This window comes from Tiliqua scincoides, chromosome 5 (assembly GCF_035046505.1).
Source record: "Tiliqua scincoides isolate rTilSci1 chromosome 5, rTilSci1.hap2, whole genome shotgun sequence".
Lineage (NCBI taxonomy): Eukaryota > Metazoa > Chordata > Lepidosauria > Squamata > Scincidae > Tiliqua > Tiliqua scincoides.
In genome coordinates, this window is record NC_089825.1 from 48389770 (window position 1) to 48454815 (window position 65046).

Consider the following 65046-nt stretch of genomic DNA (forward strand, 5'->3'; position numbering starts at 1 on the left):
GACCACCTTTCCCCCAATAAACCCTTGTCTGCTTTGAAGAAATTTGATAGAAGTCTTCTAGCTTTTCCCCCCCATTTCCTTTGGTTAAGCTTCTCACATTTCTGCGTACCAGGTTTGTGTTTATAAGAGCACTTGTACACAAGTTGGCTACCACCCTCCACCCCAGAACAACACTATGACAGGTGGAGGGGGAAATGGCAGCCACCAACAAATGGGCCAGCAACCAATGCTTCCTAGGAGGGCCTAGGAAAAGGCATTAGCAGATCTCAGTAGTGTCCATTGATAAGACACTGACAGCTGCCTGCTGATGCCAAACCTGTAGTTAAGACATAGTGGTTGAAAATGGCTGCCTTAGATTTTGCAGACCTTGGCTGGGAACCTGGGGTCCTGCAAAAAAGGAAAAAAATGTTTTCAACTGGGGCCTGCAGCCCTAAGGCTGGTCCTGCCTTGGAGGAAGGGCGGGAGAAAATGTAATATATTGTTGTCTCCCCCTTCCCCGCTGCCACCCAAAGTCAAATGCAGCATAAACTACAGCACATCATCTACTTCGGTAATCAAAACAGCTTGAGTGTTCATCCCCCTTCACCATTTTCCATTTGAGGCCGCAGCAGAGATGCAGATAATTAATGAAACATCTGTAAGCAGAATTAGTCACAGCAGGTAATATTCCATTTCAGCAGCAGTACAATACTTTCCTTGCAGAACATTTGCCTGCTGTAATTTTGGGGATATTGTGCTACAGTGCTCATAAATTTCCAGTTCTGACGGTTGCATTTCTCTTTGAAAATCCATCGCCTTATTTTGATACCTTATTTGTGAACAGATTGAAAAGCAGTTGCTACTTCCAACACTAATTACTTTTCTTTCCCCACAATAATCAGAACTCTCATTCCCCATTTGCCCATCAGTAAAAGAGAGTGACTAAAAATAGTGATAACATACTGGCAGGTCAAACTAAACAATTTCACAGAAACAATTTTGCAGTGCTCATTTTTCTGTTACAAGTTCAATGCGCAATCATGCTTTGTCATTATCTCCCTAAAAAGAATTTTTTTTAAGGGATAAACAGCACCATCTTGTGGCATAGCATATTTTTGCTGATATTTTATACACACTGCATCCATGTGGAAACCATATACAAAGCTAGAGGCAGGTCCTTACAGAAAATAACTTGCAAATTATCTTAAGATGCATACAGAAAGTGGGAGCAGGGGAAGGGGGGAGAACAGTATGAAAGCAACAAGTAGAGCTGGCTTAGGATGTGATCAAGTGCAATGTGTGAAAAGTGCATTTTGTTAAGGGTATTTTGTAAAAAAAAAAAAAAAAAAACCCTAGATGAACAGAGTAGATTGGTTCACCTTTCAATTTCCCACTTGTGGATTTACAACATACAGTAGCTGGGTTATCATCATGCTTCACACTAGACCAGTGTTTTGCAACCAGTAGTACAGGTGCCACCAGTGGTACTTGAGGTGATGTCTGTCCGTACTTGTGAGACCCCTGGACACCTACCACCCACCAGCAAGACCAGGAACACTACACAATGAAGTGTGGTAGGAGCCTCAGCTTGATGGACAGAGCTCCAAAACATGCTTTTCCATGCTTGAAAAAGACCTCCTGTCCACCCCAAGCCTCTTACTGGTGTTTGTTGTGTCTCATCTGGCCTGCCAACCCAGAAGAAATAGGCGATTATGTCATCGCCAGTTACTTCCTGTGGTACTTCGAATAGGTGGACCATGTGAAGTGGTGCTGGGAAGGGCAATTGTTGAGAAACACTGTGCTAGACCCTTCTAAATAGCCAGGCTCCACTGAGAGCTTATTATGAAACAAGCAATTGGTGCCAAAAACTGCCTCTCCCTAAGCCACTTGTCCCCCAAAATCATCTAGTAAGACAGAGCATAACATAAGGACCACTGCCAGATATGCCCCCCCCCCAAGCTCTTTATCCAGCTCTCATGATGATTGGGCTCTCCCAGCACAACCATCAGCTGCTCTCAGCTACTGGGCTGCAAAGTGAGGCATTAGAAGCTACACCACTGCTAAGGTGGTGCTGGGAGAGCCCAATTATCACCCAGACCATCTTGTCAGCAGCACCACTTCTGCTGAGGTACTGGGAAGGAAATGCAGGCCTCATAAGGTGAGGAATGGTAGAGGAAGAGTAGGCAAGAGTGAGAAAGGGAGAAGCTGCCAAGGTGCTGGATGAGCCCAATGATCACATGGGTTGCCCTTTCAGCAGCAGTGCTTCTGCTGAGGTGTCACTTTCCAGAGCACCCCCATTCTGAGCAGAATGGTGAGCATTCTGTTCACCAATGCCTCAGCAGAAGTGGTGCTACTGAAAGGGTGACCCATGTGCTAATTGGGCTATCCCATATCTTGAAAATGTGATCAAGTTCTGTGTATTTTTTTCTTCTCTCGCTTGCAGCAAATGAGTTCCTAAGTGAGAAAAACATGCCTATTTTCTGGTCATCACCTGCTTAATTATGTCAATTCTTGCTTAACTGCATCGCTTCTGGCCCTCAGGAGGCATCATGAATACTACTTGGCCCACTGAATGAAACAGGTTTGACACCCATGTGGCAATATTTGTTTCACCAACGAACAGCAATGCCTCAGAGGGCCTTTTAAGCAGAGGCCTCCTCTGCAGCACTCAATGACACAAGAAGAAAGTTCCATAAGAATCCACATAATGCCTGGTATCCAAAAACTTATCTTTAGTCATTTTAACCCATTTTTGCCTGGCCCAAAGGTGTACACATTTGGTCCCTGTTGTGTATATGCAACATTGGGCAGAACAGCTTTATCTGCATTCCTATGATTGCTTTAGCAATTTTTGATAGAATATCTTGTTTTAAAATTGATAGTAGCCACTCTGGGCATATCTATTATGGGTGGGGGGAGGAGGCATACTTGCTCAGATGGACATTTCTGACTTTTACTGTAACACATGCCTACGCAGCAAGTTCCAGGGTTCCTAACTTGAAACCTCTGTAGCCGCTTTCAGTTGCTGAAAGACTGAGAAGGGCACACTGCTTTCTTTTAAGCTGTCATGTCACTCAGCTTAGATAAAAGGCTGTAAAATGTTACTTCAATTATGCGAAAGCATTCAAAGGACTACGAAAACTGCAGCATGGCAGCGTGCTTTGAGATAGAACAACAGAGGAGCCATAATTCACTTGAATGGTATGAAGTATGATAAGCATTAGGTATCCTGAAACGACCAGTACAATATACCAAAGGATGTTAAGTATGAACAAGACATTTTGGCCAACAGTCAGCCAAAAATACATAGAAGCCTTAGTAGTAACAAATGATACACCAATCAGTTATTTGTCACTACCTCAGATCCGCATTAAATAGTATCAATAGTCCTAAAAGTATTCAGTTCTTCTAAGTCGTACAGTGAGAGCAATTACAAAACTGCAGCATGGCAATTACAAAACTGCAGCATGGCAGCGTGCTTTGAGATAGAACAACAGAGGAGCCATAATTCACTTGAATGGTATGAAGTATGATAAGCATTAGGTATCCTGAAACGACCAGTACAATATACCAAAGGATGTTAAGTATGAACAAGACATTTTGGCCAACAGTCAGCCAAAAATACATAGAAGCCTTAGTAGTAACAAATGATACACCAATCAGTTATTTGTCACTACCTCAGATCCGCATTAAATAGTATCAATAGTCCTAAAAGTATTCAGTTCTTCTAAGTCGTACAGTGAGAGCAATTACAAAACAGGCAGCTCGCAAATTCATGCTAGGTGCATATGAAACTGAAGTTTTATTTGACTGCAAACAATTTATGCTTTTTTGGGAGGAGCAGCAGCCTTTTGAAGCTTCTTTACTTCATGTTTGATTATCCTGTTTCTCTGTAACAAAGAAAGATTGTATAGTTATAAGCAAAACTAACAAAATGTTCTATTTCCAACAACATTTTTAATGATCCTTAACACTTGCTCACATATATACAGCTGGATTAAAATGTACTGCATCCAAGGCTGAGGATACTTAGGATAAAGAATTTCATCTTTCATTTTATACCTTAATAAGCTTTGAGCTCTCTCTCTCTCTCTCTCTCTCTCTCTCTCTCTCTCTCTCTCTCTGGCTCAAGAGATCAAGCTCAATTATATCCAGATTGACAGAACATGAAGTTACAAAATGCTCAAGCTCAAGGATACATACTTTATATTATGCAAAGCTTCCTCTTATGTAGTGCCTTAAAAACATAACAGATGCCCTACTAATTTGAAACTGACAGGTTGGTCGAGGCAGGTGCAACAGCAGAGAGACTGAAAACTGACATTTTAAAATGCTCAGTGTTTAGCAAACATTTTATTTACTGCCTCCAGAAGAGATTTCAGTTCCAATGCACCAATGGCTAGATCACAAAAGCTCATTTAGAGCTGGAAATACAAAATACCTTAAGGACTAATAAGGCATTAAACCAATTTCTCTCAGCCAAAGTCAAACCTCATGCATCAAGCTGTAAAAAATTCAAGCAATGAGTACCTCATTTCATTTCCTTCATTTGGAAAGGAAGGAGCTGCTTAGTATAACTTGTTCCCAGAACAAAACCATCAACTGGGCTGCATAAAATATGGTCGCAGCAACTTCTATGATGCAGTTGATGCTTTATTCACATGCTTTATTCACTACATCCACATAAAGGTCTATTCATACTTCTATTCCTCCACGCAACAGCAGGCACATGTGGTTGCTCACACAACACAGCAAGTAACTGTGACAATCAGTGCTAATCATCCATTAGAAAGCACTCAAAAGTGCAAAGATGAGCATCTGGACATAAAGCTAAGCTATCAGCATCTGTGCACTGTTGATGATGTATAGGATAAACAGCAGAATTCAGGTTACAAACAATTTACATACCATTTTCTTGGCCTTCATGACCTTGTAACGATCAAAATCAGACATTTTGGCTTTCTGTGAAAATATTTTTTTTTCAAGTTAGACAAAATCTGTTAGAAACCCAAGCACTCTTACAAAGTAACACAGATCTTGGCTAAAGCACTCAAATTGTTTTCAGCTAGACAAAGTAGTCATCCATCCCTACTAATTTACCTCCTGGAAATACTTTACAAGATGAAAAGTAGCTAGGGCTATCCTGCCAATCAACATTTTAATTGTTAATTGACCATGCACATAATATATAGATGTCAGGTATGTTCTATTACCAAAACCTTTACATACGTGGCTTTTGAAAGCTGCTTTAACAAAAGATATTCAGCACTAGAGAGAAAGATGGCCATTTTCATATTTACTACATTTAACACTATAGAGTTGAAATGGCTTTCAAAAACGGATGCAGTCCCTTCAGTCTTAGTTCTACCAGTTCACATCTGCCCTCACTACCAAGCAACTATAGCTTGCGTCGATTAAATCTATGGATCACTTGATTAAGGCTTGCAGTTTTTTACTATTTATAGCACATTTTCAACAACTTGTAAATACCTTGTTTCAATGCTCATGATGCTACAAAAGCTGGTGTTCATACCCCTGTGCCTATAATACATGTGCCTATAATATCGCACTCCTGTGTGATATTGCTGAGGCACGCAAAGTTTTTAGAACAGTGCACATATGGAGAGGGAGAGCATGGCTCTCTACAGCTCTGTGAGCTGGAGCCAAAAGAGTATTAATGTGGCCCTAAGCATGTGGCATTGATGCAGTGCTGAAGTTCTGAACATTAGCATCACGGGGCCACTGGACTTTTAGAGAGCAAATGGGGACAACTGGATGATTGTAGCTACAGAAATACAAACCTATTGGTACCACTGCTATTAAAGATAGTCCTAAGCATTCACCATAGACTTGAAGCACAGGTGGTGATCCTGGATAGAACTTGGCATTGGAAAATGTACCCTAAGGAAGCCTACCTGGTGCGGAACTCTATATCCTTTTGGCACCAGATAAATTTTTATTCATTTAGACCTCTAAGCACATTCAGTTTTTAATGGTCTGTCACCTGAATTTTAGTTTTTCTGCTCATTCATCTGCGAGGGTGATTGCATTTTTTTTTCCCCAAGGATGGTTTCAATTTAAACAGCCGTGGTTTACCAACTGTAAACTGCCTGGCCCGAAAAGGAGGAAAAGTAATCCAAATATTTAGCTAAAGCATACCAATTTTGTTCAGCAAAATACCGCATATTATTATTCTGAAAACATACCTTCTGCCTTGCCTCAATCTTTTGCGCCCATCTTGTGGCTTTCCACTTCTCGTTAACATCTGCCTTCTCCCAAGCAGTTCGCACACACTTTTGACGAGCACTGGGTTAAACAAAACACACACAAATCGGTTACTGTAATGAAATCTCAACTTTCATTTTAAAATGAATCACTTGCTACACTTGTGGAAAATATTCTACAATGTATTTTTCTATTTCAGTGCCTAGGGGACTCTAAAGTTATACTTTAAGCCAAGGAGGAAGGTTGGCAGCAAGTCACTCTCCCCCTTCCCAAATAGTCTATTGTGTAAGTTGTAAGTTTTCAAAATTGCGAGAATCATCAGCACTCTTAAGAGCAATACTACTGTGATTCAGCAACCTTTTATGGTGGCGAAAGACACTGACCCCTTAGAAATATCATCTTGTGAAGTTTGAAAGAGACTGGAATGGACAATAATTTTTCCTTGTTGAGCAAAAGGTTAAGGTTACAAATTACAAATTCTTCATTAATTACCACCCTAGCACCCAAGATTGTGTCACGCAATAACTCCAGCACAGACATGACCCAATCATGCTAGCAGGACTAGGGAGCACTTTCAAGAACCATAAAACACTGCAGAGCTATCAGAAATGTTCAGATTCACTGTAGCAAGGCAGGGTTTCTTATCAAACTGAGACTTTCAGTCCAAATTTTAGCATAAGCAGATAGTTCAGACCACATTTAGCCTGCAGGCTTCCATGGACTCATATGCTACCCACAGTTTGGATGACACATTAATTCTAAACTGATCCATTCATATATCTTTGCTTTGAACAATGAAAGTACAAAGCAAAAATTATGACAGAATAGTCTTGAGGTTGACACCATGGGCTCCATGAAGGACACATCTATTCCTCTTATTTTGTAAAACATTCCATTATTTTTAATTCTGGATCCATGAAAATCTTATCACGGATAATCTACAATGCAGTGAAACTTCCTGCCAGTGAAACATCACCAACAAAAGCTTTCAACTTTGACAAACCATATCTAAAGTGGCAATAATACAAGCCGTTTCCATACAGAGACGTTTTTGACTCTTAGGATAACCAACCTGTGAGGGAACTTGAGAACGAAGTCAGTTAGCTGCATACACTTGAAGGGCATAGCCTGCCTTCTGACACCAGTGCAGGGACCATCTACTAGTGCCTAGGAGGGAGAACAATGAGTAGATTAGTTCTCAAGGTACACCTTAAAATAAACTCATGGAAATGCAGCACAATTATTCTAAATCAGCCTACAAGTAAACCTGAGCCAGTTTAAATTTCAACCATTAGGATAAAATTTTGAACTGGAAAAGTCAAATTCATTAATCCCCACCACCACCAGCTCCATCTTTCCCTTAATGATTCCTAGTGTCTGCAAAAAAAAATAAAGAAAATGATGTTTTTCCATGAAATTGCTGAGGAAGGGCATCAGGTGTCACCAGTAAGTGGATGACACCCAGATCTGTATCACCATGCCATCTAGTGCTAGGGAGGTTACAGAAGTTCTGACCACTATCTAGAGTTGGTTGTGGACCAGATGAGATGAACAAATTAAATCTGGGCAAGACAGAGATGCTATTAGTTGGTGGATCTGCAAACTGGGTTATGGAATGTTAATCTACTCTAGGTAGTGTTGCACTGTCCTTGAAGGAGCAAATCAATAGTTTAGAAATGGATTCAACTGCCCAAATATCAGCTGTAGCCCTCTTTAGCTCTGCTTAGGCTGGTGCACTAACTGCATCATTTCTTGAATCAGATTCAACTATAGGTGTCCACAGATTACCTTGCATTTGAATTGCTGCAATGCACTCAATGTGTGGATGCTCTTGAAGACAACTCAGAAATTATAACAAGTGCAGAATCCTGCTGCACAATTGTTGGTCAACATGAGGTGTTGTGAGGGCATCATGCCTCTGCTTATCAACTACATTCATTGCTGGTCTGTTATTGGGCACAACTGAAGGTGCAGATTTTGATCTTTAAAGCAAGAAACAATTTTGCATCTGAGTACTTAAAGGACTGCCTTCCCCTGTAGGAAACTTCCAGCTTCCTGAGAGGGTCTTCCGACAAGTCCTACTTTTCACAGAGATGAATCTGGCAGAAGACAGGCTCTCTATAGTAGCATCCACATTATGGAACTGCTTGCCCCTGGATGCAAGACTCAGTCTGAACAATATGTTTCCCTCATAGGGGACTATTAATATATTGTAGATAATGTACCTGCATTATTATGTGTAATTTCCCTCCCTTTACACGCCAGTACACACGCAATTAAGGCATCTATTTTTATTAGGTTGCAACTGTACTGTTAAGACTGAGCATAAGGCAGATTCCATCACTTCCACTATTACATTTAGCCCTGGAGCTTGATTTTATATGGATATGACTATTTCCCCTTAGTTATGCTGTTTTTAATATTGTTTTCTAATACTATTTAATGCATTTTTTGTCAAATTATTGAATTTTGAGTTATTTTAAGCCATTTCTGATCAACACTGCATATAAGTAACAAGGATCAAATGGTTACACCTGTGGGCTGGGCAGAAAAGGGTTAATATGTTGTCTGCCATTTCCCTTGCAAGAGAGAAAAGGGAAGATACAAATAAATAAGAAAGTCTTCTAGAAAACCAGGTATCTATCTTTTCTATCTCTGTTCTTCAGATATAAACATCCAATGGCAGAAATAAGTATATGCATATTTTAATATTAATAACCACTCAACTAAACATCTAATAAAGCGAGACATCCATTCTCTCTCTCTTTCATTTGCAAAACAAGCTTGAGAAAGTCATCTGAGGTAGTGGGACAGGGCAGACTACACAAGAAGTTCATTAGAAAGAAGAAAATGATTGCTTTGTATGTTTTTCTGCAAGTCTACCTATATTATACAATCAAACCCAAAAAACTGTAGGCATTCCCTTAATGTCAGAAAATATGCTTAGAAAAAGACAGCTATACTACTATAACAGAAGCAAACTAAAAAAACAGGTTGGTTTTAGCTGTTTAAAAAAAGGAGAACATTTGGCGTATTATCAGATCACCAGAACTGGTATATTTCAAGGATACAAATACACAGACTATTTAAAATTAGTCAAACAACTGACTGAAACAGAAGAATGGTAGCTTCTTTACTAGTCATTAAAAGCATATACCAAGCATTCATACTTACCCTGTTCTGATCAATAACATCCACAATGGCTACCAGCTTGCCCGCATGTGGTCCAAAGGAAACATAGGCAACTCGGCCAATCTCAACATAGCGTTTGAACACCTGAATGGGACAGAGCATTGTTTAATTAGTCAAACCACACAGTATTTAGTTTTTCACATTTAAGAACTCTTAGCACAGCACAATCACAGAATGGGGTTGAAAAAGCATTGCCCAACGCTACTTGAAATGGGAAGTTGAACATATGAAGTCACCTTATGAGTCAAGCCATTAGTCCACTAGGGTCAATGCTGACAGGAAGTGATTCCCCAGGGTATCAAGTAAAGATTCTTGCAGGAGGCTTGGTCTAGAGGGTAGAGCCTCCGTTAGCCCAAAGATAACACCAGAAGGTTGCCAGTTCGAGGACGCTGGCAGCTCCCTGAGGGGCTGAGAATGGCGAGACCTTGAAGCAGCTGACAAGCTGAGCTGAGTGATTTCACCTGCTCTTGGTGTGGGCAAGAAGTGTCTTGGCTGCCCTTCATGTGAGAGATGGTGCTGCTTGTCAGCCTGCCTGGGAGAACTGGAGGCCAGAAGTGAGACCAAACCAGGAACATCCATTCTGAAATGTTGTTGGTTCTTGAAAGAGAGAACCTTTATGATTGTAAAAATCCCCTTGAGGGATTTAGAAACGCCTGCCTATGTAAACCGCCTTGAATAAAGTCAGAGGAGTAATCTGATGACCAGAAAGGCGGTATATAAATACCTAGTTATTATTATTATTATCTGATCTCTACCTGAAGAAGGGGGGAATGGAAAGTGGGGCCTTTCAAAAGCAAAGCATGGGCTCTTCCATTGAACTACAGTCTCTTCCCAAAGCCAAAAATGATTACAGCTGCCCAGGGAACTGAGGTGACAGAATGAGGCATGGCTATCAAATGATTTAGTGGCATTAATTATGCCCTTATTTGCTAAAATAAATATGACCACTAACCCACGGGAGGAGGCAGTAGGAGAAAGAAAAAGAGAGTGACCAACAGTCTAGAGCAGTGGTTCACAAACGTTTTGGTCTCCAGAGCCCTTTACGCTCCTAAAAAGTTCTTGGAGGACACTTCATCGTTGGCACACGCATGGAGTGGCACACTGCTGAGTCCAAAGCCAAATACCAGTGAAGAGCCAGAACGGGGGGGGGGGATGAGGAAGGAGAGCCACGAACAGATCAGGCAGGTGAGATGGACAAGGAAACCTGGCAGGGGTCGACCACTTATAGTGTGCTCATGAAGCCCCTGAAGGGGTCTCAAGAAGCCCCAGGGAAATGCTGATCTAGAGTAGGGGTGTCCAAACATTTTTGCCGGAGGGCCATATCATCTCTCTGACCAGTCGGGGGCCAGGAAAAAAAGAACTAACAGCCCAATCCGGAGCTGCCCGGAGCTGCAGGACCCGGTGGCTACACAAAGGGCTCCCGCTGGATCCAGAGCCTCCCGCGCTACCATGGGAGGCTCCTCGGGAGAAGGAGATGTTCGTCCCCTTCCCCTCCCCGAGTAAGGGAAGCAGTCCCGTAATGGAACTACTCACTTTAGCGGCAACTGTTTGGTCGCCGCTAAAGCAAAGGTGGTCGTGTAGGGTGAGCAGCCCTGCCTGAGCGCCCTGGACCCGCCTCTCCCCTGCCTCTGGGAACGCCCCCCAAGCCCTCGACCATGCCTCCCCTCTCCCCAGAATGCCTCCCCTACGCCCCCGACCACGTCCCCATTTCCTGTTCCGCAGCCCGGTGGTCTCTGAGCAGCGGAACTTGGGCACTGTGCGCTGGTTCCGGCAGGAGCCTAGCAGTAAGCCCTGCAAACATGCCTTATGGCATGTTTGTGACTGTGGTCCACGCCGCAGAGGTGCGGCGTGGACCACAGGATTGGGCTCTAATTTGCATTTAAAATTTGAATAAATTTATGTAAATGAATATATTTGAGATGGAACTTATATGAATGAATGAACGTCTTACAGTAGCACAAGGCCTATAAAAGGCCTTGTACAAAGCAAGGCCAGCCTTTCCTTTGCTGCTGCTGCTGCATCACAGACATGAAACAGCAAGTAGTAGAGGGAGCCCTCATCCCACAGCTCAGGTGAGAGGTTGAACAGTCATCCTCACACTGAGAGCAGTTGTGTCGGGCCAGCACCAGCTTCAGCAAGTCTCTGGAGGGCCAGAGGCTCATTGGGGGCTCCCAGCGGGTTGGATTGGGAGCCCCCGAGAGCCACAAGTGGCCCTAGGGCTGGGGTTTGGGCACCCCTGATCTAGAGCAATGAGTATCAGTGGACAACCCAAGGGCACTGACTGCCCCAAAAAAACCAGCATCTACCCATTAGCATATAAAAGCAGGTAAGTGGAGGCTATAACACTTACCATCCATTTCTCAACACTTTAGAAATGCCCAAAGTGCTTTAAAGTAGTTAGGACACGGTTTCTCAATGTTTGTCCTCACCATACCACTTCACGTGCTCCACCTACCTGAAGTACCACCAGAAATAACTGGCGATGACATCATCACCAGTTGCTTCTGGGTTGGGAGGGCAGATGTAACATAACAAACACCAGTAAGAGGCTCAGGCTTTTTGGGCACAGAAAAGCATGCTTTGGAGCTGTGCCACTGAGCCTAGCCTCTGACACTGTTTGTTGTCATGTTGTCTTGCTGCCAGTATCTAGAGGTTCCACAAGTACCACCAGAACCACCTCAAGTATCACTAGTGGTACCCATATCACTGTTTTGAGAAGCACTGAGGGGTCCCACTGCTGGGTGGCAGGTATCCAAGGGTCCTGCAAGTACCACCAGGCCTCACCTCAAGTACTACTGGTGGTACTTGTACCACTGGTTAAGAAACATTAGGGGTTCCCCTCAACAGCCTGGTGGAGTAGCTCACTTGGGGGTATTGTTTCGTATTCCTCATAAACATATAAGCCAAAAAGGAGATTTCACTTGGGAAGAGGAAGATTATGGTTACAGCCTTATGTACACTTATGTGTGAATAAGCTTCTCTGGACTCCTGAGTAGCCATGTATAGGGCTGACTGCACAAGAAACCAACACCATGGAGCACTGTTTTACCTAACATGACTTTGAATCAGTCCCTACCCACTAAGAGCCCAATCCGATGCATGTCTACTCAGAAGTAAGCCCCATTATAGCCAACGGGGCTTACTCCCAGGTAAGTGTGAGTAGGATTTTCAGCCTCAGAGCCCAATCCTAGGCATGTCTACTCAGAAGAAGCAAGCCCAATGATAGTCAATGGGGCTTACTCCCAGGTAAGTGGGGGTGGGACTGGCTCAAATGGCCGCTTCCTGAGCCTTCCTAGCACCCTCTGGGGGAGGCCCAGCAGCCTCTCTTCCGTCTCTGCAGAGCTTCCGCCCCACGAAGAAGCCCCTTCCCCGCCACAAGCCCCTGCACAAGCGCCGCCTGTCGCCCTTCTAGGCGCGGGAAGAACCTAACCTAAGCAAGCAACCCTCCCCGCCTTCCACCATGGTCTCGTCCTCCTCTCCTTCCCCCAACCCCTGGACGCCCCCACTCCATGAGAGAGGGGGGTGAGGCGCGAGAACACGCCGAGCGGCGCCCCCGGACCAGGCCGCTGCCACGCTCACGTTCACACTCACCATGATGGCTGCTCCACGAGCCGACAAAAAAAGAAAGGCCTCCTTCCGGCGGCGGCCCGAGTACCTCGCCTAAAGCCTCACTGCGCAGGCGCGAGGGAGGAAGAGGCAGGACTAGGCGAGCAGATTTTTGACTGATGGACGGCAACGAGCCAATCACGCGCGGCCCAGGAGAACCCGCGCGGGCAGGCAAGAGCGCATGCGCACGGGATCTCGCTCGGTGGGCGTGGCGAACTTAGGAGGAAAGTATAGCCACTGCGCATGCGCTTAGTCGTTGCCATTCTCCCACTCACCTTTTTTTCGTGGTCAGGCTGCCTCCCTCTTCAAGGCGCATGCGTAGTAAGCGTCGGGCTGTGGGGAGACTCTGGCCAGGCTGCGGCGCTGTGGCGCAGGTGTGTTCGGCTGCTGCGAAGTCCTCTTTCGTTGAACTCACTGCTTACTATTGAGTAGGACTTACTACTGGGTAACCGTGCTTGGCACTGGACGGCCAGTAACTGCAGCACTCACTTTCCTGGGAGTAAGTCCTGTTGAAAGCACACCTGCCTAGCACTGTGCCTTTCCTTCCAGGTAAGCCCATATAAGACTTCAGCCTATGCATGTCTACTCTGAAGTAAGCCCCAGTGCTTCCAGTAGGATTTACTCCCAGGAAAGTGAGGGCTACAGTAAGTTCTACTGGGGGGACCTGGGAAACTATAGGCCGGTCAGCCTAACATCCATACCGGGTAAGATGGTGGAATGCCTCATCAAAGATAGGATCTCAAAACACACAGACGAACAGGCCTTGCTGAGGGACAATCAGCATGGCTTCTGCAAGGGTAAGTCTTGCCTCACGAACCTTATAGAATTCTTTGAAAAGGTCAACAGGCATGTGGATGCGGGAGAACCCGTGGACATTATATATCTGGACTTTCAGAAGGCGTTCGACACAGTCCCTCACCAAAGGTTACTGAAAAAACTCCACAGTCAGGGAATTAGAGGACAGGTCCTCTCCTGAATTGAGAACTGGTTGAAGACCAGGAAACAGAGAGTGGGTGTCAATGGGCAATTTTCACAATGGAGAGAGGTGAAAAGCGGTGTGCCCCAAGGATCTATCCTGGGACCGGTGCTCTTCAACTTCTTCACAAATGACCTGGAGACAGGGGTGAGCAGTGAGGTGGCTAAGTTTGCAGACAACACCAAACTTTTCCGAGTGATGAAGACCAGAAGTGATTGTGAGGAGCTCCAGAAGGATCTCTCCAGACTGGCAGAATGGGCAGCAAAATGGCAGATGCGCTTCAATGTCAGTAAGTGTAAAGGCATGCACATTGGGGCAAAAAATCAAAACTTCACATATAGGCTGATGGGTTCTGAGCTGTCTGTGACAGATCAGGAGAGAGATCTTGGGGTGGTGGTGGACAAGTCGATGAAAGTGTCGACCCAATGTGCGGCGGCAGTGAAGAAGGTCAATTCTATGCTTGGGATCTTTAGAAAAGGTATTGAGAACAAAATGGCTAATATTATAATGCCGTTGTACAAATCTATGGTAAGGCCACACCTGGAGTATTGTGTCCAGTTCTGGTTGCCGCATCTCAAAAAGGACATAATGAAAAAGGTGCAAAAGAGAGCGACTAAGATGATTACTGGGTTGGGGCACCTTCCTTATGAGGAAAGGCTACGGCGTTTGGGCCTCTTCAGCCTAGAAAAGAGACGCCTGAGGGGGGACATGATTGAGACATACAAAATTATGCATGGGAAGGATAAAGTGGATAGAGAGATGCTTTTTACACTCTAACATAACACCAGAACCAGGGGACATGCACTAAAATTGAGTGTTGGGAGAGTTAGGACAGACAAAAGAAAATATTTCTTTACTCATTATGTGGTTGGTATGTGGAACTCCTTGCCACAGGATGTGGTGATGGCATCTGGCCTGGATGCCTTCTTATGGCCTTATAAGCAGTGGGGCTTACTTCTGAGTAGACATGCTTAGGACTGTGCTGTGAAGGCTGAAGTCTTGTATGGGTTTATGTGGCACAGTCCTAGATGTGTCTACTCCGAAGTAAGCCCCACTGCTTTCAACAGGGCTTACTTTGGGGGTAACCACAGATAGGCTTGCATAGTCTTGCTTGCATAGTAAGATATGTAAAAAAAAAAAGCTAAATCAAAAATAAAAATGATAATAAAACCATCACAGCAGCAGAAATGGTAGCAAGGGCACCTCAGCAAAGCAAAATCCCAGCAATACATCAAATGCTAAGCAGAACAAAAAAAAAAATCTGTAACTGGTGCTGAAATGTCAATATTTATATTAATGACTATATTTCCTGCTTTTCTCCCCATGTGAGTACCCAAAGCAACTCCAACCTTTCCTCCTGGAGGAATTCCACAACTTGGGTGTCACCAAAGAGAAGGCCCTTTCCCACAACACATAAATGGACTTCTGTCAGTGGTGGAACATATAGAAAGGCTGTCTCAGCTGATGGGCAGTTTCATATGTGTGGGAAGCGGTCCTTTAAATACTTTAAATGTTATGATAACAGAAGTCAAGTCTTGCTATTACCATATAGGTTTCTGAAAAGTAACCAGTATGCAGCAGCAAAAGGGAAAGAAAATCAAATACTGTGACCCTTTTAAAACTATCTAGTTCAGGGGTGTCAAACATAAGGCCCAGGGGCTGGATGTGGCCCACAGAACCTCTTTATCCGGCCCTCAGGCTCTCCCAGCACCACCATCAGCTGCCGAGCTGTGCTGAGGTGTTATTGCTGAAAGGGCAGCCACACAATAGTTGACTTTGCCATATCTTGAAAATACAATCAAGATTTGCAAATTTTCTCTTCTGCCAAATTCCTATGTGCTAATTTCTGGTCATGACTTGCTTAATGACATCACTTCCAGCCCTCAGCTGGCATAATGAATGCTATTTGGCCCTCTGTATGAAACAAGTTTGACACCCCTGATCTAGTTTATTGTGCTATGTATGTGGGGGTGTTGCTGTCCTTTTAAGTACAGAGGCACACTGGGTAATAACTGGGTAGCAGACAGAAAGTTTTTCCCATCAGCTTTGATTCGTTATGCAGGTAACAAATTGCTTCACATCATGTCTTGGCACACACTCTCTGTTTTGTATTGTTTGTTTGTTTTGCCTAACCCAGTTTCTTGAAGAATTCTGGAGAACTTAAGATTTTCCATTTAACAGTATTTGGATGACCTTCATGAAGACATTAGCAGCTTGTGTGTTTTTGATTTTTTTTTTCTGATAAATGAACGTAGCTATCTATACATAACTTTCATAGCTAGTAAAGGCATCACACTTTTGCCCTCTCTCTTAATAAAGGGAACAACCCTGTATAAATCATTTTTAAGGTGATTGATATTGAAGGAATTAAGCTTCTATCTTTTCTAGGTCAATCGGAGCTCTAGGTTTTGTTTTTTTCCAGACAATCGTCTCAGCAGGCTTGGTGCAGCATGTATAAGATCTAATATGCTATACTTGAACTTCTTGTTAACTCATTTGAAAAAATTACCAAGTCCTGGTTTCCCACTCCCAATCATTGCAGTGGATGAAAGTTCTTACAACTTATTATGCCTTCCATGGACGTCACACATGCACTGAAATAGTTGGAAAATTGCATTCCTTAATCCCTCTTTAATCACCCTGATTGTGAGTACAGCAGGTGAAAAGCACAGTGGGATAACTAATTGGCAGTAAGTGATTTAGAATAAGCACACTAAAAAAACAACATTCTAAATAAGCATTATAAAGAGCTGAATATTCTGTGAAATCTGGGGCAGGTTAAAAGTAAACATTTGATGTGTATCTCCTTGCTTTGCCCTCATTGCTTTTTTGCTGCACTTATTTCCCAGAGAAGGAAGAAATGTTTTCTGCTCCCATAGTTGCAGCAGAGAAACTACAAAGCACCATCAAGTTCTGGAAGAAGACAAATCCCAGTTTGGCTATGCAGTCTTATTGTGCCATAGAGTGTCTTGTTTTCACTCAATCTTTAAAACACTGCCTTTTTTTTTTTTTAAGTACAAATTCAGATCTTTGTTGGGAGATCATTTATTCTGCAGCAAATACATGTTCAACATGACAGGAGTTCTTTCGCATGCGTGTCACAACACAGGAATACACCAAGAAGATTAGACACAGCAATGCCATGGCTGTGAAGAAGAGAAGAAGCCCAGCAAACAGAGAGGGATTCATGGGGAACCAGACTTGATCGCTCTCTGGTGGAATCATATTGGTGAGACTAAGCATGTAGCCCAGTGACCAGGCTATGCTGCTATTACCAACCTAAAACACAGAGAAGGGAACATAAATGTTAGAGCAAACCTGGGAGACACAGTATCAGATTTCATATGTATTGCTTAGCACTTCTACAAATTTTGCCAATTCCCATCTCTGCACTAAGGATGCCTTGGTGCAGAGAAACAGGGACAGCTCTGCTAGTGTTTTCTGCTGTTTATACTTGGTATAACTGTTTACTGCTGTAAGGAAAATTGGAATAAACATTTGAGTACATATTGCCTGATTGTGTATGGAGAAAGGCCCTTCTGCTTCCAAAAAATTGTTTGCTCCCAGTCTATGCAGCTTCTTCCTTTCTTGGGATTTGATTTTATTCCCCCCAAACAGTTACTCAAATATTTTCCACCCACACACTCTGCCCTGGGCTGGGCAGTTCAGAAAGTTCTTCTGTGTGATGAGTAGCAAATGTTCACTTATTGTTCCAAAACTCAAATGTGCAGATAGGACCTTAAGTAAAATTTAACCCAGGAACATTAAATCCATTCAGGCACTGTTATTGCTGCTGATGATTGGCTTATGAACTCACAGTCTTGGATTGCATCAGAACTCAAGACTGGTTTTGAGGGCACTTCCAAGAGTGTGCTACTGTTTCCTGCACCACAAAGATGCTGCTGAACTCCTAGACCACAAGAGAAGAGTCTGCAAAGTAGCTCCTTCTTCTCCCAGCCTCATCCCTTCTTAAACAGGCAGCACACAGGCGAGTAAGAGCCACAGTATGGACTGTGGGAATGTGACATTCACTTCACCTACCAAAAAGAAGCTGCACTGCAGTGGCTCCCACATTGTGAGAGCAGGGTCCTTGAGACAGGGTGTGCAGGGTGTACATCATACCTAGGCCTGGGCTCAAAAAGGGGCCTGGGAGCCAAAGGAAGAACACTGCAAATTTCCTGAGATCTCAGAAAATGTTTGCATATATTGTGTGAAGACTAGCGTTCACATTTCGTGTAAGCCTACATAGTTTATATATTGTAATTTGTAAAAATTATGATCCAATGATTGCATAAAATTATGATCCAATGGAGAAGGGAAGGGGTCCAAAAGAGACTTTGTATCCTCATAAAGTTCTTGTCAGAGGCCCTGTGTGAGAGAAATGTCAAAAATGGGCCCATAAATATTTTCACACCTGGAATGAAAAACCAAAATGATATGCTTCCTGATGACTTTTTCCCCTGATGATTTTTTTAGCAACACACAGAGGGAAATTGGAGGCAGGAAAATGGCAACTGAAGTCTGCTGCTCAGTGTGACTGCTTTACACATCTCTTCATGATCAGAGCCTGCCCAAGACATTTTGGTGGCCAATGCAAAAAATTGAAATGGTAACCCCTCCCCTGCCCGCATGTGCTCCTCGCTCACTCAGGGCCCAATCCTATCCAACTTTCCAGTGCCACTGCAGCCACAATGCAGCCCTAAGGAAAGGGAACAACCATTCCCTTACCTGGAGGAGGTCTCCATGTCTGTCCCCTGCCACAGGATGCAGTGCGTGCACCATGGGCACAGCTGCACCGGTGCAGGAAAGTTGGATAGGATTTGGCCCTCACTCACTCACTCATGGTATACAATCCACCAGGACTGAATGGGAGCTGTACAAGAACACTATGTGTTCATTCACAGTGAATGAATTCTAATATTAGATTCTAATATTCTAATTAGAATATTAGATTAGAATATTAGATTCTAGAATTCTAATATTAGATCTAATAATAAATAATATTAGAATGAATGAACATTCAGTGAATGAATGGGAGTCAGGAGAGTGTTGTGGTTCTGGAGTTGAACTTGTAAAATCCAGGTTCAAATCCTCGTTCATCCATGAAACTTCCTGGGTGACCTTGGCCCAGTCACTGTCTCTTAGCTTAACCTACCTCAAGGGTTGTTGTGAGGACAAAAGGAGAGAAGGAACCATGTACAACATCCTGAGCTCCTTGAGGAAGGACAGTATTAAAATGCAAAAAATAAAGAAATAAGCCCCAGATTTGCCACTTGTCATTGCTCCTGGCTTAGGCCATCTTTGCTTGTGGTAAAGTCTGCTCCTGGCTGTATTTATGTATTTTGACAGGAGGCTTATTTTAATTTAACTGGTTTTATCTTGGCAAGATTTCCATTGTATCTTTGTGGGTGGGAGAGGCAGGAATTTAACTTACCTCTTTCTGAAAGTGTATCTGAGGCCAAGTCTCTGCATTGAACTTATACCCATGTACGAGCAGGTAATAGATGTAGTTTGCTGAAAAGCAGTAAGATCTTGCGTATGTTTCATCAAATTTAGGTAGTATAAATGGAAGCTGAAAAACAAAAATGGATGTATGAAACTAAGGCTGCAATGCTAACCACATTTTCCTGAGAGTAAGCCCCATTGAACAAAATAGGACTTACTTCTGAATAGACCTGGTTAGGATTGTGCCCTAAATTAATTTCTCACTGAATTAACAATGACATGCCTGTATGAATTCCTGATGCCAAATTCCCAGTATAATAACTTGTACCTGGGTTCATTTTTACATATCCACAATCTGGGTGTGTGGTTCACAGAATGTACCTGCACTGAATGGAACATGCAAATAACTGTACACAGGTAAACACTAACAGTTCTTGTATCCAGGTGGACAGATGTGTGAAGAACACTATTGAGACAGAATCCTAGTGAGGGAAAGACAGGTTGACCTGTTTCTATACATAAACTAGTACATATCTGTGTAGCCCAAAAGACTTAGGGAATAGGAAACGAGCATAAATCAGTGTTCGAGTAGAAGGAAAGATTAAAGTTTTATCTTCCTGTTGCTGGATTACAGAAATAATCAAAATTTATGTGTCAAAACAAAAATACATGCATTAAGATTGTCCTTTGGGGGCCCCACCTATATGCTTAATATATGAGATGACATCTTTTATTAATAAGGATTTTAATCTTTTAATAAATTTTAGAGCGAAAAAATTGCATCACAACAGTTATAATTCAGATGTGAGAAATATCTTTTGTTGCTATTTCCCTTTTTTACAATTAACAAAGATCGATACAGACCTGGTCCCAGTTCTGTGCACAGAAGGACCACATGCTTGAATTAAAATCAGCCAGTGAAAACTGCCCAGTTAAATTCAACGCATTGACTGTATAATAAAATCCCGAAAAGGCCTATGAATGAAAACAAAGATGAAAGGTCTCTTGCATTTATGATTCTAAGTGTGAAGACATTCCAACAAACTAACATTATGCCTGCAGACTTATTAGTTAACTTTTAAAACAATTATAGCTGAATTATCCACCAATTGGTCTTCAAGGTGGCTTAGAAGCAAATAATAAACATAACTGAAATAAAATACAAGGGTTGTATCCTAAGTTATGACTAATGGGCAGCCCAGTCCTATGCAGGCTACTGCCTCGCGGTACAGCAATGCCGAAACAGCCACTGCTGTATCTCACGGGACCAAGGAGGCGGCCAGAGGTCTCCTCAGGGTAAGGGAACACTGGTTCCCTTACCCTGTGTCAGGCCTAGGCAGCCACATGTGTCTACTCAGATCTCTGCCAGCTATTTAGCCACCCATGTAGGACTTCAAGGGCCAGGAAGGGGGATAGGATGTGACAGCAGCCTCTGCTGCGATCTTCACCCCTCCAGGCTGGAACCACCCCCTGGGCCGCCATCCCCCCCACCCAGTCACACCTCCTTGACACTCCCATTCTGCCCTCCCTTGCCACTTGCCACCTTACTCCAACCAGCAGGTGCAATTCCAGTGCCAGCAGAGGTCTCCCAGTGCAGGTCTTGCTGCCGGTGCTTGACAGCATGTTCATGACCACGTGAGTGTGTTTTTTGCCGGCGCTAGCCAGCATAGGATTGGGCCATAAATTCAATAGGATTTATGGGAACCAGATAACTAAACTTAGGTTACAAGCCAAAACCATTCAAATAACCTAAACAACTAAAATCAGAGAAAACCAGAAGACAAGGAAAACATTGGCATACTAAGAAGCAGATAAATTCAACTTACCACAAACTTCCCTTTAACCTTTGGCTGGAAGATTCCATTAAATGAACAATCCTCCCTGCCTTGGCAAGCTGTGAAATTAAATAATACAGACACAGACTCTCTGCAGAGAGCTGGATCCCCAGTTCCTATCACATTTACTGTCTGGCTTGGGTTGTAGTTCTCAGGTCTTATAAATTCTGTGCAGAAGCTTCCATACAAGTATTCCATTGTTAAGACAGTTTCATAATTCCGAGGGTAGCAGGGATTTTTGATCCTGGATTTCTCATTTGAGCTCTGAAGGTTAACAAAACAGAATGGATTTCATTACTTAGGAATTATCTAGATAGGCATTAACATACTACTTAAGTGATACTTAACTGTATATTTTTGTATTTTCCCAGCACAGAAATGGTCCTGAAATCCCAGCATGGAGGAAGCAGCTGGGCAGAGGGATAATGGCAAGAGAATGGTTAAGCATACACCTTTGATGCATGTCTGTTCCTTTTGTCTCCTTTGTTTGTACATTTTGGGGGGGGGGGGTTGTTGTTTACATAAATGAGAAGTGCAGAAAGGGTTGTTATTATTTTTATTTCATTATCACCATTTTCTCCCACCTGATCTGTAAGGTCATTTACATGCTTCAAGCTATGCAACTTTTTTTTCAAGTTATTTGAAAAGTAAGTGAAACCAGTAAGTCCAGTGGGGCTTACTTTTAAGTAAGGATGTTTAGAATGGGGGGGGGGAGGTTTGAACAATTTCGTACCCAGCCGTATTCAATTCTATGCATCACATTTTTGAAACTCCATCCAAGTATATATTCAAAGTAAATGGGATACAGTCAAAAATCGGTATACTCTACACTAAAAACATGACATTTTCTGTACTCCAAAGGAGCAAGTGTGGAACGGGTCTATGACAGCTGAAACATGAAGATATCTTCATTCTATCTTCAGATGCTTCCTTAAACATTGAGGACCATTCTGCAGTTATGGACCTGGCCCCTGTTGCGCCCTGGGGTGCAGGTTCACAATGCTGCCCCCCCTGCATCATGCCATCCCTCCTCCCCCAAGACCCTACCCATCTCCATGGATCCTTGCATGGCTTGCAGGACCACTCAGAAAGCCTTCTGAAGCTTCCGTTGCAGTCGTAAACAGTACTTCTGGGAAACTGGAAGTACTGTTTAAGACCATGGTGGAAGCCTCAGAAGGCTTTCCAGCAGTCCTGCACACTGCGCAGAGCTTTGCTTGCCCCCAGAACAGCTCCGGAGGGCGGAGGAGGTGGTGCTGCAGGTGGAGGCAGCAGTGGCAGGGCTGGTGTGGTGGTGCTACCCCCAAGAGTCCCATGAATGTGGTACCTGGGGCTTTTGACCTCCCTGCCCCCGTCCCAGGCCCTCCACTGCCATTCTGCTTTACATAGAAGCCCAGGTACATATAGCCATTCCACCACCTTGTTCCCTCTTCTCGTCTATCAATTTTCCCTTCTAGTCAGTGACTACAGGGCACTTCACCCTACAATACTACTTCTTGGAGGTTCTGAACTTTGGGATTCCACATACAATCCAAGCTTGGGAATCCCTTCGTATTTATATACTTGCTATGGGAAATGCTACTGGAAAACTGTAGTAGTTGGGTTGCCATATACAGTATGAAGTAGTGTTCGAGCGATGTCCCTTGAAGGAGTGGGACAAAAATTAACACTCCTGATGCGTTATATGCTAAGTGCGTGCCCTCAGATAGTTATGCAGCAATTAACTCCCTATTACTACCTTGGGTGACGCTAGCAGGAGACGAGAAAAATTGAGAGGACAAGCCTATGATTGGTTACGTCATGATGGCTATATGCTACCTCCAGGTTCAGAGGCAGTGTGCATCTGAAATCCATTTGCAAGGGAGAGGGCAATTTGCCTGTCTACTCAGTGACATCTGAGAAACTGGACCACACAGGCCTTTGGTCTGATCCAGCCTGGCTCTTCTTACATTCTTATCTATTTCACAGATACTTTCCAGTTATCCAGTCCATTTGCAGCATTGGGTCATATTTGCTCTTTTTATGCTGATCCAGCACTAGGATCACCCAGTCTGGCTGCATGAATGAGTTTCAGTACTCTCACTAGCCGTCATTTGGATGACGCTGCAGCGCAGACAAGATCAGACAACAACTCCCTCTGAGAAGTGCCCCAGTGGGTGCAGGGAGTAAGGCACCTGGTCCCCTGGCATTTTAAAATAACCAAATGCAGGCAGTATTTAGTTAGGTCTTAACAGGTCTTCATATTTCCTTGATCATACCTGCAGCATCGATGCGAGGAGTTTTTTCTCTGCTTCGTCTTTCCCATAACACTGGAAGCTATGGGTGTACACACTGTATTTGTAACCATACAGTTCCACCTGTCGAGTGTAGTTAGAATTTTTGGTGGTTTCTTCAGGGATGAATGATATTTGGGTGGAAGCCCCTCCTAAATCAAGTGCACCTGTAGTCTCCGCTCCATGGGGATGAACCCAAGCAGTCCAAATATTTTTCTAGAAGCAAAGATGGCAGATTTGAAGTCTCATCTGCTGTGAAATTATTCTGTTCTCTCAAGTACAGAGGGGCTCCCGTATCTGCAGATCCCATATCTGCGGATTGGGTACGCAGGGGCCCTGACACATGCACCTCCCATGTGTACCCCCTCTGGAGGCAAGGAGAGCTCCACTTGCCTCCGGAGGGTTGAGACTGCGGGGATGGGCGTTCACCCATAACCATGGTTTCAGCTATCCATAGGGGATTCCAGAACGGAACCCTCACAGATAAGGGGGCATGCCTATACTCTCTTTTCAGCTTAAAAGGGTATCATGAAATCGCTCTCAGATCCCTGACAAAAAGTTTTCCCTAGATTGTGTCTGTGGGAGTCTTGCAGGTTAGAATAGTCTTTCGAAGATGCAAAATACAATGGACAGAAATGAAAAAGTACAGAGACACTGTGTCACAGATTGGAGCAGAGTGACAGAATTCACACCAAACCACATGTTGTCTTTTCTGGGGTTCCAACCCCTTTCCAGCTCTGCACTAGAGTAAACTGGGATCTTAACACACAATGGCAGACTGCTGGGTTTTAAGTGGAAGACACAGGGTTAAATCCCTGCCCAAAGTCTTGCTAGGTACTCTTAGCCAAGTCACCATCTTTGGACCTCATTGCTATTTGGGAAATTCCCATAGCTCACATACATGAGTTTGACAAGTGCAAGTAAACTGGCAGAGTTGGAAAGGATTTTATCTTCACAATAACGCTGTTCAATAGGCAATGATAAGTGCCAGTAAGTTCCCAAGGCTGCCTTATATTAACCACATGACTTTTAGCCAGAGTTAAATCCAGCTCCTGCACACTCACTCCATGCCACATGGATTTAACTGGTTAAAATTCAAGGGGCAGCACCTGCCAAGTTCAGATATTTGACCTCTAGTGCAGTGGTTCTCACACATTTAGCACCGGGACCCACTTTTCAGAATGAGAATCTGTCAGGACCCATCGGAAGTTATGTCATGACTAGAAGTGACATCATGAAGCAGGAAATTTTTTTAACAATTCTAGACTGCAATCCTACCCAGGATTAAGTCCCATTTACTAACATCGTTAAAACAATATACATAGTAGCTTGTAAAAAGTACAGGTCTGTAACATTTCCCCAAATACCATGGTAGTATCAAGTCTGATATATTGAAAATATTGAAATGAATGGGGACCCACCTGAAATTGGTTCACGACCCACCTAGTGGGTCCCAACCCATAGTTTGAGAAACACTGCTCTAGTGAGTAGCTTCCTCCTCTTCAAGGCTTCCAACTGCAGCTCACCTATAAATGTTTAGTTGTGAAAGCACTGGAGTGCTCTGGGATTCCTACAGTACAATTTAGGTTCCACTTGTTTTACTCCGTGATCATGATCAAATTACTCAGATGCTATCTCAGTTTTTCCATGTCATTTAAGTTTTAATAGGAATTCATTGTAGTAAAAACCATAGGGCCTGTCACCGACTTTCAGAATACTTGTGAAGTGTTAAGTTGTATTCAGAATAGTTGACACAACCCTTTTATCATTTTCCCTCTTAACAAAAAGTAGATACACTGCCCAAAGCTGGCAAATAAGATTTCTTTATCAACAAGCTTTCCGATCTACTGGATAGCTGTCCATCTAAAAGATACTACACAATAGTAGGTAAACTACTGTTAAATAAAACTGAAAGGGTGTGTGTGATTCTCAGATATTTTTGCTTATTAGCATTGTGTATGGGGAGCCAGAATTCTCTTGAAGTTCAACAAAGGGTGCATCTCCAGCATGGATCAAAGATTTGGCTTTGGGCAAATGTTCTGACTTTTTAAAATATGCACAATGGAGCAGAGAGATAATATTATATCTGTGCATTCATTATGCAGAAATTGATGGGTGTCCTACAGAATTGATTGGTGTACAACAAAACTGTACTGTGGTCTTCTCTTGCATAAAACGCGGGGCGGCATTTGCTATTCTGAGAAATCATTCCTTCAAGCACTGGCGATTCATCAAAGAATAGTATGTAATAAAACATGCAGTTATTTCCACACACCTCCAAGAAATTGCCCATTAAATAGTTGGCTGTAATCCATCCATACACCCCTTCCTCTTGCCCAGTTATGATTTGAGCACCCCTAAATTCAAAGGGCTGGGATGTGAAGTAGTTTTGAACGCTCTCAAGGACTTCATTGGCTCTTGTTTCATTTTGCAACCTAAGCAATTCACAAAATACAAAAGGCTGAGTGTCTGAAATTTGCCCATCATTCTCCAAATCTAGTGACTAGAGGAAAAGTGGATTATTATTATTTTTACCTATTAAAAGGGACAGCCTTTTAATAAGAAACAATCGGGATGGTTCATATATACATGCACATCACTTGGGACCCAATCCTATCCAACTTTTCAGGAATCTATAACTGCCCACCACCACCACAAGATGCAGTGTGCACCTTGTTGGCACAGCTGCATCAAGGCTGGGCAGTTGGATAGGATTGGGGCCTTGATTATTCCACACTTAATGATCAACTCTGTGAACAGTCTCTGCTAAAACAATATTTTGTTTGAGATGACACCATGAAAGTTCGAGTTATGATAGCTCATTCACACATCCAAGTCTTTAAAGTCAGTGAGCGATGAACCCGCATGTGTGAACAAGCCCAGAGCTATGCAGCTAGCTGGCTTAAGTGAGTTTTAAAGGTTACAAGCCATATACTTAAAGCAACCACATCTGTTCATCTGAAGTAAAAATATTTCAACTATGCATTTATATGTATAATTAAAGGTCACAGATGCTACCCAGCCCTTTTATATAGATAACACACAAGGTATATCTTGTTCCAGAATGTTCATTCAATAGAGATGCCAACAAGGTGTCATGCAAAAAGCACCGCTGAAAAAAAAATACTGTAGGTAATATTATACTTATATAAATGCTGGGCAACATGGCAAGACCCGTGGCCTTATGCCACACAATTATGACAAGCTGCAGTGAACCTGTCAAGGATCTTTGGCCCAAACCTGCTGAGGAAATATGGCACTTTCATTATGAAATAATTAAGAACACCCACATCTGGGATCCATCTTCTTTTAAGACACACTGATGATCGGATCAATAGGTGGGAAGGTGTGATTTATCAATAATATTCCCAGGGAATTTCAAAACCTTTCTGACATACCTGTCTAATCTGCATAGACTGATAGGTCTGAAGGAGCAGAGAGAACTCCATAAAAGCATGACTAGTCTGCTCTGCTGCACTAAGTATTGAAACACTGGATAATGAATTACACGCAACAGTTCTGTCTTACCAACGCACATCCGAATTGACTGACATTTTCTACCATACCTCAGAAGTCTCATTCCAGCTGTGGCTCCTAGGTAGACAGGTGTGCTTCTATATAGGTGAAATGGAATCTTCTCCTTGACCTTATCCATACAGTCATCAATGGGTTTAGCAAGTTCTTGAGGGTTACTCCCATAACTGGATATCCCACGACCTAGGAGACAGTAATTAAAGGATTCTGTTTTGTTCTGCCAAGAATATTTTCAGTCTAATCACAAAGAGTGATATAACAGACTTAACCATTCATCCTTGAAGTTTAAGCCAATGCTGCCTGAGCCAAAAATTGATCTCTGTTTTAAAGCAAGATGGCTATGAACAGCACTGCCTTTCAATCAAGGCCCACTTGGATTCCTACATCTTGTACATAATTTTGGCTGTCAAGATTGCTGCATTAATGTTGTGCAGGAGCTGCAGATAAATAGATATACCCACTGAAAGGGAAAACTTTCTCAGATTGCATCACAGTCAATCATTAAGAATACTTAAATATCTGGCAGATTGGATGAATGTATGTTAGTGATACTAATTTTACACACTAGGGTTGGAAAAAGGGATAGGATCTTGGCACATGCTAGTGCTGCCAAAATCCACCCCCTCCCTCCCCCTGCCTGGCCCCCAAACTCCCCCTGCCCTCCCTCTGCATTTGCGACAGCAGCCCGGAGGAACGCGACAGCAGCCTGGCTTTTGTGTTGCCATAAAGTGCCTTGTGCTGCCAGAATGTGACTGGAGGCCCAGATGGGACTGGACCCTAAATGTTGAAAAGCCCCTTCTCAGAGAAGACACCCTGAATCCTCTTACCCCATTAATATTGGAAAGTTTCAGATTGCATTTTGAAATGCAAGGACTCACATGGTGGGTCAGAGGCTGGGTATCCAAAAACTGCATGAATGCTGAGCCTCAGCAAGGCAGGTAGTGATAATTCTAAATTTTTCTCTTACAGCCCAATCCTGAGCTCCCATGGCGCGCAGCTTCGGTGGCACTGAAAACAGCTGCTGCTGTATCATGTACAACTCAGGCTACTGCAGGTGGCACCTCGGGAGAAGGGGACATTTGTCCCCTTCTTCCAGGTAACGAAAGTAGCCTCATAATGGGGCTACTCAATTCACATTGAGTAAAAGCTTTCGTGTAGGGTGCCGAGTTCTGGATCTGGTGGAGCAGAGCTCCACCTCCATCCCTCCCTGCTCCCTCCCCCAGCACGCCTCCTGCCCGCACTCTCCCCACCATACCTCCTCCCTGCCCTCTCTCCACCCTCCACCCACCTCTCCCCACCTCCCCCGCCCTGCCCCCTCCATGCTACCACTGAGCGGCAGAGGCCAGGCGCTCACCCAGCACAAGCCCAGCGCTGGGCTACCATGGGTGCTGGCCCAGCGTTAGGCCTCACAAACGTGCCTCACAGCACATTTGCAACAGTGTGCGCCAGCATTAAGCCGGTGCGTCAAGCTCAGGATTGGGCTCTTACTCGACTCCAAAGGCTTCCTTCCCCTTTCTTCTTTCATGCTAGCCAAGGGATGGAGGTAAAAAGAAGAGGCTTTCTCCAAGATCCCTTTTTCCTTTATTTGTCAAATTCTTTATTTTCTAGTGCACCCAATACACTACCTTACATCCATTCATTCAATGAAAGGCACACCATTTATTGGACAGATCTGGTGTGGTTACACGTGACCTCTGCTAATACCCTTTTCAATAAACTGTGTATCTTTTAAGTTGCTTCCTCTCAGCCTCTTAGGGCCCAATCCCATGGGCTTGGGCGCTGGTGATACCACAGGCACTGGGTGTCGCAAACGTGCTGTAAAGCACATTTGCAGCACCCGGCAAGGAGGCAGCACCTGCACTGGGCCAGTGCCATGAGGACACCACACAGGAGCCACCAATGGTAAGTTGCACCACCAGGTGGCAGTGCAGCTTTTTGGGGTGGGGGAAGGCGTTTGGGGAGGAAGGGCAGAATGAAGGATGGACAGGCCTGGGAGGGGCTCCTCTGCTGGGCTGCAAAGCTCAACATGAAGCTTCTCAAGTCTGCACCAGCAAAATAGCTGGCACAGACATGAGTACTCCCATTGCAGGGATCGGCGCTTTACTCAGGGTAAGGGGACAAAAGTTCTCCTCCCACAAGGAGACCTCCAGTGTCCTTCCTGGCCCTGCTAGACATGGCAGTAGCCACTTCGGAGGATAGTATTGGGCTGCCCAATTGTTTTTTGCTGACACTGATCAGTATCTTGTCTGATCCTGCAAAAATCACCAGATTGCACCGGGACAGTTGTTAAACTGGAATGAGAGTACACCTCACACCATTTCAGCTAGCCATACATTAGTTCACACAACTGCCAATTAAAGGTGGTAACAACCTTTCCTCCATTCCCTCTCTCTGTAAACCAATAAACTAGTCTGGGATAAACCGATCTAAATGCAGCTGGATACAGCATGCATAAGAGCAAAGACCAATGCAATATTTTGACAGGGGATTCTTCAGCTGGGGTATAACTTGCACTGTACACATACATAACAATAGGTTGCATTTTAGATGAGCTATCATCAGTCTTGCTCCTATCCTGCTGCATCAGACAGGCTATCTACCATGCTTGTTTGTTTTTTTCAACAGCATATGAACATTTACTTGCATGTATGTTCATTCTTTATATTACCTCCCCAAATCACAACTGATTTGTAAAACTTGGAGAGTACTGATGACACACACAGGTGATTGCCAATAGGTCCCTTCCATAACCAATGAGTACTCTGGTTCATAACAGAAAGCTTGCAGAACCCATTTTTCAGAACGTGCCTTCAGAGAGAAAATGGTCCATTTGTATTGCATTGTACTTCAAGCCACTACCACCAGTTTAGAAGTGTTATATCTATCTTCACTTGACAAACACAGCCTGGAGGCTTGTGCAAATGGGATGAAATTAAAATGCACAAGGGTCATTACCCCCTCTAGCATGGGGAAAATTCAAATATGTGGTCCTCTGAGTTAAAAATGCCCCACCACATGCTGCAGTCAGGGTGAGAATTTGCCTTAGGTCAGCGCAAACCATGTGTTCCCTTTAATTGGTGATAAAAACGGTCCCATGAAGCCAGTAATTTTCAGACAGTATTCTATTTGCAGAATCCAGTTCCTATATATGCTCTTCTGTAACTACACTACAACATGCTGGGAAAGAACATCAAATGTGACCACAAAACGGCACTACCTAATTGTATGCAAGAAAGGAGATGTTCATGAGTTTATACCCATCAATTGAAAATCTCACTTTGCTGCACAGCATCCTGTGATTAAAGGTTACGTGACTTCAGTAAAAATCATCTGCCCTTCTCCATTTAAAGCAAACACAAAAGCAGCTGGTCAAACAAAACTGAAAGTCTAGTTTAAATGGACACTGCCATGAATGAAATCATGAAAGGATTAGTTGTACAAGCCAGGGGTCTCCAAACCTCGGCCCAGGGGCCAGATGCGACCCACAGTGAGCCTCTATCCAGCCCACGGCCAGCCTCTTGTCCCCTGAAAGCCTCTGGCCCACTTGACTGAACATGACCAGAGCTGTGCTCTGATTGCACCTGGAGGGTGTTCAGAGGGCCGGAGAGGCTGAGTGAATGAGCCCACTCATTCATTTATTCATTCATCTAAGTTCCATCTCTAATTTATTTACTTAAATTTTATATTTAAATTTTTTTCTGGCCCTCAGCACTGCGCCAGATATTTCATGCGGCCCTCTGGCCAAAAAGTTTGGAGACCCCTGGTACAAGCTAATGCAAACTAGTGGTTAGTGTCTGACCAGGAGCAGGGAGATCTAGATTTGAATCCCCACCCAGCTTTGAAGCTCACCTAGTGCTAGTGACTCTTGTTTAGGCAATCCCACAAGGTTGTTGTAAGGATAAACTTAGGAATGGAGAGGGAAAAACCATGTACATTGCCTTCAGCTCCTTGGAGAAAAGGTCGGATAAGCATGTAAACATAAAATGGCCCTCTTTCTACATTGTGAAAACAATTTTCTTTCCAGCCCATTAGCAGCATCAACTACAGAGAAACCACCTCTGTAGTTTCCACCACACTGGGGGAACAGAAAGCACTCCTGTTTTGATCTGCTAGTGTCACCCCACCTGTGAATCTATCATAACCAGGATCCCGTAGGCATATAAGTGACAGCTTGTGTATTTCTTTCCTAGTGAATGCACGAGCTTCCCACACATTTAGAACAGCCAAATCTGTCTCTCATCCCACGCAGCTGTCAAAGGCAGAGGAGATCTCCTTGGATCAAGATTGGCCAGTCTTTTGATTGCATACCAGATATGTCCGAATTGGGATCACTATTTCTTTGGGAAATTTTGTTCAAGATGTCCTATTTCTTTCTTACCTTTCACATTGCACTTGAAGGTTTGGTTTACAACTCCTGTATCATTTTCTTTCTCTGCCGGCCATTGATAGACATAGACTGTGGTTCGAGTTGATCCAGCATCAAGCACTATTCCATACTGGGGGGGGGGGGGGAGGGAATGTTACAGGAAGGTAACAGTCAGTGATGTGGAGGTAAATTTTGCAATGAAGGAGCTGTCATGACATGCACACGCACACACCATAGTCATGTCCCACTAAGACTATGCAACCAAAAATTCACCTTTACATGTCTTCATTACAGTGTTTTCTTCTCTAAAGATGCAATTCACTCCAGGGGCATTCATTTTTCCCAGAACCATCTTATCCACCTTCCACAACAAGCACAGGGGCAAGCAGAACCAGGCCCATGTCTCTTGGGGCACCTTATCCAATGGAACCAAGCGCTAACAAACCACCCCTTTCCTCTCTAGCAAAGGCATGATCCAGTCATACCTTTTCCCCTTCTTCAAGCACCTCTCCTCCTCCTCCTCTAGTCATTTGTATCTAGGAAAAAGGCACTTATGCCCCTAGGAAAATTATCAGTTGGCCTCCTTGGAACCTGATGCCTCTTCTCAGTGGCAGGGGGACAGGAAAGACAGCATACTGATGATGGCCATGCTGGTAGACGTCAGTGATGAAGCAAAGGGCATGCAGTGATGTGTGGGTGTGGCCAGATGGCAGGCTACAGTAGTAGGTGCCCTGTGTCTAATGCCAACCCAATGATTGGCCCATGCAGGGCTCTCTTTGATGGGTCCATGCTACAGCTTCTCAGCCAGGTGTGCCTGCTTGCAGTGAGGCAAAGTGTCAAGTGCTGGATGAGGTGCACATTGCTTGCTTCCTGGTATGGCCGGGTAGTGAGAGAGCAGCTTTTTGGAGTAGCTGGTATAGGTTCTACACTTGCCTCCCCCTCTTCTTTTGGCCTGTTTCTGGCCAGTCATACAAAAGGTGAATGCCTTGCTAGTTAGGGCAAATCCCTTGGCTGAGCTCAAACCTCTCATTTGTCTTCCGGTCTGTGTCTTTGCACACGGAGTCACCAAGACCCTACGTTGCTGTGTGCTATTAAGGTCCCCCTTGTGACCTGTCCCAGCGATTTTTCCCTTGGCAAGAAAGTTCATTGCAAGTGGTAAATGCCCCCATGGAGACGCAAACCCTTTCTGTGGAGGGACTTCCAGGTCTGTTGCACATGACTACCCTCTTCCAAGGGAGCTATCTTTCTGCCTTTCTTCAGCTGTGATCAAAAAGGTTTTCCTTGGATGTGTGTGTGGCATAAGGGGACATGAACCCTGCATACAGGGGTTCCTAGCAGACCTTTGCTTTTCCTCCTTCTTTGCTGATACACACACACACCCTGGTGCTATAGTGGTGTGTGTGTGTGTGTGTGTGTGTGTGTGTGTGTGGTGTCATTGGGAGACCTCCTTGTGGTTAGTGGAGGTGCGTGTTGTTGCACTGCTCATTCCCAATGTCTGGCAGGAGGGAGAATTTCTTCCCAGTGTTGGTCACTTATTAGTCTTCCACCTGCCCTGCTCCTGTTCCATTTACCCTACTGGTTCTTCTTTGGGGCTGAGTGGATGCAGTGATTGGTTCTTTGGACATTACACTAATGAAGCTCCGATGTCATACTGATGTCATGGCAGTGACACACCAATGTCAGGATGCTGCTTCGTTAGCGACGGGCTGTGTTGAGATTTCCATGGATGCCGTTGGCCTTGCTAGGAAAGCATATTACTTGAGAACATGGTCTCATCCATATATAACAGTGCCAGAATCCTGCTGCAACTTTCCAGCAGGATAAGTTATAAACCCCCTGAAGGCCTGAGATCCGTTCAAAAGATGTAGTTCCATTCAACACAGTTGCAGAGGGGTGCGGTTGTTGTTGTTTTTTAAAATTAGTAATACATCTCAAAGGAAAAGCTTAAAGAATAATTCTCAAATAATTTCCTCTACTTATATCATTTACCTCAATCTTAGTAGTCAGAAAAATAATAATACTGTAAACATGTTCTAACCAGTGGGGTGGACAGGCAGGCAAGCTCAAATCCTGCTTGAGACAGCCAAGAGATGTCTTTTCATAGGAGCTATGTAAGCCTTTTCAGGTGTGTAGAATTCCACCTTTAGGCAAGCAACTGTCCACAGAGATTTTCTTATTAATGATCTCACCCTGGGCTGATTAAGAGAACTTTACTTGCTAAGCATTATAAGCTTAATATAGAGGTTGCCAAGCTTTTGGGGCAGGCAGTAGCTACTTCTTGGACTGTTGATCTGGAAACACTCTCCACATGTGTAGGGGAAAGCTCCTCTAGTATTACATCATCTATTTGGGGACAAAGCCCTGGCACTGAAAATAGCCCCTAAAACCTAGCCCGAGCTCAAATTAAAATGGGCACCAACAGCATATTCCTTCAACTTACCATCAGACCTGGTGAAAGGACTTCCTTCTGATTCACCTGGACAAGAGTAATAGTAACAATAACTGCTATGCTTAAAAGCAGAAAGACGAAAGTGACAATGGTTGGCATTTTGTACGGTATTCGGAAGCCTAAAGATAAGAAAGGGGAAAAAATGTGCGTTATGAATGTTTTAGGGCAAATTGCATTGTTTGGTTCACTGCACTATAATGCAAGAAGGCCCATGTCTTCATTTGTGAAGAATGACAAAAACACAGTCCACCGGAGTGAACTAATTGTGGAACTTCCTGCCCAGGACAATTTTTTTAAAAATTGAAGTGTAATATAATATAGTAGAAAAATTAAGAGCCTATAGTGTAGTTATAGAACCACTGTGGGAATATTATCCATTGAAAAGACTTGAAGAGGACACTTGTTTTCCCCTACTAAACAAAATGTTCCACTCTCTTTTTTTACTTCTAGATGGGCTTCTGTGATTTTTATAGCTTTATAAAGCCAAGTTAAGCATGCTATTATATGAAAAGCCACTCCTTTTGAATTTCTGTATTCTGAATTTTTGAATACAGCTGTTCCCGACACAATTCTTCCAGAACAAAGGTGAAATCCTAACAAGTAGCCAGTTTGCACATGCATGTACCACATTGCATGCTTAGGATATGCTGATTTGCAGTTGAATACAGCTGTGTTATTGAGCTGACTCAACACCACTGATATTTAAGAACAGAAGAAGAGCCCTGCTGAATCAGGCCCAGGCCCATCTAGTCCAGCTTCCTGTATCTCACAGTGGCCCATTAGATGCCTCAGGGAGCACACAATGCCACAAGATACTTACATCTCACTGCCACTCCCCTGCATCTGCCAATCTATTTACCCTCACACCCCCAGCGAAGGCACTGGATTGCACTTGGGTTTAACTTGTGCTACTTTATTAAACACAGTGACCAATTTTTAATGCATGAAACCTGAATATACCTTCCCTCCCTCCCCAGTCTGGGGTAGGCAAAAAAAAAAAAGTGCCAGAAAATAATTCCTACCCGGCACGCGTAACAAGCGACCAGCTAATCTCAGTCTGTACATACCCATCATGACTTGTAACCTGTGACAGAGCTTTCCTCCAGAAATCTGTCCAATCCCCTTTAAAAGGCATCTAGCCTGAATGCTATCACCATATCCTGTGGCAAGGTGTTCCACAGGCTAACCACATGCTGAGTAAAGAAATGTTTTCTTTTGTTTGTTCTAAACTCTTCCGACACTCAATTTTAGTGGATGCCCCCTGGTTCTGGTGTTGTGTGAGCGGGATAAGAGCAGCCCTCTATCCATCCCCTGCATACTTTTGTACGTCTCAATCATGTCTCTCCTCAGGCACCTCTTTTCTAGACTGAAGAGCCCCAAGTGGTGCCACCTTTCCTCATAAAGGAGGTTGTCTCCAACGATGAAAAATGAAAGTTTTATCTAAAGTATTTGATCCGATACCTCTGACAAATCTCATTTTTAGTCATCCCTTTGGGAAGGTGAATAAGGACTAGTGAGCTTTTGCAAAATAAAAGTGCCTTGTTTTTCCTTCATTGGAAGTAACGGCTGAAAATCTCAGAATCCTGCACAACATGCTGGATTTTGCACTAGCAGATATTTTCCTGCCAGTTGTGACATGTCTGCTGCTCTTCAGATTCCCAGACCTCTTGATGGCAGATTCCCAAAAGCAGAGCAGTATTAGAAAGTCTTTAGGCACACCGCCTGTGAGATTATATGGATCCCAGGAGGCTTGTGGAATGTGCTGGCCAAATCCTCCTTCTCCCAGCTGTGGGAAGGAATTCCATTTTCAGATTTTCATGGGACAATGGCAAAGAAACTGTTTCAGAGTGCTGGTTGTTGGGAGAATCTCTGCCTTCTGGCCCTAGTTACACTTGATAATTGTGGGAAAAAAGATTGTTCTCGCCATTCCCCAAGATCTGAGAAGAAATCAAGGGGTACCAATCCCTATGCAATCAGACTGCTGGCTGGCACATCCTTTATCGATGTGACAGTAGCCATTTAGATGGAGACCAATGCCAGGCAAGTAGCATTTGCGCTGTAGATAGATGGGCAGCACAGAGCAACTTTTTCCATTCCATCTGAGTCATAGGATGTATTGTGGCATCTTCTAGCAAAGGTATTACAGCAGAAGCTTCATGGATTATGCAGAAATAAATTTGTTAGTGTTTGAGGTGCCACAAGACTTTCGGTTTTGTTTCAGGAGGCTACCACCGCTATCCATTTGGAACGTGTTCTGACATTCAGTTAGGACTTGTCTGCTCGCTACCAGATTGGCGCATCTAGATTCACACCAATCCAACATTTTCCTTAGGGAAACCTACATCATCCAATCTGTAAATTGAAACAAATTGTCGCTGCTTAGAATGAGAACTACCAACAATCTGTCTTCTAGAAGCTGATGCTTAAATATTTTATCACATGGAAATGTTCTTAGGAAACATCTTCCTGCATGTTCTTCTCACCATTTTGCATTGCAAAAATCAGAAATTTTAGACACCTATAGTCTCATTTGCCTAACTCATGAACTCAAACAGTACTGTTGGTATTAGGGCAGCAAAAAGTGTTTTGCATTTAAGGACTAGAGCAGTGGTTCTCAAACTGGTGGGTCGTGACCCACCTTTTCGTGTTATGCTTCCCCCGCCCCTTAAAGGGTTGGGGGAAGGGGTGGGAGGCAGCGACGCCCAGGATTGGGCCACTAAGGGGGGCAACGGGGGGGGTGCTTGTGACTCCATTTTGCAGGATGTGCTTTGCACCTGCTTCTATTGCAGGTTTCAAGCCTCGGGGAGCGCTACAGAGGGCTACGCAGGGCTCCCCGTACCTCCTACGGCACGATGCAGCCCTACACCATGCCAAGTAAGTCACAAGCACCCCCCTCACCCCCCTTAGCGGCGCGATCCTAGGGATCGCCTCGCTGCCCTAGCCTCTCCCCCACAAGAACTTACTGAGGGAGTAAAGCTCCCTCAAAGTTTGAGAAACCCTGGACTAGAGGAAAGGAAAGGGCCAGAACAGTTGTATCAAGACAGTTCTGTGCAGGAGATACACATTTAAATATATTTAAGAAAGAGTAGATGGATGAGGAGGATTCAGTCATAAAGATGGGGTCTTTGGATAGAGGAGATTCACATTCAGTCCCATTTTGCCTATGGATGTTTGTTCCGCTCATCATGATTTCATAGAAACAGCATTAGTAACACTTCTGTGTCTTAAAGGTTGATCACACAATTGAATGCATTTCATGGAAACAAAAGCATGGAAGGTGCTCCTCCAACAGTGGATTGTAGTCTAAGGCTGCAATCCTAACCACACTTTCCTGAGAGTAAGCCCCATCAAACAAAATAGGACTTACTTCTGAGTAGACCTGGTTAGGATTGTGCCCTAAGAAAGTTAGCTATGACTAAGTCGTGTTTAGATGAATGAGACTTGCATGAGTCATTATAACTCATTTGTCCCACAGCTTTCAATCATGATGGATTTCAATCAGATAGTCATGATTAACTTTCTTAGAATAAACCCTTTAACCTCAGCATGCTTCAGGTTTCACATTATCATAGATGTACAATGTGGTGATATGCATTTGTTCTTTAAAAAAAAAAAAAGAATATGACTGGGGGGGTCACTATGGAACTTTGCCCCAACATGATTTTGTTCCCAATTGTGATCTTCCAGGGTACCACTTTCTCAAGAAGAAAATGTTTTCACTGAAAGTCAATGGAAGCGTTTCTTCCTCTTTAAAACAGCATGAGACAAGGCACAATTGGAAGCCAAACTATGACAAGGCAAATCCCTAAAGCTCCCCTATTGTTTCATGTCCCTACTTCACTGGTTTTTTGTGTGTTTTTTTAAAGGAAAACAGTAACAGACACATTACAAAGTTGAGGTAATGTGCAATTTGGCTCCAGGTGGAAATTTTCTATGTATCCCTCAATTGCCTGGTTGTTTTATACTTTAGCATAACCTTACGGTAGTTTACTGCAATCCATAAACCAGGCAGTCCCCAGCCAGTAGGCTAAGAGGCAAAGAAGGAAGGCCCATAGCCAGGGAGACAGACCAGGGACAGACTGCACTTGCTCCCAGTGTGGAAGGGATTGTCACTCCCGAATCGGCCTTTTCAGCCACACTAGACACTGTTCCAGAACTACCTTTCAGAGCGTGATACCATAGTCTTTCGAGACTGAAGGTTGCCAACTCACATAAACTGGGCAAGCTTTTATAATTTGAACTGCCTTGGGGCCCGATCCTGAACAGTGTGCGCTGGTTCACCGCCAGCACGCACTGTTGCAAATGTGCCATAAGGCACGTTTGCAAGCCCTTACCACAGGCTGAGCACTGGAGCCGGTGATGGGGTGAGGTGAGTGGGGGTATGGGGGGAGATTGGGAGGAGGTGTTCTGGGGAGGGGGGAGGCAGGCAGAGGGCGGGGAGGAGGCGTGGTGGGAGGGGACAGGACCAGTGGAGCTCATCTCCACCAGATCCAGAGCCCCATTTCAGACCGCATGGTCCAACACAGAACTATTTGATTCTGTGGCAGCTCAAGAGCTGCCGAAGAATCAAGTAGCCCCTTTGCGGAGCTACTTCCCTTACTCAGGGGGAAGGGGATAAAAGTCACCTTCTCCTGAGGAGGTAGCGGCAGCTGTCTGGGGTGCGCTGAATGCTGTGGCCGCCATTTTGGGCATCTCTGAGCAACTCCTGATCGGGTTGTCATTCAGTTAAATTTAAATTAATTTTAACTATGAATATGTCTGCTTAAGCAGTTTTTGGATCATACTGTCAGGCCCTGTATTTTGATTACATACTAGAAAGCACCATATACAGTGATGCCCTGAACTTATTCTTATCACAATCAACATCACTAAACTATAACTCAAAGTAAAGTGAGCTTAGTGTCCCATATGAAATGTTCTTACCCCCATCAGAACAGCAGAGGCCAGACATCCAGGAACTTCCAGGCAGGCTTTTAAATAAGATGTGTGTATCATGCAGACAGCTTTTCCTGCAATAACTTGTCACTGAATTTAACATCTGTCAATCATCACAACCTACTCTCTAAACCCAACCTACTAAGCTGTGGCTGACACACACTTCATGCTCTCGTGTCAGCTGAACATTTTAATTACATGGTACTTGGGTTATTAAAGGTTCATGACACTGCAACCTGGCCTCCGAATTCACTCCCAACTAGATCATTGTCTTCCACCCTTCTGAGAAAAGAGAGCAACCATCACCCCATTTAGTGACATTGACCCAACATCAATGGCAAGCATGGTCCAATATTTCTCACATGGTTCTTTGGACATGAGCCATTTTTTTAACTCAAGATTACAACCTCAATACATCTTGAGGACTCAAGGTGGAGGACAAGATTTTGAAAACAACAGAACCAACCACTTTAAAACACTACATATAAAAGGCTATTTTAAACTGAAAAGCTCAAATACCAGCTTACCCTGGGCCACCAAAGGCTAGTTCAAATGAGGAAGTCACCTTAAAGGTGTACAAGTTTAGGCTTGTAGACAGTCCCTTCCTTGCCAGATCACTTGGAGCGAGTAGGAATCACCTTCCAAGGGATTAGACAGGGAAGCCTTTGTAGACAGAAAGGGCATTGGTTCTTTGGAGTCCTAGAGGATCACAAAATGAGTCATCAGGGAGCAAGTAAAATACTTTGTATAGTAACTTTTGGGGAGTTAATTTCAAGGCTGCTCAAGTACTGGTTTCTCCAGTGAATGGAGATCATACTTTGGAGATGGGGTCATAGCTGAGGGGAGGAAAATATGTTCTGCTTGTGTACCATCCCAGCTTCAATACCTGGCATTTATATTAGGACTGAGAAAGACCTTAGTCTGCAACACTGAAGAGCCACTACCAGTCTGCATCAACAGCACTGTACTAGCTGGCCTAACTGCATCTAATGCCCAATCCTACGGGCCATGTACAACAACAGCGGGTTCCAGCAGCATAAACAGTTTTACAACTGTCGCAAACACGACGGTGCCAGCAAGCAGGGTCTGACTGCCTCTGCAAGTAGCCAGGTCCATGCAATAATGGACAGCGGACACAAGCTGCCACCAATATGTTTGCACAGTGGTTGGGAGGGAGGCAGGTGGAACGTGGAGGCAACAGGGGTGAGAAGGAGGGTGTGTCGTGCCCTGGAAGGGGGCGGGTTCAGTGCCCACTAAATTCAAACCTCCTTCCTGGGCCCAATCTGCCTTTAATGGTCAACACAGACTTGCACCAGAATTATCACTGGCATAGGTTAGAGTGAAACTCCCCTGGGGGATACAGCAGACACCACGTTAGCACCGCTGCATTGCCATGTGGGGAGTTAGGTAGGATTGGGCCGTAAGTCAGCTTCCTATGGGCTGTATGGGGCAGACATCCTTTGCTTGCTCTCATTGGATGAACACAGATGGAAAAAGAAAGGAGTTCCTTCCTGGCACATGCTACAAAGGGACACAGAGGAGGTGGCAGAATGGGAGGCCAAACTGTTCAGGCTAGTTAACGTATTAGCCATCTGGCTGACTTCACAGAAGCAGAGGAAAAGCCGACAGCTCCATTTGGAGAAAAATCCCCCAACGATGTTGATGCAGTTACATTACGCTATTAGAAAAGCATCATTCTGAAGCAAGCGATAAAATAAATAAGATCCTTCAACATTCATTCAATTACTGTGCAACGGACCACACAGGTTTATTCCCAATTTCTTACTGAAAAGGATCACTTCCAGTGAAGCTGGCAGAGGGACCAGCCCTCTTGATCACCCGAAAACGCACACTCGGCAAGCCACGTTTTAAAAATGCATAATGTATGTCAAAATGGACTGCAGAGTGTTGCCGTGGCAACGCATTGTAAGTACTGACCTGTTTGTTCACAGGGCTGCCGGGTCAAGGCGGTAAACATCTCTTCCTGTTCAAACTGCACAGTGGGAAAAAGACATGATCAGCATGAAATGAGCTCCAGAGAAAGCGAGGGACGGAGAAGAGAAACAATTTGAGATTGTAACACAGCTTTAGGCTCGTAGGAGAAAGACAAGCCAGCAAGGAGTAGGACCAGCATCACTGCCTCCACAGCTGGTGACTGCAGCCCTCCAAAGGGATCACTAAACTATCAACTGCCCTGTGAGGAGGAGGAAGATGCAAGCAAGGCCTATCCCCAGCCCAACATTTTTCTGTTATAACGATTTGCCACTGTTTGATTTTTCTATTTTCACATAAGCCTCTCTGGGAGCCTTGTCAGCTGGAGAACAGGGTGCAAGCGCTTTAAATACCGCAGACACCCGCCTATAAGTCAATCCCACAGATAAGTCGAGGGCAGGTTTTGAGCCAACAATCATGGATAAGTCAGGGGTTAAACTAAGGGGGGTGTCTGACTATAGTTGTCTGATTTTACCCCAGGCCAGATCCAGAGAAATAACCTATCACTAATTGTTACCCAAGAACTGTAGTCTCTAATTTATTAAAAACATAGTAAAAGATCATACAATACATTTTTATTCTTTTTTAAATTCTGGTCTTCACTACCTTTTTGTAAACGCTATCAGAGTAAGCGTACTGTAAACTACATACCAGTAAAACAGTGGTTCCCAACCTGGTATTCATGTACTCCCAGGGACACTCAACAGGACCTTTAGGGGTAATTGAAAAAGCATGGCAGAAAAGGGCAGGCCGTGCTCCAGAATGCCTTGCAAGGACCAGCAAGGCAGGAAGGGAGGTAGCTAGTTGGCCGTGAAAGCCCCACCAATAGCTAGTTTTTGGTCATCAATTCATCTATGAACCAGTGATTGAAAACCATCACAGTAAAAAAAGCTGAAACATAATATGAAAAGTGATCAATCACCCAGAATTTCTCAGCACACTTCTGATGCAAAACAGTGCAAAGGCAGAGTCTTCTGTTCTTCAAACAGATGAAAAGAGAAAATATGTGATGAATACATGACGTCTGGGCTTTCATATGGAGGAGGAGATGAAGGCTTGTATTATTAATTACAACATTTTGCTAATATGAAGGGTACAATTTATGGAAATGGGCTGCCAAGGGATATGCAAGTGAAAAAGGTTGGGAACCACTGCAGGAGATCCATGAATCAAATCCACCTTTAAGATGGACATGAGGAGAACCATGAATCAACGACACCTTTAAGGTGTCTGGTGTGTTAAGCCAGAAGCTCTACATACAACATACTACCCATAACACATAACTGTGAGTGTGCAATTCAATTCACAGCAGAGAGATGAGATATTTGCAACCCTTTTTACTCAGAAGTAGACCCACTGCTTTCCACGGGTGTTATTCTTAAGTCATGGTTCACTGAATTGTAGCCTGGGAAGGAGGGTCCCATCCTGGTGTTTCCAAAAACAGACCTGCTTTGCATTTGCAAAGCAGAACCAGGCTGCAGCAGAAGGAAGGAGAATAAAAGGTTAACTTTGGCTGGAATGTCCCTGGAAAGTAACTATAGCACCTAATGAGGTGCCTGCCTGAGCTAAGAAACTTAAACTGTTCAGAGTTGAAAGGCTCTCTGATTGACCCGGAGATGTGATAATTGGAGCTTGATTGCTTGGCAAAAATTTCAGGTACTATACAAGTATCTATTATGGTAAATAAGTTACAAAGGGGGTCACAATTGGAGATAGAAGCAAGAGGGAGCAAGCACCCCCCCCCCACTGCTGTCTTTGCTCCCTATTGCTGAGCCCCTATGATCACTTGATGGCATTTTTCACATAATGCCTTTCTCCATCATCATCAATCAATATAAAAAGCACCAATCCATCTACATTGAAAAGGCATCAATCTACTTACATTTCGCACAGGAGCATGAAATACACTGTTATGTATCTCTCAGAAATTTAGTATGTGGGACAAAGTATGACTCTCCAGAAATGCGCTTGGCCTCTTCTGTCCACCTGCTCCCCATATTTATTAAGAACATAAAACACAAGAACAGCCCTGCTGGATCAGGCCCAGGGCCCATCAAGTTCAGCTTCCTGTATCTCATAGCAGCCCACCAGATGCCTCAGGGAGCACACACAAGAGCACAAGATACTTGCATCTCGATGTCTCCTCCCTGCTTCCAGCATTTTGTTTGCATCTAGCATTCTATTTTCTGGTACCACCACTGAAGAGGGTTTGGAACAAAAACAGGTTCCCTAAAAGACAAAAATAAATGCTTCTGGACATGCCAGTGCAACACCATCCCAATGGATGGGATTCTTAGCCAGCTTTTATAACAAGCCACTACATAGGGAAGAGAGGCCCAACAGAGAGGCCCATGGGAGCCCAAGCGCAGTTTCCATTTTGAACTTCAGTACATAGAGCTAAATCCAGAATTCATTCGGTTCTCACAAAACGTGAATGTGTGCTTCTCCAGTGCACGTGCCTACAAAATACTCAAAAGGGGGAGCCCGACCCTCTCTCAATTACCACTTCATGGTATTTGAAAGACACACACACATTTCTTACATGACAAAAAATGTAATTGTGTATGCACGTGACAAAAAATTATGTATGCCAGTGCTCATACCCAAAAAATTGGGTATGAGCACAAAACGTAATGTGAGAATTAGCCCTTATTTTCATAGTGGAGTCAGGCAAAGAACAGAGCAGCAGTGTGTGTATGTGTGTGTGTGTGTGTGTGTGTGTGTGTGTGTGTGTGAGAGAGAGAGAGAGAGAGATCCACACTTGTAGAAACTAAACACAGAGTATATAACCATGTCTGTAATAAACTCACAAATACTAATTGGACAAGAACACATTGTGGACTCTCTGGAATACAGAGCAAGAGTGTACACCTAAACAAGGATGTGATATACAGAGTGCCAGAGATGGACAAGTTCCCCCCAGACAAGAAGTTTATCCGCACCACCAGCACCCCAGTCAGTCCTGGACCCTTGCAGTAACCAATATGTGGAAACACCTCCCCCAAAAAATGCACTTTGCCACTTCCATCTCCCCAAAATATCTTTCTCAGCACTGCCACTGACATAATGTGATAGGAAGGGAATTGTCCAGAAACTCTTGTGAAACAGAAGCGAGCACATGATGTGCTGTGTGTGTGTGTGTGTGTGTGTGTGTGTGTGTGTGTGAGAGAGAGAGAGAGAGAGAGAGAGAGAGAGAGAGAGCGCGCACGCACCAAGGGCTATAGATATAGTATGTGACTGCTAATATGTATGCTAGGATTGTAACCACAGTTTGTAGCAGTTTGCCCTCAGTGAGCTCCTGAACACCCTTTTAGAGGGCAGGGGCTCTTCCAGACCTGAGTTCTGCTAAGCAGGTAGCCAAGACACATGCACACGTCAATCCTGAAAATCTTAATTCAAAAATATGTGGTTATTGCTCAGTGCCCCCTTCAAGTTCTCCAGTTTCTAGGACAGCACAAACAGCTAAGAGCAAAAGAATGATGTGATCTATATAACCTCCCTAACGCTACAGGCAAACTTGACATTGAGAACAAAGTTTCACAATCCACCTAGGTGTACACACATCCAAAAGGCTCTCAACGTATTTGCGCTATCTAGAATTCCCCTGCCATTTACTGAAATGAGCAAATGCCCCAGGTGTGGAGCTGTGGAAGTCCGCCACTGCCAATACCCAACCTTGTTAAGTGGGATTCCGCTGGCTGCTGGAAGGCCTCTGCTCCATCCTGGGGTTTACTGCTCTAACACTTATAGAGAGTATTTGCTCCTCAGCCTGTGAGCCCTGGAAGCCTCTTAACAGAGAGATCAGATGCCTTCTCCCTCCATGCTTGCAGACACTGGTGCAGTGAGATCTCACTAGATCATGAGAAGAAACCCATACCCAGGATGAGCGGCCCAGGGCACAATCCTAATAAGGTCTACTCAGAAGTAAGTCCTATTTTGTTCAATGGGGCTTACTCACAGGAAAGTGTGGTTAGGACTGCAGCCTTAATGTACAGTGCCTGACACACCTCTCCAGCCAATATGCATTAGAAGCTATACAGCATTCTGCAGATGGATGAATAGAGGGATGGATGGATGGATAGCTTTCTGGTCCCAAATAACCTCAGCAGTGCCTCTTACCTTCTGTGGCAGCTCCCAGAAGGGCGCTGGATGGATGTGGCTGTCCAAGGAAGGGTCTCTCTTATGTCCTGCACAGAGCGGAGTGGAGCTGCATCTGCTTGCACCTGAGACTCATCATCATCATTACCATCACCATCCTCTTCTTCCTCGGAGACATCCTCAGTAGGGAGCAGGCTGGGGCTGCATCGGAGGAAGCCGAGGCTGCTACTGCCGCCCCAGGAGAGTTGCTCACCCCCGACTCAGGAGCTGCCCTGCTGCCGCCTGCTATAAATTCGCCCGGCAAGGCTCCTGCTGGCCCCTCCTTCCCTCCCTCCCGGAGCAGCTGCTGCTGCATCGCCGGGCGAGAGATCGACGCTGGGGGGAGGGCTGGGGACGGGCGCCCGCCTCTGTCGTGCCTGCTGAGCCTGCAGGGGGCCAGCCGAGAGGAAGGAGCGTGTGGGCGTCCCCCGCACCCCTGCACTGCACACACGCTGCGTCCAGCGGACAAGCAGATCGCCTCTCCAGAGCCTCCCTCTAGGCAAGGCTGCAGGCCTCCAAGGGGTCCGTGTGCTGAGGTCTGGCTGCGCAGCAGGGGCGAGGCGTGCGCGCCTCCCTGCCCTGCAAGACTCCTCTCCTCCCTGTTTGGAAGCTCGGGTGCCTGCAGTCGCCCGATTGCACACGCATCCCGCCCCCTGCCTTCGGCTTCAGGCAGTCCCTTCTCCATCTCTTTCTGTTCCCACGCATGGCGTTGCCCCCCCCCACGCGAGTCTATGGGTGAAGGAGGGAGGGAGGCACTTGTGGTGGCGTCCGGGTAGGACTCTACCACCTCCAGGGACGCCTGTGTGCAGTGGTGCGCGGGGGGGGGGGGTCTCCCATAAGAACAGCCCCACTGGATCAGGCCATAGGCCCATCTAGTCCAGCTTCCTGTATCTCACAGCTGCTCACCAAATGCCCCAGGGAGCACACCAGATAACAAGAGACCTCATCCTGGTGCCCTCCCTTGCATCTGGCATTCTGACATCACCCATTTCTAAAATCCCAAGTGTGGGAGGGCAGCCAACGTGCCAAGGCAAGGGGGTCTTGATTATTTAATGGATGGCTGAACTTCCCATCACCAGTTGTCAACCAAACAGGTCTGCTTGGTTGAGGCAGCTTAAAGAAAACATTTCAAGCAATTAAAACCAAAGAAGACTTTCACAGAGTGATCAATGGAAGCCATAACTGAAATACAGCAGAAAACAGCGTAAAAGCGATTTAAACCCAAAGCCCAAAGAGGAATACAGTTTTAATTTTCTTTTACCAACTTTCTAAAATGAGAGAATTGAGTGAGCTTTTTCTATTGGGGGGGGGAGTCCTGTTTGGGAGCCACCACTGAGAAAGCCCTTCTCTTGTTTGGGTTCTTTAAGTGAGAGAACCCTGAGTCACATAGGCTTACTTGGGTGCTCGAAGAAACACAGGATGGGGGAGTCTTCATAAGGGGGTAGGAAGGACCCTGATTCTTCAGAGCTTTAATGGCATTGGAGTGAGAATGGAGGGAAGGGAACAGAGAGCTTTGGGGATTCTTCTACAGCTGGGACAGTGATGTCCTCAACACTGTTCCTTCTAGGGGTCTCCACCCCTTTGATAGCTGTGTAGCATCACGATGAGATGCCACCTCCACACATTGGACAATGACGTCATCATGTCATCACTGAACCTCTGGGTTGCCAAGCTCTGCGCTGCGTGGAGCTTGGCTGGGAGGTGCATGATTGCACCTCCACACACCTTTGCAGGAACACCAGTCCATCAGTAGGAGCACTCAGGGCCTTCCGAGTGGAGTCTGAGGCTGAACTGAATGGTAACTTTAAAAAACTACTATGATCAGATCCATAGACTGCAAACATGCTAATATTCTACATGTATGGAGTCTGACCTCACTTTTTCAAACAAAGAGTTCCCCACCCTAGGATTCTGGGCTGGCCTAGTCCTGGCCACTACATGCAGCAGAATGAGGTGGCAGAACCCTGGGGTTTCATTACTACAAGGATGAGTCACATTTTTGAACACTTTCCTCACATTAAAAAAAAATCCTCCCAGAAACTTAAAATCTATAACAACAAGGAGTAAAGTTGTTGGCCAAGCCCACTCCCTGCTGTGCTAGTTTCTACTTGCAGGGAGATGTATTGTTTGCTTCCTTGCACCATCCTTGAAGCTCTGCAGATCTTGTTTCAGCTGCAGTTGCTAGATCTGTCTTTTTTCAGGTCCATTTCATTCTCCTAGTGAGCTCTCACAGACTCAACATATGGCAGTTAAAATAGTCAAAAACCAGGTATTTAACCAGATATTCAATAATGGCATATCATAACATTCATATTTTATACAGACTGGTGATTGGCAATTCAAGACCCACATGTCAAATCTTCGTGAGAGCCAGTGTTCATTCACCTCTCTCTCTCTCTCTCTCTCTCCTCCTATTGGCACCTAGGTGGCCATTGTGAGATATGGGCAGCTGAACTAGATGGGCCCTTGGCCTGATCTAGCAGGGATTTTCTTATGTTTTCCCATCTCATCTGTGGACTTTTTCAGGAAAAGAGAGATAACAGAAGATTAACACAAACATGCTTCCCTTTCATTTTTGGATTATCCAGAAGCAACAGGGGCAGAGCAGAATGGTTGCTAATATAACCAATGTATGACTACAGTGTGAATCCCACAAGCCAATTTCAGGTGGGTCCCCATTCATTTCAATATTTTATTTTTAATCTGTTAGACTTGATGCTACCATGGTATGTGACTGCATTTCTTAAATGTATCTGTACTTTTAACAGGCTACTCTGTATATGCTTTTAACAATGATAGTCAATGGGACTTACTCCTGGGTAAGTGTGGGTAGGATTGCAGCCTAGGATGGTAGAAAATTTTCCTGCTTGATAATGTCACTTCCTGTGGGTCCTGACAGATTCTCATTCTAAAACAGGGGTGTCCAAATATTTTGGCAGGAGGGCAACATCATCTCTCTGACGCTGTGTTGGGGGCAAGGAAAAAAAGAATTAATTTACCATTTAAAATTTGAATAAATTTACATAAATGAATATATTAGAGATGGGACTTATATGAATGAATGAAGGTCTTGCAGTAGCTGGAGGCCTATAAAAAGCCTTGCACAAAGCAAGGCCAGCCTTTTCTTCGCTGCCACTGCTGCATCACAGACATGAAACAGCACGTAGTGGAGAAGGCCCTCATTGCACAGCTCAGGTGAGAGGTCAAACAGTCATCCTCTTGCTGAGAACAGTTGAGTTGGGCCAGCATGGGATCCAGCAAGTCAGAGGGCCAGAGGCTCTTTGGAGACTGGGGGCTCCCCAAGGACCTGATTCGGAGCCTCTGAGGGCCACTAGTGGCCCCCGGGCTGGGGTTTGGGCACCCTGTTCTAAAAAGTTGGTCCTGGTGCTAAATGTATGAGAACTGCTGCAAGATAGAAAGAAGGCAACTCAAGAAATCTCAGTACTCAGAAGTGAAAGTTTGCAGGCTTTATTTCATTGCAAGCAATGGGCATCTCAAGGGACTCGTGTCCAAAGCATTGAGAGACATTTCCCAATATTAACTGGACCCTGTATAGCATTCTGGGTTCTTTGTTTGAAAATTTAGACTTCCTGTTGGCTGAAGTTTGACACCATAGATGGGGCTGAAGCTTAATAGGCTACAGATAACTTTAGAGACATCTGATAGGCTTGTTTCAGGTTACAGTTCCCATAAAAGGTAAAATTAAACAATAAAACATATTGAATTACAAAGTTTTCAAAAACCAGTAGAGTGTGCTATAACATCATCTATCCAGTGGTGACCCATTGTTGACCCTTTTTCACATCCATCAATTCAATTAAAAATTGTTTTGACAAGGTTTAGACTACCCTCATTAAAAGAGATGACACAATGCTCAAAGACAGGTGTGAAGATCTCAGCTTTGGCAGAACTTCAGACCCATTTCTTGGCATACATCCCCTTCAGACCCATCCTAATTAGGATGGCCTTGCTTGAGCCACCTATCATATCTCTTCTGCATTTCTTCTCCTGGGTTTAGTAAAACACTGTGGGGCCCTCTGCAAACCTTTGCGAAGCAAATATCTTTAAACTTCCTTTAACAGTTTCACTAAAATCAAACATTTTTACTTCTATGTCTTAATTCTATATAACTATTGTGACCTTTTACTTTGGGTACATACGTTGGTTTGGTATCAAGGGTCACTTGGTCTCCATATGTATACTTTTGCTCCTAAAGCATTACAGTAAAAGCTACAGGGATACAGGCATTTAATTAGTGAGTGAATGTTTTTGCCAAGACATCTCTGTCTCTGCCAAGGTCGTCTGCCCAAAACTGGTATTTGCTTATCTGAGTTGCATTCCAGACTCTGAGGCCCAAGCATCTTTAGTCAGACTAGCCTTAATAAAATCAAGCAGCTCTTTACCATTCTGTGTGTTTCCATGCTTTAGTCAGACTTTTAAAATGATTCTTTCTTTGCTTATACTTATACTGGGCTATCCAGTGACTTTAGAGTCTAGGGTCAAGGATCACCGTGCCTCAAGAACCACTGCCCTAAGTGAGCAAGGCCCCAATGACCCATTTCCTGAATGCTCCCTGCACCCTCTACACCCCGTTTCCTACCTGCCATTCCAGCACATGGTCGCCTTTTGCTGCATGCTGTCAATCATCTTGAGTACATGTGCTTTATTTAAACTACAGTGTGTGTGTGTGTGTGTGTGTGTGTGTGTGTGTGTGTGTGTTTTAAAAAGGAACCAGTTGCCCATAAATTGTGGTTGCACTGCCTAAGAGGAGAAAAAAGTCCTATTTTAGTTGCATTTCCTTTGTATAAGCACTTCCCAATTTTAACTTCTTCTTTTTTAAGTTTTGCATTGGCTTCTTGAAATGTGCAGAGACATGGCCGGAACCATTATTTGAACTAAGGATGTTATATGTGAGGGTGGGAAGCGAACGGGAGAAGGATCCAAATGCACCATTAATTTTCTTATAAATGCAAAGTGCCTTACTTCACAGGCAATATTGAGGCTTATGCTCTATTATGCTGAATGGGAATACCAGCATGTTTATTCTAAAGTAAGACCCCCTGTGCTAAATAAAGCTTGCACTTAGCTAAGTATATTCAGGATAGCAGCCTTATGGCCCAATCCTAATGGGCCACACTGCCAGCAGAACGCACTTCTGCTGGTAGCGACTGCCACAAAAAGGCCATAAAAGTGTGCTCCGGCAGCTTACCAAATAGTGTGTTGCCAGTGCTGGCTGGAAGGCTGTGTTATCAACGGATTCCAAAGGAACCACAGAGGCAGAAAAGATGACTAGGGTCAGGGAGGGGCATAACAGAGGTAGGGAGGTGGGGAAAGAGGGTGGTTCTGGTGGCAGTGATGCACAGTGGATCCAGTCCCCATTCTGCAGCCTCCCAACCCCCCTTCTCTTCTCAGAAATATGCTAGTGAAATGGCAAAATCCAAGGTCTAAGAAGACCCATTGTGGAGGGGGAGCCTCACACAGGGGTAAAGGGATTTAAATCCCTTTTACCTGCTGAAGTCTCTGGATCCACTTCCCTCTTCCCCACTGGATGCAGAACACCTGTTTTGGGCACAACTGCAGGAGGGGGGAGGAAGAGATTGAGCTGTTAATAGGCTAATAGCTTATAGTTTGCTTACTACTTACTTGGCAACCTTCAGTCTCAGAAAACTATGGTATCGCGCTCTGGATGGTGGTTCTGGCACAGCGTCTAGTGTGGCTGAAAAGGCCAATTCGGGAGTGACAATCCCTTCCACACTGGGAGCAAGTGTAGTGTGTACTGGCTGGAGACTGCCCAGCTTAAGGCGGGTGGTAGCTGCCCAATGAGATGCAATGATCTCTCCCACCGTCAGAAGCAGCCCCTGGCGTCACACTCTACGCCAATCAAGCGAAGACTTATAACCGGTAAACTTCTGCTTCCCGTGTTTTGCCGACACCGTATGGCGAAGTTGGAGTGTCCTCTCTAGTGCGCGAAGCCTGGGTAAAGAAGGTATGGAGGATATGCTGTTACCCATGCAGCAAATCCCCCCTCTCCACATCGCTGGAATGGTCCAGTGGAAAGGCAGAAACCAATACGGTTGGTTCCAGCAGCATCGCAGGAGTTTGCTTATTGTCTTCAAGATTGTGTATTCTTGTGCATGCATATGTGTGTGAGTGTAAATAAACCTGTACAAATTATTAAAATTAACCAAACTTGCATTTGGTTAATTAATTATTAAAATTAAACCAAAATTAATAATAAACTATTTATTTGGAATAATTGATTATTCTGCTAGTCCAGAGAAACCAAACTGTGCATGAGGAAAGTCTTCCCTGGTGCAAACGGTACTTACAGTTCCGCCACGCCTTGACTCTTCTGGGCACCAGATCTGGATGATGTGATGCTCAGGGCAGTCACAACTATGGTCCAATGCCCCAGCAGCCATTGTGCCCAGATTTCTGAGCAGACACGACTGCCCAGAGCAATAAGTACCGCTCATGGAGGGGGGAAGGATTCTCCCAAACCCTGGATCCAGCCTGCAAGCTGGGGTTTGGAGAGACCTGTGCTAGTCAATGGGTAGGCAAGAAGATATATATGGTGATGAAACCCTTGATCACTGGAACTCTTTGCTATGTACCCTGTCCAAAATTCGCCAGGCACTGACCGCATCCTTTGCAATCATAATGACTGCACACTTGTAGGATTCTAAAATGAAAAATAAGATCTGCAGAGTACTGAATTCTGCAGACAATATCAGAGCCCTTGGATTGCATGGTTATGCTGAATGATGTGTTCAAAATGATGAAATACACACAGCCCTGGCTGAATTTGTTGCATTTATATGTTGTTTTTATTTCCTCACAAATATGTCTGTGGAGGACTTGTATAGCCTAGGAGTAAGGCATAACTATCTATCATTTAGGGTGCAGTCCTAACTTGTAGTTAGGTCGGCCCAAGCCATAAATCACGTTTGCGCCTCCTCAAGGGGAAGCCGGGCCAGCGCTCCAAGGGGCGCTGGCCTGCAGAGGCTGACGGAAGCCTCTGCGCCAGCTTCCCCTCAGATGGCAGAGAGGTAGATGGCAGAGAGGAGAAGGGAGGGAGGGAGGCGTTCCTGGGTAGGGGGGAGGGAGGGCGAAGGGCAGCCCCAGGGGTTGGTGGGTGGGGAGCGGGAGTGGGGGCTGGGATTCGGCAGTTATGCCAGATCCCAACCCCGTTCCCGGGGAGAACAGAGCCGCGTCAAGCTGCTCTGCTCTCCTCTGACTTGTGCCGCCTCCAGAGGTGGTGCAAGTCCAAGGAGACCCATTTGGGGCCAGCGGCCCTTACTCAGGGGTAAGGAGAAAAGTTTCCCCTTGCCTCTAGCTAAGTTGCTTATGGCCCCTATCCTGCACTGGATACAGCACAAGCCTCCTGGCTTGCCTGTGAACTTGACCTTTGCTCCCATGTCCTGAGTCTTTTTCTAAAAAGAAGCAGAGTTGGCAAGATTACACATAGCAGTGAATTTCCAAAAAGAGAGTTGCTGGAACTCCAGCATGCCTGCAAGTCACATCTATTAAATCACCTCGTCTCGTTTTCTGGGTGCTCTAAAATGAGAGAATTAGCTGCACTGATCACCAATCAATCCAGTATATACATCCATAGATCAAATTAGCATTGACCTGCTTGTGGCTTTTCACAAACAACTTCCCAAGGGATGTGTCATCACTCAGCAGCAGCCAGGACTCTGCTGGTAGGCAGAAAGGGGGAGGCAGGAAGGGGGAGGAGCAAGGCAGGACAAGGGAGGGGCCAGGAGCCAGAAAGTTGGAGGAGCCGCTAGTTAGTTGCAGAAGTTCTGGACAGAAGCCCCAACACCATGCCTGAGCCTAATGGCCAGCAGCATCTGGGGCCTGAGGTCCTAGCAGGGGACCCACATAAACAGTGTTCGTATGAGTCAAAATCCCTTGAAGTCCTAAGCCCCTCACACTTGCCGGAATCCATTTACCAACACAGGCAACACATCAGACAAGGACTGACTATGAGATGACGAAACACTTGGCTCCTGGACTCTTGGCTGCTCCTTTAAGGCTGCTCACTCTTCAGCCCTATGTCAGAAACTGGGTGAGAAAGTCTGGCCAAGAGGGATGTAAGGAGCCAAGACCCTGTTGGAACGAGTCTTTTACTTCTTCAGATCTGTCCAAGGTTCTGAAGGACCTGACTCTGACCATTCATATTTCCTAAATTCCTGAATCGAATCCTACCTATCATCTCCATCTATCTCACAATGCCTGCTAGATATGCATCTTCCAGACATGTTCATGGACCTAGCCTTGCCAGCACTTGGCCTGAACAAGTGGTTCTTTCCACACTACTGAAGAAATAAACATCTCAAACTTCAGCCAGAAAGGGTACTGAAACATCAGAGCCATAATCCTACCTGGCATGGCTTTTGTGCCCAAATAGAAGCCATGCCAGGTAGGATTATGACTCTGATGTTTCAGTACCCTTTCTGGCTGAAGTTTGAGATGTTTATTTCACCTCTTCTTGAATATATAATGCTGATCTTACTAGAGCCAGACATACTGGTATCACCAGGCTTCCAATGCTTTTTTTGTGAAGGCATCTGGGATATTAAAAAAAAAAAATTAAAGAGACGTGAATAAAAAACAGCCATATAGGAAAAAATTATTTTGGAGGCATGAAGGAGGGAATTTCAGGCATAATGACTGACTGCTTGTAATTCATCATGATAATTGACAAAATTATCACAATTCAATTTTTGGCAGGTTCTGCAAGCAGATGGCCCTCCCATTTCTAAAACACTTTTCCTGCCTTCGTTTCCAGCTAATTACATGAATTTTTATCAAACTGTGACATTCTTTCATTGACAATTTCAGCACTTCTGCCATTCTTTCCCAAAGTGCTCTTGTTTACAGTAGAATAAATAGGCTGCTATTGAAATATATACAATATCTCTGATTTGTCTAGCTGCTGTTCCAAAAATAACAGACAAGTTCACATTAGCTTTCTCTCTCCACAGAAACCCCTCTGCTGAAATCACCAAAGGATTAAGATAGCATGTTCTTGAATGGAACTCAAAATAAACAGCTGAACAGAAGGAAAGAAGTAATGTTCGTGCCTCAGATTTTAAAGCAGGCCAACAAAACCAATCAGATTCCATAAAGAGATTCCTGAGATGACATAATCATGACTAGGCACAGAAGTTCCTCTAGAAAAAACATGGCAACCCAAAGGCCGGTCACTGTCTCTCAACCTTGCCTACCTCACAGGGTTGTTTTGAGGACAAAAAGGAGGGGAAGAACTATGTACACCACCCTGAGCTCCTTGGAGGAAGGGCAGTATAAAAATGTGAAAATAATAAATACTGCTCCCTGCGCCCTAATATCACAAACTTTCTGTCCCATCATAATCAAAATATATGTAATTGGAAAGATCCTGAGCAACATAAGCACATTTGAGGGCAGGGACCTCTCAGAAATGAAGAGATTAGAATAAAGTAATCTGAAAAGGAAAGACAAGAGAGTAAAATCTCTCTAGGGTGCATGGAGTTTATTTAAAAGCACAATAACAATCTCAACTAAAATGTATACCACAAATTAGGAAAGATACCATCAGGTACAGGATGATTCCAGTATGACTTCCAGTCGGAATCAAGGAAGCTATCAAAGACAAGAAGGCTTCCTTCAGGAAATGCAAATCTTGCTCAAAAGAGAAGAAAAAGGATCGCAAGTTCTGGCAAAAAAAACATAAGCTGATAATAAAGGATGCGACAAAAGAACTCTTCATAATGTGGCTGAACACATCATTGCAAACGATTTAAAACTTATTTAAATAATCAAAAGCAGGAAACTTGCCAGGGAGGCAGTTGGATTATTAGATACAAGGATAAAAGAGAAGCTTAAAGGTGATACTTCAGATTCTGAAATCAGAGCAGAATGACCATATTCTTGTGTGGCTTCCATTCAACTACACATAGTCTGTGCAGGAGGCCTTCCTAGTCAACAGTGCCTGGAATGTATACAGTTTTAAAAGGCAGAAACACTTCTGGTTTGGAGGACAGAATGGCAAGTGTGTACTTAGGTAAACATCGTAACTAAAGCCAGCGGCTATTCTCTCAGGCTGACATAATAAATTGTTTTGTGGAAGGAACACATTTGAGTGGGACATGTAGTATTGTGTGCCTTGTGAGAAAGAAAAAGCCTGCTAGAGCCCTGAACACTGAAACAGTGTTTTTCAGAATTTGTGTAGGTGTGGGTGTGTGTGTGAGAGAGAGAGACAATGTGGCCTTGGTGAATTTTCCAAGAATGCCAGAAAAGAGCACAATGATTTAAGAGGGCAGATTGCATTTAGCCACTGATCACACCTAACTTAAAGAGCCAGAGGATTGCTCATAATTAAGTTTTGGATCAAGTTACTTCTGCCACTAAATGTGTATACCCACACACACACATTTGTTGGATGTTTACCTGGAAGTTTCCCAGCCTGTCCACAAAATTATAGTGAGGAAAGCCAGCACTTGTGCTTGCTTTGAGGACAGCAGCCACAGACTATCATATTCTCATTCCAGTCATGTTCACACTTAAATCCAATCTCAAGTCCAATTCCATTCAAGTTTAACCATTTTCATGAGAAGGATTTTCATGAGAAGGATTTTCATATGATAAAGATTTTTGTGCAATCGTGTCTTTTCCCATTTGTATATAGCACTTATTGGATTGCTATATTACTGTAATTCTTTGCACGCAAAGTTAAGAGAAAGAAATGTGTGCTCTCCCCAACACTCACTTTTCATCCATGCATGTTTTTAACTTCCATGTAAAGCATCAAGGATGCTTGTAACTGGAAGAGTGATGCTAGACAAGATGGGCTTCTTCTACAAATATTTTCTTGGGATCAATACAGTGGCATGGCTAGGGGGATGAGGGCCACACTGCGTGACTCACACAGGGGGGTGATACCACTACTGGCCCAAATTTTTAAAATCTTAGTATTTTTGAATAATACCATCATGATATTAATCAATTGAAGCATACTTTCATGCAGAATGCAATGAAACAAACTGAGTTGAAATATATCTAGTCCAGGGGTGCTCAAACTTTCAACTTTAGGGATGCTGGACCTTTAACAAGTGTACAGAAGAGAGAATTGCAGCAGGTGCAACTTGTCATCCCACAGATAAGTGGGAAGGGTGCAGTAAGGGGAAGGGGAAGGGTGCAGCTGGCCCTGCTCTCGCTTTGATTGGGACAAATGTATTTAGGACTGGGGTAAGAGATAGATGCGTGTGCAGAGTCTTCTGGGTAAATTCACAGCCCAATCCTGTCCAACTTTTCAGTGCTAATTCAGCCATGCCAATGGGGCACGTGCTGCATCCTGCAGTGGGGGGGGGGGGGGAGGAGGCAGTCATAGAGGCCTTCTCCAGGTAAGGGAACATTGTTCCCTTACTTCAGAGCTGCATTGTAACTGCATCAGTGGTGGAACGTTGGATAGGATTGGGCCCTTAATCTCCATGCCTCGTGCTATTTGCCACTATGGCATGCTGATTGTCAGTCTTGCTCTCTGGGGAAGCCCACTAGAGCCCAGCCCTCTAATCTTTTCATTAGCCAAGTTGAAATGCTCCTTTTTTAAAGGCAGGCGTCATATATGATATGATCTGCATTCACTGGAGCTGAATTTATTTTAATATTTTTTTTGTCCTGACATTGGGTTGTATCCTAAGTGGTTTTTCTTTTCATGTAAAGAGTTGGGTGATGTTTGCCAAGCCTGCTTTCCTGCTCCAGCCCTCCATGCCACATGCGAAACTGCGGCAGGGGGTCCCCTAGCCTAGCCCTCAAGAGCCGAGGCGGCTGAGCAGCAAAAAGGGACCTGGGAAAATTGCCTCATGCATGCGCAAACAGAAATGCCTTCCATGCACTTCCGTGCACTGAGGAGCATGGAATAACACCCATCATTATTATTATTGTTTCAGTTTGAGGTGCCATGAGTTTTCACTGGAAAATCAATGCATAAACTGAGAAAGTAAACAAAGAATAGGTTTCTTTCTGATGGCAAAGTTTCATGCATCAGCTCTGTACATGTACACATTTGCCCTTACATATTATTAGCCAGGGAATCAGCTTGAGAGGTCCAGTCCGAAGGACACAGTTGCAAGGAGAAGGGACAGCTTGTTGTTCTTTTTACATTTGGTTTTTCGCATCACAGGTTTCTGCGATCATATCTACACCGTGACCTCTTGTTCACATAATACCATATTTAGGAAGGAAATCGGCTTAAGAAAGCTTTCTCATAAACTCCTAAGGGCCTCTGCAAACCTCGTGCCAGCTGCAAGATATTATGTTTAAAAGCAACTCACACATAAAGAAATGTTAAAAAGAGCCGACAGATGGAAGGCCAAGCTAAACATCTTTGTTGTTAAACCCCATGCCCCAGTGAGTCTGATTTAAGTACCAAAAGGAGTATATTTACCTCTCTAGGGCCATTCCACCAGATGCTTTTCTTTTTTGGAAGAGTATTGGGGAGAAAATTTGGTGAAGTAAATAGCAGGAGAAGAAAAGTTGCCATTTTTCTCAGAATGACTCCTTTTCTTCAAATGGGTGGCAAAGAATCTCAGGCCATTTTGGGGCTGCCACTAAACCTTGCTCCTTTATCACTGGGCCCCTCTTCAGCCCCAAATTTTCCCCTTCCCATTTTGAATAGATGGCAGTCTTGTGACATCACTGACATCACCAGGTCCTGCCTCAGAAATCTCAGGATTTTAGATGCATCCATGCTGGCAAGCCTCAGGAAGGGTCAGGATTCTGTGTGCATTTGCACAGTCCTTTTCCCATTCAAATCAGACTCCCATCCTTCTTTCTACAGGTTCTTGGCAGACCCAGCTTAAATCATGTGGATCTGCTGCCACCACAATTTATCTGAGATCAGAGCATTATAAAATGGGACTTGGAGAAGGACTGACCTGTTGGACACTTGTGTAGGACCTTCTGATTACAGCATGGGGGTTAAGGCACAGGGGAATAGGCAATCAAAAGGCTTTTCAGTATAGTAAGAATGATATATACGTATATCCCATTCTGTTCAAGGGGGCTTACTTCCAGGGAAGTATATAGGATTGTAACCTAAGAAGGGCAAAAACAGAAGGATGGTGCAACTACTATAAGGGCCTTCTAATCCAAAGTCACATGTACTGATAACCACACAGAGAGGAGTTCTTGGCCCATTCCAAGTAATTGAAAATGTGGGGACCTGACAGCCCTGGCTGCGAGAAAACCTCCATCAGATGTAAGAGCAAGCAGAACAATGACCTCTGGTTTCCCAGTGCTGTTCAGCACAGTAATGTAGTATTTGGACACAGCACAGTTCTGAAAGTGGCTCATAGAGGCCAATTAAATATACAGTAGTTTTAACAAATACTGTAATAGAAAGAAAACCAGGAGCTGCTGGCAGATTGAATTTAGCAACAAGTGGCTAGTCATCAGTAACATTCATGCCTGAAATGGTAGAGGAGGCAGTCATATTATCAACTTCCCACGCTAGACCAGTTAAATTCATTCCAGAAAACAACACATTCATCTGCTGCAGCACAAATAACAAAGAGCCTTGTAGCACCTTAAAAAGGAACACGCTGTTTAACGTGCCACAACAATCTTTTGCTATAATGCTTCAGAAGTGTTTGATGTCATTTGAGAATGCCATGGCAGCCAGGTGGCCTTGCTCTCAACTTAAACTAACAACAAAAAAAATATTTGCAGGCTTCCTTGCCCAGCACAGAAAGAAGGTGGATTCCCTCCTCACTCCACATCTCAACCCCCTTTGGTCATGGCCCATCGGTGGTGACTTGCCGCAAAGAGCATGCCTCAGTGTTAAATACCACTTCCATGGAAATAAGGTTTCAAAGGGGGGGGGGTCTTTCTCAAGTGACTGATCCCCCGGTGTTCCAACTGTGTTTGGGCTTCCCTTGCAAAGATGGGCCCGGCAGCACTGGCAGAAGAAGGGTTTGTTGGAGCAGGCTTCATGCCACCGGAGTTGGTGACTTCAGCTCCAGGCATTTCTGAACCTTCCTCTGTTAATGTACGGCACCCATTTGTGGGCCTGAGATAAGAACGAGGCTGAGTCAGACCTTTGGTCAGCATAGCTCAGAACTGTTTACGGGCAGCAGCTCTCCAGGGTATCAAGGAACCTGTCTGGAGATATCAGGGATTGAAACGGGGACCGTCTGCATGCCAATCAGGTAGGTGCTAGACCACTGAGCTAGGAAACCCCCCCCCCACCCCGAATTCTCATGCTTATGCTTGAGAAAACTGTCATGGAACAAGTTACAGAAGTTGTAACATGCATGTGGTGGTAAATAAAGATGTGGTGCCAGGAGTCTTTGTAATGGGGTAGTAGTACATTTAGGACCACAGCTAAGAACAATTAAACCATTGAACGGCTATGAATATAATCTTAGCTACTCTGCAATTCATGGAAATTTTGAACTAAGACTTCACCTCATTGGGCACAGCCTGTCATAATTTTCAGTGACCATTCCGATAAAAACAGTCTATTTAAAAGGGTGTGTGTGTGTGTGGGGGGGAATTCCTTCTCTCCCAGCAACAGTTCAATCCTAATAGAACTGACAAGTATGAATGTTAGGAACAGCTAAAAAAAAGAGAATCAATATATACGCAATTTCAGCATTATCTCCCATCTGAATTTCAACCTGATTCGTTTAGACTTTGTAATGGATTCTGGGCCATTATTTGAAAGATTTACAAAGACAAAAAGCACTCCCACACGGAAAGGAACATGATAACAAGCAAGGTTCTCATGACCTTTCGGGAACTTGGTGATGCTTGCTGCCCAGGTTCTTAAAATATTGTAGACTGAGAAAATATGTTGCCAAGCATGTTTCTTTTTCCCTTTAAAGGGTTCGAGGGGTGAGCTGCCTCCCTCCTTTAGAAAGGTGACATAATATGCTTTGTAGGGCTTTGATGCCAGGGACAGCACAACCTGCAAACTTCTTAAACTGCATTATCCCCACTGAAGCCAACCCCAGCTCAGAACATTGTGTGCATTCTGATGCACAAATGTGCCACCTGTACATCAGTAGCCTTTCCCATTTACATTTATGCAGTCAGCTCCACACACATATTTAGAGCTGGAAGATCCCAATTCAAAGCCCTGCTCAGCCATGGAGTTTCCTGTGTGCTTCTGGACCTGTCACTCTCAACCTCACCTACCTCACAGGGTTGTTGTGAGAACAAAAGGGGGTAAGGAACCATGTACACCACCCTAAGCTCCTTGGAGAAAGGGCAGAAGAGAATGTGAAAAATAAAATAAACATATCCTTCAACATGTTAAAGTGGATGGAGCCTATTTTATTGTTATTCTAGTTTATGTATTGTATGACTTGTAAATGTTGTTAGCTGCCTTGGGTGCCCTCCAGGGAGAAAGGCGGATTATAAATCCAATAAATAAATAAATACTGCCAGTGCTATGGGCTCGGAATCTGTACTGAACAAGCCAGAATCACTGTAGTACTCACTGTAGAACAGCATCACTGTAGAAAAGAGTTTCATCCATGTACTCTGGTCCGACAGGTTTGTGGATCAAGTTGCTTGCGGTGATTAGCAATCTGATCTTCCATACTGCTGGCCCAGACTTTCAGGAGCACATTTGCCTTGGTGCAGATAAATAGCTTCCCGATACACATTACAGCGGTAACTGGGATGATATATGATAGACAAAGAATTTTCTCACTCTGTCCCCTTATGGAGGGCTTCCATCCTTGTAAATTTCGTCCCATTCTAAAAAGTAATAAACAGGTTGCAGTGAATTGAATTTTGCCCGTTGAAAGCAAAGGGAAACTTAAAATTTGAATCACATTGAAATGCAGCAACCAGCTGAATCAGGCATAATGCACAGCTAACTACCGACATGAGCCAATGAAAAAAATCAGACCACTGAATGAAGCATCAAAGTAAAATTGGAATCATTATATCTTTTTTGCACCCAAGTCCAACCTGAACATTTATTAGCTCGTAACTGAATCACTGTTGATTAGTCATAGCATGATGTACTGTGTGGTTTTCCAGGCTGTCAGGAACACTTATGTTTTTCCAGTGTTCACGAAAAGGAAGCTTCCTGATATAGATTTCTTTGTAGATAGTCCGCTTCAGTTCATTAATTCAGAGGCTTTGGATGGATTCTTCACTTGTTAACTGTAATACAGTAATTCCCATTTGACTATCAAAAGCAGAGAGAGTGCAATGAAGCCCAATGATTTTTCCATATGATCTACTATCCATACTGACACAGATGCCCTTTTATGGGCCAGAAGTTTCACTGGGTTACATCACAGCAGATTTATTTAGCTTAAAGAAAGTGAAAGGTAATGATTAGGTACTTTGTCACACCAGTGCTTACATTTTCAACATACACAACTGGGGGGAGAAAAACATTAAGGCAGTTTAACAATTTACTAACCAGTGAAAGTTTCCAAAATTTACAAGGTGATTCTATGATCCTCTATGCAAGCAGCCTATGTCAGGGCTAATTCCCTGTCTGAACCCGGGAACACAGTTCCACGTGAATGACTGCATCTGAGTTCATTTTTACAGTGGTAACCCACATGCATTGTATACAAAGTGTACCTGCTTTGAATGGAATGTGTGAAAAACTGCACACAGCTACAAGGTAATAATAACTCTATCCAGTTGCACAGATGTACCCAAGGTACTGTGTAATGTGTGAATTTGTTGCAATCCCATACCTAAATGGTAGAAAAGCTGGAAGTATGATCACTACAGAAGACTAGTACCAATATATAAGAAGGGCAGGCACTTCCATACCTTCCCTAGTATACCTGCCATCACCTACCAAGCACAAAAATGCCCCCACAATTGATAAGGACAAGCATCAATCCATTCCATTGAAAAACAGCTGACAGCACAATCCTATGCATGCCTACTGTACTGAAATAGCAGAATATCTGGTGAGGAGGTAGATGTGGTGTCAGCAGTGGCCCCTTTAAGAGTTAAGGCCTGGGCTCTCAGCAAAGGGTGTGCTGCCCAGCTGCAGCCAATAGAGGCAATAGGGTCCTTAGGGATATAATGAGCACCTGAGGCAGGAAGGGTTCGTGGGTTGTAGTGGAGTGAGAGGAGACTTGCTTGCTAGCTAATGAAATGGACTGACTTTGTGGCTAAGGAACCTATTGGACTGACCTTCTGGCTAATTGACTGGCTGGCTATTGACTCACAGACTGACCCAGGACTCTGCTGACCAATCAATGGACTGGCTAATGACTTACTTGACTTTTTGGACTAATTATCTGGTTCACTGACTACTCAAACAGGCTACAGAGTGCTGGAGAACTGAGGTGTGCTGCTATACCTGGAAGGACTGCTGCCTTAGGAACTGGGAGGAGGAGTCCCTGCAGTTTAAACAGGAAAGCTACCCTGGTGGTGGAGTCTAGCAGTACTGCTGTAGAGAACTGGGGCTATTGTTTGGGAGCTAATTAGTTTAGAGTGGGCATAAGTTCTCTAAGTGAGGCTTGGATTGGGAATTTGGCAGAACACCTACTCAGAAGCAGCCCCATTGATTTAAATCAGACTTACTTTTGGAAAAGTGGGGATAGGATTGCAGCATGAAACGTCCTTGCTACTGTGAATACTGCCAGGTGTGCAAACGTGAACTAGATTGGAACCATGGTGGGGCAAACAAAATGCCCAGCTGAAGTTCCATTCCAGATTACTTCTTCCCCAACTTCTAGTTGCTCTCCTTGCCTACATGCCACCTGGGGCCAGGACCACAGTCCCCTTCCCCCCCACACTTACCAGAGCCTCATGTGACATCCCCTGACCTTCCAAAAGCCTTCTGAGGTCTCCGGAAAGCCTTTGAACAATACTTCCAATTTCTGTCTGAAAACCAGAAGTAATGTTTAACAGCCCTCTAGAGGTTTCAGAAGGCTTTCAGAGAGTCAGGGGACACCACTAGAAGCTGCCCCAGCCCTCAGAAGGGAGCTGGAGGGTGAACAGTGGAGGCAAAAGTGGCAGTGGGGTGGCCAACTCCACAGTCATCAAAAGTGTGGCACCTTGGGACTTTTCCGCCCTGCCCCCCTCCAGAACGCCACTGCCAACTCCACATGTGCTATTTTTAACAAGAAAAAATGGCAGGGGCCAGCAGCACACGCATGAATTGTAACGTGTAGTTTGACTTTCCGTGTTCAGCAACAAAGGCAGCTGTGCTCCCTAGTGGCTTCACCAATGCATGATGGGAGCTCACCAGCATTTACTTATATCAAAATTAGATCATTGGAGCATTGGGGGGGGGGGCTAACAAAGCAGTCAAAAAGAAACAAATACAATGATTAAAAATATACAAAAAATGTTTTGTTTAAGGCAGGGAAAACATTTAAACAGCAAATATAGAGGCAACATACTGAGACTCTTTCTAATAAGGATATTAACACTCATGTTGGAAGAAAGAATGTGAGAATCTGCCCTGTAAAGCAAGGTTTGGGAGGTGCGATAGGGTTAATTTCAAAAGTGTATGTAGAAAACCAGACCTCAGAAGTTTATGATCAACCTGCTCAGTAAGTGAAATATAATCATATCAAGTAATGGTTCCTTGAAATGACACTCTGGATGAACTCTTGATGAGCAGTAGGCCAACCACAGAGCTGATTCCATCTCCTCCTGTGATCTGGGGAAAAGATAAGCAGCAAATTGATAGATAATCAGGCCCTGCCCATTTATGGAAAGCCCTTCAAGGGTGGTATGCTTCAGGCGCCTGAATCTCCCCCACAAAGACCTTTAAGAAACTATGAATAATGTATACAATGCTGTTGCTCTTAATTAAAAGAGATTGGAACGGAAAACATTTAGGAGAATCTCTTGAAGACCTCAGCAAGAACAAGCCTCCAAGCTTTGCCCACACACACACACACCCCAGCAGAAGAGAAATTTCCTGCAGAAGGGTGCTTGTTAGCTGTGCAGACAGCAACATGGTGACAGCAAAGGCTGGAAATTCATCTTGGCAGAGGAGAATCAAATAATGCCAGGGAAGGATAGAGAAAGAAACAGCAGCTGTCATAAAACTCTGTGGAAGATACTCAAATGCTCTGGTGGTCCATGTAGTATAGAAGCATAAAAACATTTAAAGGAACAAATCATTTGTGCGTGCACACATGTGCCTTCATGCACACACACACCCATATCTCTCCCACATTTAATTAGAGCAGTAAGCTTCAGAAAATCCTTTACATTATTGTTTTTGTAGAGTCAGAGTGGCACCTAATGGTTAAGAAGCTACATTACTGGTCTGCAGGAAGGGTAATACTTCTGAGAGGAGGCAAGTAATGGAAACTTAATCTGTCAATTAACAATAACACAGGCCTGCAAAATTGAGGGTCAGAAAAACTTTTTCCCAAAATTTATGGTGATTTTATAAGAATTTGGGGTGCTGATTCTAAAAATGGCATCAGTTTTTGCCCTATCACATATAGTTTCGGAGATACAGTATAGCCTTGTTAGTGACTGGTTCAAGCAGCTTCCTCAGGAGGAAGCCTATGTCATGTCTTCCTTACGAGGAAGCTGCTTGAACCATTCACTAATTACGCTATGCCACATCTCTGAAACTAGGTGTGACGGCAAAACCGAGGCTGTTTTGGAATCAGCACCCCAAATATGCCCAAGAATAGGTCTAACTTTTTAGACAGCAAAATGTGTGTTGACCTGTGTAATGGATCCTGGTAGAAACTAAGAAAATGTGATACAAAATGGCATTATTATCTGCAGTTAAATGTGTAATGGCCAATGGGTCAACAGTAAAACTGAACAGAACTGCAATCAAACACAAGGAAGACAACAGAGGAGGGTGAAGGGAATGGAAACAGGGGTAAAGGGGAAGAATATGGGTCTGCCAGTTACATTTATCTCCATGTAGTGGCAGAAATGTCAAAGATAACAGGGCTAGGATCATCAAAGCATGATTTCTACACTGGGACACATTAATCTTAATTTCTGACATCAAACATTCTAATATATTGTACTTGCACACTTCAGATGGCACAGTAAACTAACACATGTTGTGATGACTGAGCACTTTGATAACTTTTCACCAAACATGCCTGTAACGAGGAGATGACTTGGACAAGCAT

At 44.3% G+C, this 65046-nt stretch overlaps 2 protein-coding genes across 3 annotated transcripts; both read right to left on the reverse strand.

Annotated features, from left to right (window-relative positions):
• Positions 1 to 3757: 3757 nt before the first annotated feature.
• RPL14 (ribosomal protein L14) lies at positions 3758 to 13075 on the reverse strand. The gene is made up of 6 exons (XM_066630976.1): positions 12988 to 13075; positions 9379 to 9480; positions 7277 to 7371; positions 6186 to 6285; positions 4888 to 4941; positions 3758 to 3869 (listed from the first exon to the last, which is right to left on the reverse strand). Exons 1-6 carry the CDS (start codon positions 12988 to 12990, stop codon positions 3801 to 3803), a joined length of 423 nt encoding a protein of 140 aa, XP_066487073.1. The 5' UTR covers positions 12991 to 13075; the 3' UTR covers positions 3758 to 3800.
• A 3943-nt stretch (positions 13076 to 17018) lies between these two features.
• On the reverse strand, positions 17019 to 45146 carry ENTPD3 (ectonucleoside triphosphate diphosphohydrolase 3). Of its 2 annotated transcripts, XM_066628468.1 has the most exons (11): positions 44924 to 45146; positions 40751 to 40805; positions 33869 to 33996; positions 31441 to 31558; positions 27095 to 27245; positions 25804 to 25963; positions 23514 to 23744; positions 21250 to 21522; positions 20288 to 20398; positions 19413 to 19550; positions 17019 to 17257 (listed from the first exon to the last, which is right to left on the reverse strand). In XM_066628468.1, exons 2-11 carry the CDS (start codon positions 40788 to 40790, stop codon positions 17024 to 17026), a joined length of 1584 nt encoding a protein of 527 aa, XP_066484565.1. In that variant the 5' UTR covers positions 40791 to 40805; positions 44924 to 45146; the 3' UTR covers positions 17019 to 17023. The 2 variants fall into 2 exon arrangements, with proteins under 2 accessions (XP_066484565.1, XP_066484566.1); XM_066628469.1 differs by lacking the exon at positions 40751 to 40805.
• Between the last annotated feature and the right edge of the window lie 19900 nt (positions 45147 to 65046).

What these genes read in the sequence shown, in the direction of transcription:
- ENTPD3 (XM_066628468.1), bottom strand. Translation starts at nt 40,790, where the DNA reads ATGTTTACCGCCTTGACCCGGCAGCCCTGTGAACAAACAG. An exon ending in AGGTTAAAGGGAAGTTTGTG is followed by an intron (nt 20,399 to 21,249) that starts GTAAGTTGAATT and finishes TTTCATTCATAG; the next exon opens with GCCTTTTCGGGATTTTATTA. An exon ending in AGATACACTTTCAGAAAGAG is followed by an intron (nt 17,258 to 19,412) that starts GTAAGTTAAATT and finishes TCTGTGTTTTAG; the next exon opens with GTTGGTAATAGCAGCATAGC.
- RPL14 (XM_066630976.1), bottom strand. An exon ending in ATGTTATTGATCAGAACAGG is followed by an intron (nt 7,372 to 9,378) that starts GTAAGTATGAAT and finishes TCTCCCTCCTAG; the next exon opens with GCACTAGTAGATGGTCCCTG. An exon ending in AGATTGAGGCAAGGCAGAAG is followed by an intron (nt 4,942 to 6,185) that starts GTATGTTTTCAG and finishes ATATTTTCACAG; the next exon opens with AAAGCCAAAATGTCTGATTT.